At 42.4% G+C, this 72,089-nt stretch overlaps 1 pseudogene; it reads right to left on the bottom strand.

Moving 5' to 3' along the window:
* Nucleotides 1-37,918: 37,918 nt before the first annotated feature.
* On the bottom strand, nucleotides 37,919-38,036 carry LOC126093791 (5S ribosomal RNA; annotated as a pseudogene).
* Between the last annotated feature and the right edge of the window lie 34,053 nt (nucleotides 38,037-72,089).

Below are 72,089 nucleotides of genomic sequence, written 5' to 3'. Positions count from 1 at the left end.
TCGGTAAACAGGTAGAGCTGTAACGCATTCTCTGTTAATGCCCATTGACAGAATTGCACTCGATGATTAAAGTCATCACCATGTAATCGCTGATGTAGCGACACACGAAACGGGTGAAAGCGGTGACGATGCAGTATGCGCATGACACTACTTTGACTCAGTCCACCGGCTCTCACAATGTCCCGCGTACTCATGTGTGGGTTCATGGCAACAGCAGCTAACACACCAGCAGCACCCGCTTCTCCTGTGACGGGCCTGTTACGGACCCGTTTACGTGCTACGACCATACCTGTTGCATACAGTTGGCGGTAGATGTTTTGCAATGTGCAGCACGTTGGATGCTCTCTGTCCGGGTACCGTTCTGCATACACCCTGCAGGCTTTAGCTGCATTTCGTCGACAGTCGCCATAGATGAGTATCATCTCCGCCTTTTCAGAGTTCGAATACACCATGGTCACAGTTCCTACAACACTACACTATCACAGACGTCTGGTAACACGGTGTACTACAGTTGGTCTGCGTGCGGAGACGAATGCAGAATAACAATAGCAGCAAGCGCTACATGCGGATACTGCGACAGCTAGACCAAACCACAACAGTGCACTACAGCCACACTCGTAAACACGGTCGTCATCGTAAACGTGTCCCTGCAGATGCTGCTCGCCGACCGTGGCCCGTGTTTGTTACAACACGCAACTGAACGTCGGAGGTTTCAAGCGTCAACTTAAGGTTACAATATCTCCGGATGTAATTAACATTTTACAATGCAACAAACGGCACTGATTACGTATTTGTTTATATGTTCAGATGTGCTAACAAAACTAACATGGTTCCATTTAAAAAAAACGTAGGTTTGTGTTAAAAAACATACTTCCGTGCATTTTTTTATGGTTTGTATTAACCAATTACACTAGCCACTCTCCTCACGTTCAGTCTGTGGAATCGATTCGTCAGTATTTGATGTGGTTTATGAAATATATCCAGCGGTAATGTTAGGTGACTCACCCTGTATATTTTCCGCATTTCCACTTAATATGTGACGTTCTGTCTTCACGTATTCTAAGTCAGGTACACGCGCTGCTCCATGAGTGCTGAATCGCTGGACCAAAGTCCAAGAGTACGGCGTTTGAAGACGCAGCTCAATCCAGCACTCTTTCCATTAACCCATCCAGCTTCTGCCTAGTTTTGCTCTCTTGTGTTTTAGCTATATTGCAGGTCAGATAACTCAACTCATCTGCCTCTGCCTGGTTAAAAACTGGAAGTATATCATCACACCTTCTGAGACGTGAAATACAACTTTTATTTTACTCTGTGACCATCGAGCTCGCCCTGCTGACAGGTTCTCATCCGCTCTCTACCCAGACAATCCAATTTCCAATGCATGTTTTCCCCCCACTATAAAGAGTCATCATTGTTATCTATTTCACAGTCCTGATATTCTCTTCAGTACTGCACTGTACACATTTAGTATTCGTATGTTTGCTTTTATAGTACTGTGTCACACGTTTACATTCCTGGCAAGCACTACATTTTTTAAGTAATGACTAATACAATATTTTGCTTAAAACATTTTAACTCTCATCCGTAAAGATAGTCCAAGACCGAAAGCGGTAGATATTTGGGTTTACAATAAAAACAGCTGATGGTTCAAATGTGCATATTACACGTTATGTATTTCACTCTCTTTCACCACCCATCACCCCTCCTTCAAAGAGTTTAGCCTTTTCCAGTACTACAACTGCAGTGACTGACGTCATTGCGAAATAGATCTGACTCTATCGTCAAAGAACACAATACAAAGTTACACATGGCGGAGAGAGACGTATTACACAAGATTACACACTGTAAATATACTGCCGGTTTTAGAGCTGTATATTTAAGTATTGATTTATAATTTGATATTCTGTACATCAACAAACTAGCAGCTTGCTTATCCCCCTTAGAGCAAGAATGGAAAGGAAAACCATGTACGCTCACTCTCGGCGATAACCACTTTCGTAAGAATGGTAACTGCATCTAAGTGGCACAATAAACGATGTCCGATAGGTCAGTCGTTCGGATTCGTCGTATATCGGATTTGTCCAGAACACTTCATGTCGACTTCCCCGTTTTTTTCATTTCTGCAAACGCCTGCGACCTAGCAGTTGTAGTGTCAAAATTGCGTGCTGAAGTTAAACGTTGCAGTTTGCGTTAGTAGCGCCGAGCGCCGATTACGTCAGTATTTCCCTCACACGCCTCCGCCCGCCGCAAAGACTAATCTTGTCATTTAGATTTTTGTTCATAGTTTTCAGCAGCTGTTTTTGAAAAATGCCAGTATGGTTTGTATTAAACAATTACACTAGCCCCTCTCCTCACGTTCGGCCTGTGGAATCGGTTCGTCAGTAGTTTACGAAATATATCCAGCGGTAACGTTAGGTGACTCACCCTGTATATTGTACAGAAGTAAGGCTGCGTACCAAGCGGTCGGTACTGAGCATTCTGTCCTGCTATTGGCTGACGATGTGACGACATTGAGGAACAGCGCTAGCCACAGGAATAATGCCACGTTTTAGCCGCGCATTCGATCACTGTATTAGTATTAGCATCATGCTTTATCTTCTGCAGAAGTAACGAAATGTAAATTGCTAATGTGCTACTGCTGCAATACTACTTCTAAATTCTGCAGCTCGTAACTTGCCCAGGATTCAAACAGAAACTGGAGGCATGAGAAAAATTCAAGACCCTTCTTACATGGCCGGCCGCGGTGGCCGAGCGGTTCTAGGCGCTTCAGTCCGGAACCGCGCGACTGCTACGGACGCAGGTTAAAATCCTGCCTCGGGCATGGATGTGTGTGATGTCCTTAGGTTAGGTAGGTTTAAGTATTTCTAAGTTCTAGGGGACTGATGATCTCAGATGTTAAGTCCTATAGTGCTCAGAGCCATTTCAACCATTTTTTCTTACTTAAGTAAAATCCAAGCCACCGCCGTCGCATGGAAAAAGAGGTCATAAGACACAGAATAAGACTGAGTTTGCAGTTTTCTGTCAAAGTGGTTATTGTAAGTGAGCATAAATTTACTAAGGTGGTCATTTTTTGGTTTTTATGTCGTTCCTTAGTTGCTTCAAAGTTTATGAAGGTATCTTTCATGTCAGCAGCTAGATGAAAGGCAGTTTGCTTTTTGCCGTATGCGTTTATGAAGCATTTTCAGTAACCTGTAATACATGTTTGTTTTTATATGTATGATAATGTAGTTACAAGTATATTACTATGTTACGTTTTTCTCGTGTCAGAGACTAACATGAGAAAACGTAAATTGCTTTCTTTTAGTTGCAGAGACGGGAGATAACTCCATGAATTACTAACGTGGCCCGGGCAAATATTTTAACGAGAAAACGAGTTCTACACAACCCATTTTCTACCTTTTGTAGGTATCAAAAGTTTAAAAACTGACAGGTGGACACAGTCGTTTTAACTCAAGTAATTATCCAAGTGTCTTGATTCTAGAAAGCGTTGGAATGGGCTAGTCTAACTGCTACACACACGTTTATACCTTTAGGGACACCACTACCGTTTGAATTTTTCGTCACAGAAATGTTGATCCAAGTTGTTGAAATTTATCTACATAAAACGATGTTAGCTATGGAACATGGCAGCGTTGCAAAATGCGATCTACAGGTAGCATACGCATGTTTACTTACCGCACTTTCCGCTCGGAAAAGCTGGTAGGTGATTTGGGTAATAAACCAAACTTTGGCACCATCAGTCTTGCTGAGTAGGCGGAGCTCCAATTTTGTCAAACATTGGCACAGGAGCTTTACTTCTGTCACTAATCTTAGTTTCTACCACCTTGGTTTACACAAATATTTTTACTTTCTATCTACAGCGAAGACAAACGACCTTATTAAAAACGTAACACAAATTTGACTTTGCCTGTCCTGTACTAACCATTCTGAAGGTACTCTGGGCTAACCTAACTCGTCTACCTGCACGAGCTAACAGGAAACAAATGGAAACACAAAGAAAATGCACATCGGTCATTCGTTCCCATTTATTCCGAACAGCCTAAATGAGTAGAATTTATACGTTCTCTTCTTTGGCGTCCACTGTACTCATACAAACCTATATCTGAAGACGATTGACTGAATGACCTATGTTCATTTTCCTCTTGTTACGTTTTCTTTACCATCAACTCCACCAAGTGGGCAACTTTTGTCTCAGCAAGAAATAAGAGGTGATTCCAATACACTCGCTGTGAACAAAGTTTTTGTGTGGCTATCTTTGGTTGTAGTACAAATCCAAGAAACGTCAGATATTTTGAATTGGGAACCACCTGTCCCAATCCATGTTCAGTTAGGTCTTTACGAACAGATTTAAGTTCTGCCTTGTCCATTACGCGTGAACCAGAGACGGTAATAATAAGAAAGACGAGAAGAACTTTCGTACTTGTTCCTACATACGTTGCTCAAGTACCCAACACACCCTCCATTCTTCAACCACCATCCATTGTTCCACTCTCAAGCCACCCGCCTGCTCAGAATTACGCTAATCTGACAACAGCTTTGTGCTGTACATTGTTACTTTCTAAATGAGCGTACTAATACACGTATTCTGTGCAACGTTGCTGCGTCTGTATGAATTCTCTCTGTTTGTAATCGTGTTACATTTGACAATATAATCCGCCTGCACAGCACCCACAGGGGGTTGAGACATTACGAGCCGCAGGCAGGCAGCACCTAGGAACAACAAACAACAAACAACGCTGCAGAAGCCGGAGCCGCAGCGGCATGCTGCATTGTGTTCAGCCCGGCTTCGCAGAACACACCGCGCTTGAGGGTTTAGCAGCGCGCGAGCCACGACTCGTGCGACGTAATGCTGCGTATCTGGTACGTCAGAAGGCTACCTTTCAGAGGAAACAGGTAGTCATGAATTCTTTATTTCTGCCATGCATTGATAAATTCAAGTAATTGTAGTCACAGGACAGGTTACGAAAACTGTTAAATATGAAGCGTTGCTGCCTCTTAAATGGTATACGTTTGTATCATAACTACCTGATAATTCAAGGATCAAGAGTGGACATGTTAATAGGGGTGGACTTCTTCAATAAATACAAAGGGAAACTAGATTTAAATGAGGATTGGAAATAAAGGGAAAAAATGTAGTTATACCATTTTCTAGGAAAAAGAATCTAACTACCGAGGAGAGTGACAGTTTTCTCATTAGGTACTGCAGAACAGGGAAATATATGGAAGCGTATAATGAATACGCCACTGAGATAAGGGGTCAGCTGACTTTGGTAGGCACACCAGTTGGCGAGAGGTGCCTTCCCTGTCCGGGTGTGTCCGTTCTCATTTTCTGGTGCACTCTATCCTAACTCTTTCCTATCCGTGTTCTGTTCCCACTGTGCTCTTCAATTTTTGTTTCACTCTTTTCTATGCTATTTGATGTGACAAAAACTTCTGTGGATTAGGTGATTTGGAAAAGAAATATTTATTACAGTTATATATTTGTAGCGCCTGCCATCTCTTGCATAAAAATTTCTACAAAGTACGGCAAGAAATATTTTTTATTGTAGCACAATTTTATATGCTGAGGGTTCAATGTTCTTTATGGATGCAAGTAATAACATTTTTGCACCCATTCGGGATGATAAATTAGTCACCTGTGAAATTTGCTAAGAAGTTTAAAGACTGGCATCAGTACTTAAGGAGGTAAAGTGGAGTCTGCTTCAGTGAAAATCAGTGGTTATTGAATACAGGCAGTAGGGGCTGAAGCTGGTGTTCTTTTAGGTATTATAGTAATGCAGGAAAAGGGGTGTTTACTCCGATGAAAAGGTGGAAGTTTAGAATGAACAGTCAGTGGTTCCTGTGTCATATGATGCGGTTGAAATGGTAACGCACGAAAGGGTGCTTACTTTAAGGAAGTAATGGATGTTTATGTGGAGGAAAAAGGTGTTGACGTTGTTGTGATATGTGAAGCTGTAAATGATGAAATGTAGCTTAACGAGGTAAGTTCTATTGCATGTCTTATGAATGTAAGTGTTGAGCAGGAACATTTATTTTGCTAAGCGATGTGAAAGGAAGGTGGAGAGAGAACTCGATTCTACTAACTGAATAGCCAGGGAAAATAGATTCAGGAAAAGGGCCTTGAAAAGTGTCTTTTAAATAATGCTGAAGGTATTGCGCAAAGAAAAGGAGCTGGGGTAAATAACTCAGAGGGCATTGCACTCTTTGCAATTGCTGGTAATTGACTATTACCAGGTACTCGAATTATTGACAATACTACTTCAATTTCTTTTTGTGTTGCCTATTTTCCTCTTCTATCATTCTGAACTTTGGTCTATCGTTTTTAAATTTTTCCATTTCTGTAGTAAAGTAAAAGCAGCAAGAGGTATTCTCATGTTGAAGGTTATAAATACACAGAAATGATTAACTGTGGAAGGAAGGGTCAACGTAATATGAAGTGATTACAGGATGTGGTTGCCTAAATGAAGCGATTAATGATGATATGAAGTAACTTGGGGTACTGAGAGGTGTTTGTGCTAATGAAAACCGGGTAGTGGATTTTGAATTGATTATATAAAGTCTGTTAAAGGCGACATGTGAAGGAACATATTAGTAAATGGATACTAATGAGGAATAAGGTGTTTTGTTGCAACCAGAGGTATGTTGCAATAACGGAAAACAGATAATGAAGGATTAACATAACTTGTTGCACGGAGATGGCGTGTTGTTCTGATGGAAAATGGTTAACAGAATTTTGTAACATGGCAAAATATTGGAAATGTGGTATCGTGCTGAAGCTGCATGGGCAGCTCTACCTGTACACGCCATCCAAGCTCAGCTGGACTCATTGCCCAGGCGTATCAAGGCCGTTATTACGGTCAGAGGTGGTTGTTCTGGGTAATGATTTCTCAGGATCTATGCACCCCAACTGCATGAAAATGTAATCACATGTCAGTTCTAGTATAACATATTTGTCCAGTGAATACCCGTTTATCATCTGCATTTCTTCTTGGTGTAGCAATTTTAATGACCAGTAGTGTATTTCAGCTAGCTAAGCAAATAAACAAAGCTCTTGCATTAGCTACCATGGTTTGCTGAAGTTTTGAAATTATTTCTATTTAATTACTTAGCATTTCAAGTAAATTTAATTTGGTGCCACTTTAAACCACTAGTTCAAGTCTCTGTTAATTTAATCAACTGAAAAATGGAATGTGAGAAACAAGAGTAACAATGATTCATTTCAGGAAGATGTAACTGTTATATGTAGGCTTACACGAAACTCTTTTTTCAGGAACTATTGCCTTCTAACTGAAACCTGGACTGTAGTTGAATGTCAGATGTTATGGACGCCACATACTTGGTGCCCTACATATGTGAGAAATGGGTGTAAAAAAATTGTGTGCTGATGAAGTGCCAACATTAAAGTTAAAGGGAATTTAATTGGTGTAAAATATAGAGACCATGCCCATAGCGAAAAATGAAAATTTTTTAAATGTCGCAAAAGGCACAGGATGTAGAAGTTTCATTGTTGTGTGGGAAAACTAACATTGCATGAAAAGCTGTTTTGACCTATTCTGAAGCAATATAATTTTGGCAAATCATAGGGTAGGTTAGTTTTAGAACTACCAAGTCAGAGGTAAGGGAAACGTAATTTTACTATATTTTGGTTTTGAGAATTGCCAAAAGTTTAAATTAAATTATTCGGAATTTTTATTTTCAAAATAAACTTATCTGTAATTAAAGGGAGCGTGAGGCGTAGCGCCTTACATTGTGCCTATTGAGATTGCAACAGCGGTGAACAGGCGCGCAGTGTAATAGTCACGCGGAAGACAGGTGGCATCAGATGTCCGAGGATATGCTGTTTCTATGCGATCTGGTGGAGGTCACTAGTTGACGAACACTGTTTGAGCTACAGTCAAAATACTGACATTTTTATTTGCACTTCTGTTTGTTTAATTTTCAGATTTTTTAATTACTATTATAATTGTGCTGAGTGAAGGTGTGAATGCCAAATAATATTTTATGCGAAGTTTTATACTATGCATTGAAGTAGCTGGTCTCCTGTGGAATGTTCGAGAATGTATTAGTCATTTGTACTGGGGAATTTGTAATAAACCATTTCGTCAGTTTACGGCACGTGAGAACTAAGATTACAGTTTCGATAAAGTACACTGGTGTCCAGAATTAAACCAACAAACCGAAATTTTGCAAGCTTACATAAATTTTGTCATAAAACAGAATAAACAGGTGATAGTAAATATAAAGAACACGAAACGTAAACAACTGCAACATGCCTAACGGTAGACAAACGTGTCCTTCGTTTTTTCCAACTTCACGTATTTGCGCACACATTTCGACAACTGGTTAATGTGCTCATTATGGGGTGTGATCGCATATGGCAGCATTACAGGCCTGACAACGATGAGGCATGCTGTCAGTGATATCATCAGTCTCATGTTGAGGCAATAACGCCCATTCTTCTGCACAGCTGCTCAGAAGTCTTGGAGAGTGGTTGGTGGATGGTGACGTGATGCAGGCCGTCTCCATAGTGCATCCCAGACCTTCTTTGGGATTAAAATCGAGAGATCGATAATGCCACACTATGCGCGCAATATCTTCCGTTTCCAACAAAACATCAGCCACCCATTCGTCAATACGAAGTCTGGTCCCACAGCACCTCGGAACAACCGTACATCAGATCCCAAGATCTCGTCACTGCAGTTAAACCTTGCCGATTCATCGTACAATTTCATGAAGAGGGGTTCGAGTGCTAAACACAATCCCTGCCCACACCATTAGGGATACCCCTCGATATCGGTTTCTTCCCAGAATGTGTGGGTCCCAAAATCGTGTTCCACGTTCCCTCCAGATGCGAATCCGTCAAGAGTAACAAAGTCCAGACAAAATCGGGACTCATCCGTGAAAACAACATTGGCCCACTGCTCGACCGCCCAGATGGCGTGTTGATGAGTCCCCTCTAAACGTTCCCTTCTGTGCAGACTCCTCGGAGGTAGACACACATTTCCGATAACTAAGGCCACTCTGCCGAAGCCTTTTGCACACCATTTGCTTCGATACAACACGTCCAGTGCATGTTACGAGCAACATGGCAGTTGCCGTGCAGTGCTAAGGCAGTACTGTCTTGCACTTACAGCCAAACAACGGGCCTCTCTGTCTGGCGTCACACGTGGTCGGCCCTGTCATGGTCTTCGGGATGCAGTTTCCTTCTCTATAAACTGTCGCCACACCCGAGAAACAACAGAAAGATTCACATTAATCCATCGACTGTCCTGATTCCATTCTTGCCATGGCCCTCCACCGCAGATAGTCTTGTAGGCATCTTCTCTGTGCCGTATTGCACAGCCTGTGACTGTGTACACAGCGGCTGTGGATGTGGGAAAACCGTGCAAACACTACCCCGCTTTATTGGTGCCCTGACGTCATGGTTGTCCGTTGATAAGAACGCCATTTTCTGTGCAGAAAACGATCGTAACGACATCGGTTGGCAGTTTGTGGGATTATACCGTGAATTAGACACAGGACGGGGAAATAGGGGTCTGTTCTATTAATTTTGGACGCTAGTGTAGTTTTGTTAATAGGCAGTTAATTTTATATTTGTAGATTTCCAAAATTTATCTATGACTAATTTACTGTTCTGAACCAGTGAGAAATTTTGACACGTTCTGTATATATGCGCGGGATTGGCCGGGTTTGATGCTGCTTTCCGAATAGTTGTGATGTTTCTCTGCCAATCACAAATTAGCGTTTTCGCGCGTATTTTGAGAACTACAAACTTCTTTCGTGTAGAGTGATGAAGAGAGTCGGGGCTTAGATCTCACAGTGGTCGACCAGACCTGATGAAGACGCTTTGATGAAAATTGTTGATATTTAATATTTCGGTACAAAAATGTTTAAGAAGTGCTGTAAAGCTTGTAGGAGAGTCCGGTTTAATGCACGTTGTGAAATTCAGAACTTTTGGTGACGTTTAAATATTTAAATTCCGTGTACGTGCTACTCACACGAGAAAGTGAACATTTTGTTACGTGAGACTGATTATACCAACATTTGAACGAGGCGTTCTGTAAGATACAATCCGTTTGTAAACTTTCTGTGAATGGTTACTAATAATTACCATAAACTGGCTACGGTTATGAACTGTGTGTGCGTGTGGACTTTTCAGGCCTTGTACAGCTCGGAGTAAGGGTTGGTAGTAACTGATGTTTGCAAGCATACCGTAAGAGAGTAAAATTATATTAAGCTTCCACCCCCAAAGCAATTTTTAGTGCGACTTGTGGTTACGGGGTGTACAGCTGTTTTCTCTGTAGCTTTTTCCGGTTGAGAACAGCATTTCAGTAACTTCAGGGAGGCGTGCGTGTGAGAAGAGATTCAGTACAAAGTCAGTGGAACTTTATTCGCAGCAGGGCCGCACCGAAACACCACATGTTCATACGTTAAAATTTATTTCTCATGTGATTTCACCCAGTTAAAAGAGCGCACGGGTCCCAATGCAGTGCTGTAGAATACGTCAGGGCAGTGAAGTGGTGTGTGTGTGTGTGTGTGTGTGTGTGTGTGTGTGTGTGTGAGTGAGTGTGTGTGTGTGTGTGTGTGTATGTGGCAGTCACAATACAGTAACACATGGGCCGATGTGGGGTAGTGACAGAATAGGAGAAAGAAACTATGGTGTCAGGACATGCCGATAGCCACACAGTGAATGAAAAGCAGAATTTCTTTACGCATCAGCTCGGCCTGCCAAACGTGTCTACAGGTATGACACTCGCAGTCATGTGGCACGGAGTAGGAACGCCTTACCAGAGACAATCGGTTTCAAACTCGACAGAAATTGCCGCTACCAGTGAATGCTGGCCCATTTCAACAGGTTTCAGAGTGAACACTGCGAAGTGAACTGCGTTCAGTCAACATTTGGTATCAAGTTTCGAGATGCCGGGGCTAGCAGTGTATTTAACACTAAATTCTTCTTGAATCTTCATATATAAATGATGCTCTAAGCCCCCCTCCCTATTCTAACTCCGACTTTTGCTGTTGCATATGGATTAAAAAGAAACGCGAACTGACTGTAATCGACCCTGCAAGTGGAGTAGAAAAGAGTTTGCCACCTGCAATAATTTAATTTGATAAATACGTTAAATAAAGGAAACTTTCATTAACGTAGTGAGAAATGAAAGGGTTGCTCTACCAATTAACAGAATGACAGTTCTGTCCAAAATAACAATATGATTTATTATGACTGAACTCAAAATAATAAACAAAACACATGAAACATTTACAATACATCAAACTGGCTCAAATTGGATACTCAAATAAATGCTGTGAAGGTGAAGTTGTCCCTAAACTAGATTGTGACATTTATGATGAAGTGGTATGTGGAGCCAATTCCTTGCAACTCACATCTTAATAGAAACACACAGCCAACCCAACATTAATTGCTGCTGTAGTAGTGAGAACTCAGACAATGAACACCCAAGACAGAACAAAGTTAGAAAAAGACGAACAGGCGCACTCTGCTGAGCTCTGATTATCACCTAGGAAAATCCCTAATCTGCCGGTGCTGTGGACAAACATTACCAAGCTGTCTTCTTAACTGCAAGAACACAATCTGGCGTACCAGAGGCGATAGCTGGTTGCTTCGACGTCCTGTCGTGGTGATGTTAATGTCGCGAGTATAGCCCAAAACAAATTATCCTGGTCTGGTTGTTCCAGACTAAAGACTTCCTAGCAATACAAATGCGCCTCTGAGGGAGACGAAGGCTCGCCACACAATCACTGACGGTACAGTGATTGATTTTAACAAGCGAAGTCACACAGTAACTCCTATACAGTCAACGTTAGCCAAAACTGCTCAAGACAGACAACATAGGCCGCTTGTACGCAGAACGCCCAATTGCCAACTGTACTCGGAAAGTTACGTTGATGTCGGAACTTCAGCAACTTCGTCAAACAGTTACAATTAAATAAAAGTATGTTAGACAGCCAATGGAAGGCAGGCTGTCCAGAGCAGCGAGAGCTCAGTGTTGTAACCTACTCTGACTGAAAGGGGAGAGCCAACTCTCACAAGAGCACCTGTAGCAACCGAACACAGAACATTCCCGTCCCCACGACAGTGGCCGTGGTTAAGCGTTCCAATCAGCAACTCGAAAACCGGCGGAAAATTCCACTCTATTGCCGAAGCACTACCTTTCCACCAATGGAGATTCTTGGCGCCAATTTCTGCGCCGATTTTGCTACGTCGCGGAGCTATTCCCTGAGCAAGCCAATCACAGTTATGATTTTGCAGAAAAAGCGGGAATTTGCCCGCCAAGACTGCCTGGGAACTCAAGTCTTCCCCACGCCTTGCTGGTAGCCCGCCAGAAACGGTTTTCACTAAGTTTCTGCAAAGTAACGGAATCTCTAGCCCAACCGCTCCGTCAGGCACCTGTGGGCGTGTCGCCGCCGCTCTTATGACAAATTCTGCGTCTGGAAAGCATCCACTCGACTCCCTCACACCCGTTGGCTTAACCCTTTCAAGATCAGCAGAGCCCGCCAGTCACTTTACCATCCGGGTGACGAGAGACGCTGCATGGGAAGTCCGTGTGTGAAGGAATAGCGACTTTTCACCGCATGCAATTAGAGAGGAAGATCGAATTACTCAGAGTAAGATAGAAATATAAGAGGGGGCCCATGCCACCTCGCAAAGTATCCAGCTGAATTTGGCAAATAATGTTGCACAGCTTCAGTGGATCAAGCAACAGAGAAACTGTACAGAAGCTGCCTGGAAGAGTGCAGTGTGGAGCAGCGGTTAGCGATTTTGCCTTGTTTCAAACAGTCCAAGGCATCTAGTGCACCGATGTCAAATGAGATGCTTAAACTACAATAATCCCTGATTATAGCAGATATCTTTATTAACTATCTTGAATTGAAATTACTAAAAGATTTTCCAACAGCAGCTAAAAAGATCGTATACTACTATAGATATGTAGACGACACGCTATTGCTTATTAATGGTAGTCAATCTGATATTGACGAAGTCGTCAGTACATTTAATAGCTTACACAACAAAATTGCTTTCACAGTTGAAAAAGAACGGAATGGAGTCATTAATTTTTTAGACCTAACCATTGGAAGGGAAAATGGAAAACATACATTTGACATTTACAGAAAATCAACATTCACAGATATCATCTTAGATTATCGTTCACAACACCCAGACCAACACAAAAAAGCGTTCTTCCACTTTGCATTTCATCGTATGTTCCGATTACCATTATCTAAGGAAAACCATGAGAAAGAGTTAAACATAGTTAAACAAATTGCAAGAAATAATAATTACCCGATGAAATATGTCATGAACATTTATGAGATGACATCCAAAAAATATAGTAAAGACAATTTAAGGCGGAATGAGACAAGCGAAACTAAAAATGAAAAATTTATCACATTGCCTTTCTATGGTCCCATTAGCAATAAAATTGCCAGTGTATTCAAGAAGAGAAATATTAATGTAGGTTTCTCGACGGCGAACAGACTGGGCGTGCTTTTAAGGAATAACATTCATGAACGCAAAGTCTTACATGAATCAGGTCTTTACGAACTTGTGTGTGCCACGTGTAATGCAAGTTACATAGGGCAAACAGGACGAAAATTAGAAACAAGGTTCCGTGAGCACGTTGCACTTGAGAGGAAAGATATTGCTGAAAAATCGAATTTCGCAGCCCATCTGGTAGCAACTGGTCATACAACTCCAGATTTGACATCGCAATTGAAATTGTTGCACAAGGGTAAAAAAGGTCGCCTTCTCGACCTTATGGAAGAGATGGAGATCTTTTTTCATAATAAAGCTCCAGATATCACGCTGCTCAACGAGCAAACGATATCGAGAAGCACACATTTTTGGGAATGCTTCTCCGATTTACTATGAAATAAATTCAACTTGTGGTCATTCATCACAATTTGCAATTCATAGTCAGCTGCCTGTTACCCCTTATATACAACGCCTCAGTCATAGTCGCTACGAGAACACGTATAATGGCCGCTATTTCATCTATCTTAACACATTGACACACATGTTTTCAGTTTGTTTTAATAACATTACTAATTTCGGTTTTTAAATGATGCTTCTTTCTTTTTTGTTCTGTAATTTACAGAACTTATGGACGCCTACTGAACATAATTTTACGACAGTCGACATCTCGTAGGCGTTGACACAAAGTAATACAAACCGGTTATCACTTTACGTAATTATTTTTAATGTATGTTAACAATTCTTTTGCTATTTGAATAAGTGCTGGATATCGTGCATAGTCTATGTTTAATTTCTCTAAAGTACAATGTACATTTTGGTATAAGTGACACTATTACTTGTCCTTCCTCATGATGGTTTCTCGATGATTGATGTATACTACTTGTTCGCACCTTACATTTGCACGGCATTTTAATTATTAAGTAACGGCAGTTTCGTACTGTGATTATTTTTTTATATATTTGACTCCTTGGTATTAACGTTATTATTTTTTATATTTTGACTCCTTGGTATTAACGTTTGTAACATAAATTACGAACGTTGTACTTTTGACTTCCCACGCCAGATGGTGGGTGTTACGTTTTTTAAGAAAGACCTGTGTTACGCCTCTTTTTATGTTGTTCATTTATTATTCTGTGGCATTATCTTTTGCTTTGTACATGTTCTGCACTCTAACAACTTATCATCGATCTATTTTATGTTTTATAGTTTATAAAAAACAATATGCCAATGTATTTTAGATGTTCTCCTGCGTCTGCTATGTGTTGTATGCACATTTTAAATTTGAATTACTACACCATTCACAAAAGTACAAGATTTATTTAGTGTTAATAATTCGTAAAACCAATAACACTGTCTTCACGTGACACATGTCACATAGAGGGCGTGTCAAGCCCCGTCACACCGAGGTCTGCTGAACAAGTGCAGGTAAACAGCGACCTCAGTCTATGTGATTGCCGTAAGCTTAGTAACAACAGTGCATCCGAATTTGTTATACAATATAGGTTTGTTTTAACAAGTGTTATGTTCATATGCAGATGTAATTGTGATTTGCTATGTTGTACTCTCTGATCGTAATGTGAAAAAATTTTAACTTCTAGCACTGAAGATGGTCACTCAGTGACAGAAAATCGATTTTGCAATAGAAAAATATACGACCAATGCTGTCTCTTTTTTCAAGTATACCTGTTACCTGGTCGTAGTGCACAAGACAACATGGAGTCGCCAATCAATGAATTGTATCCTTTGCGAGCTAACACCCCAAAGGTGTTCGGTCTCACATGCGGCTCCTCTTCATCGAAATTTCTTGGCTCACACTCGTCTAGAGGTTGAATCACACGCGTCGCATTACACGCCATAAATTAGACACTTGTGACCCTTTGGTTAAATATTCTGGGTGATGGCAAGTTTTACGAAATTGTATGAAACATACAACGTTAATATAACGTATAACAACAGTAATAATAATATCGGGAGCTAAAATAACGACCCATAAATGATGTAGGCTACAAAGTTGCAATTTGGTTGAAATAATGTTTACTCAGAAAGCAAACTAATGACGAAAGTGGTCGTATTTAGAATTATTATTAAATTCGTGCGCATATCCATTTGACACAGTTCGATCATTCACAAACTCATCGCGAATTACAAGTCCAATACTCCACCTCGTTAACTACACAAAACGTTAGATTTCACACCAGTCGCGCGGCTGCTCACCGCTCGGAGACTATTTCCCGCTATACCACACAACGCGACATTTTCTAAGTCGTTTCACTTTCTAGCTACCTAAAGACCGACCGTTTGCTTTCGCGTTTCCACCAGCACTGTCCCTCTGCCTGTCCCCGGTAATGTTTCCCCTAGTGCGGAACAACCTCGCTCAACTGGCTAGGGCAGTTCCCTTTCCTGAAGCCGTTCATCTGATTGACTACAGCTTATTTTACATTACTTTACTTTTTAACATATTTAAAAAATCAAAGCTTGACCACTTTCATGTTGTAAATAAAGTAACAATAATATCCATTACATAATAAACGTTAAACACTTTTACCTAAAACCAAGACAATTTCCTTCTTAACTTTGAATGTCACGGCCAGTAGTCTTGCACCATTGTGCTTTCTGATAAATAAATAAAGAACGAAAGTAAATATTATGCACTAAACTTTACAACAAATGTTCTGTTATCTAATGATTCAATAAGATGTCATGCTGTCATCGTTCAATGAGTTTTGTGTGGAGGAAATGATGATCTGATGCTTAACTGAAAATACTGATAATTTAAATTTACTATATCTTTTAAACAAATGAAGTTATTTCAACATTTGTCATTTTAATGATGCTCTTCTATATGAAATGTCGATCGTTAAGATCAACCAAAGCGTTCAGATTTTATCATTCAGGACTTTGTTAAAAAACTCGTTAATTTCACTTTAACAGTAAGTCCTGAACTAATATAGATATGATCATTGTTCGAGTTTTATTGGAAACACCATGAAAATTTATGAAGGATGGTAGATTAAAATTACTGTGACTTCGTTCCCTGAATTACTACAGAATTAAAATGTTTCTCGTTTTGGCCGACCTTAGGTACAAGTACATCTGTAAAAATTCCGTAAATTTCAAAATTACAAAGGATGGGAATATACGTAAAATATGATTTTAAATCTGTTCCCGGAGACCCGTAGTAAAACTTTATTTTAAACAAAGAAAAAGAAAGAAAGGACATTGCACCTGCTCGTAAGTGTCTGTTTATAAAAATCAGAACTATCCATCCCAACGTTAAAAAGTGTTACTACAACATATGTTTAATTAGACTAAGTTATTTATGTGAACAGCATAACATTGACCGGGAGAACAGATAACGTTGCGCGCACTAGGAAACAATCGATACCTCGAAGCACGACAGTCACGCGATCGAAATGTACCTTTGCGAAGCGTGCTACGAAATTACCAAGGCGCTATATTATACTACATAATTCACTGGTTATTAAACTTATTTCGTAATTTTCCGGTTTGGAGAAATAAACATGGCGCCTACAGATACGTGTCATTTTCATGCTACGATTAGCTCCCTCGTCTGCGCTTGTTTTACACTAAGGAGTGTTATTGTTTCATAGTGATTAAGCATATACAGCAATAACACATATTCATACGAAATAGGCACAGACGGAAGCACTAATCGCAATAAAAAAAATGTCGCACATGTTCCATATTTATTTTCCCCAACTGGAAAATTACCTAAAATTACTTTCGACCTATCCAACCATCGTAGCTTATCTGCCAGAAACACGTACATCCAAATCCAACATACATAACATACAGTTTCTTTTAAGCTTAACTATAATGAACTTAGCGTGTCGAAAAAAGTTGGCTGTCGGAAGTGTCAGCTTTTTAATTCTTTCTTTCTTCGTCCAGTTTTCTTTTTTTCATTTCGGGTACCCGACAGTTTCTTTCTACCACCAGCTAATTCGGACATCTACCAATAACAACCAAACAAAGCACGATAAAATATCACACACAGATTATAAATAAAATGCACAATTATTATCATGCGTTGGCATACTGCCAGCGCCACTGACTACACAATACAATAAAATAATCGCCGCGCGGGGTAGCCGTGAGGTCTCTGGCGTGTTGTCACGGTTCGCGCGGCTACCCCCATCGGCGGTTCGAGTCCTCCCTCAGGCATGTGTGTTGTCCTTAGTGTAAGTTAGTTTAAGTTAGATTAAGTATTGTGTAAACCTAGGGGCCGATGACCTCAGGAGTTTGGTCCCACAGTCCTTACCTCAAATTTCCAATAAATTAATCTGTTTTATTTCTGCACCTCACTGTTACCTTTAAAATAATAACAGATTTATCTTGACAACGTAAAGGTGATTTCTACGAAACAATAATTTTACACACGGTCCTTGCACAAAATTAGCATTTCACTACACGAACTCAATAACTTTCTTTCAATATTAAGTAAGTATATGTAATGAAACGATACAGTCTATGAGTTTCAGTAGGTGATACACAATGTAACTGCAGACTCTCTGACAATGCCGTCTGCGTTTGTTGACCCTTCCAGACGGAACTGAAACGGCGTGCGCAGATCGCGAAACTGACCGTTACTCTGCGCATGACGTCACCGCAGGAGCACTGAGGCCTCGTGGATTTCGAGGAGCGCGCTGCACCACCGTGGATTGAGGCGCATAAAAGGGTAGCGTTGTTGTCATTTTTTGGTTTACTTTCTGGTGTTTTTGCGGTGTAAAGTACCCTTTTAAAATATCGGGCTGTTCTAACGGGAAATCTGTCGCACAATAGATAGGCACAAAGTAAGGATGTAATCTCTCATTCCTTCCTGAATGACATTCAGCTGCAGAGAGTCTGGATCACGAAGTTCCAAAGAAAAGTCCGTTTCAGTGTTACATCAACCGTATGTTCCGTACATTTCATACCCAATGAGTACGTCTGTTACCAGCAGGCACAACTACTTGTTTTTTCGAATGTTCCCAACGGCAACGTGCTAGAAGATATAGTATCATTATTGCGTAGTTAATCTAAGCGTTGCTGTTTGTGTTTGCAACGCCGAGTGTGTATTACGTTATCATTTCCTGTCGCACGTCTCCTTTATCCTCAACGACAGTCAAGTTATTTCATTCGCTCCGGCACCCACCTACGCGAACCATATTCTTCTTTCGTGACACTTGCACTTGCCCGTCGCAACTGTGTCGAAAGCTCCAAGAGGCGTATATGTAAACAATATTGGCGCCCCCTGTATACCTGCGTCCAGGGGCCACGCACCCCTTGCACCCACTAGTAACGACGGCCACATCTTCTCGAAAACTTTGTAACACACAAAGCTTCAAATATCAGATGCTCAGCTAGTACCAAACATTGTACGTCGATAGAGTATCAACTAGAACTGTGATTTAATTCGTACTGTGTGCTGTCATCCAGGAGAAAGGGCGTAAACGTTAATTAAAAGTATCACCAGAAGAACGGAGAACACGAAAAGCAACTAATACGTATAGCTTCCGTGAGGAAGTTGATAGAGCGTTAGATCGTCGTAACTACGGTCGTAGGTTTGAAACGTCCCCTTAGAACAATTATACATGACTGTGCTTAAACTGACACACAATATTTTTAGCGCAACGCAATCTGACTTTCAGAAATCCGTACAAAAGAATGGCCCTGACTAACATTAACCTATGCGTTTCACAAATCGCTTACCTCACAAAAATCTTGGTTACTCGAATTACAGCAATACAGCGAGCCCCACTACTGCCAGCTAAATAAAATATTCAAACTACGGAAGGCACTAACTACTGATAGGCATAGTTAGCAAATGAAAGATTTTGATAGAGAACAAACAATGTATTTACCTTAATAGTGTTGAAAAATCATAATATACATAGCAGTTCATAATATCCAGTATTACAAATTTCAAAACTCCGCCATCTCTCTCCCCACATCCACCACTGCTGGCGGCTCACCTCCAACTGCGCAACGCTACGCGCTGTTCACATCCAGCTGCCCAACACTACAATGGCAGACAACAATGCAAACTAGCCACAGACTGCACACAGCACAGGCAGTGATTTTCATACAGAGAGCGCTACGTGGCGGTGGCGTTACCAATATAAGAACCTAAACAGCCTACTTACATAGCCCCCATGCTCCCCACAAAAAATTTTACAAATTGTTTTAGCGACTGGGCAATACATATTTGTTAAAAACTTTCGTAATCGTAATAACAATAACAAAGAAATCAAATGCACACACTTATTGATATAATGTTGGTCAAAAGCTAAAATATTCTCACAGTCCATAAAGATAGTCCTGATCATTCATCATAATAGTAATTACAGTTTTTGTTTCACAAAGTCTCATTAGTAAAAGAAATTGCACACAGAAGTAGTGGATTTCCATGCAGTCTTGAAGAAGTAGTGTTGTCCTTCCAACGGAAAGACAGTGCTGACTCTTGACATGCAGACAGGTAATGGGCCACTACAGAGCAAACCCACAGAAGAGTCAGTCGAAGTTTTGAAGAGTATTGGTAGGTAGGTCATCAGAGAGTAGACCCACTGTAGTCCTGGTAGAGATTACGGTATTGGTGGGCCACCAGAGGTGCAGACCCACTGCAGTCCTTGTAGAAATAATGGTACTGGTGAGTCAGCAAAGGTGTAGACCCACTGTAGTCCTTGTAGAAATAATGGTATTGGTGGGTCATTAAAGGTGTAGACCCACTGTAGTCCTTGTAGAGATGGCCATCAGCCATCTGCTGCGACTGTGCAAATGCCCAATCACCATCGAAGAGTCTTGCAGAGAAGATAGCAAGTCCATAAACCACCACTTGTGCATGCACAAAGTTTTTGGAATTGTCCTTAGAACCAGCAATGCTGTTATCCAGTCCCTTACTGAATTAGTAACACACGTGCAAACACTAACAGTCCCAACTTCTCACATATTGTGCATTACTATGACCAACAGAAATGTGTGCAGTGAAATGAATGCTTACAAGTTACTTAATTTGATGAACTTTGTGTCAATTACAATATTATAACATGAGAATACAATTACAAAGGTACAAAATACATCATTAAAAACATAACAATACAGATAACATTTGTAGTAATACAGGCTTTACAAAAGAATAAAACTAACATATACGTCAGTGTTACAGGAATTATGACATGAGTACATACATAAAAGATCAAAATAACTTTCGAAACATCAACTTCACACATGAGCATTAAAACAAAACAGAATAAATAATGTCTAAACATCTTTACAAAGAAAATAACATATTATCAGAAAAATTCTACAACGTAGCTCTCATCAGCTAAACACATAAAGACTAAACACATAAAGACAGGAAAAAGACAAATAAACAAGGGTACATAAACACGTAGTGGGATAACACAAGGAAAGGACAGGTTTTGTTTTATTGCAGTATTTTGCAAACAAAACTATCTTTGCTTCTTGGAGATCTCCCTTCATTCATCATTATTCTCAAAAAGTCCTATCTATACTTCCTTCCTGTATTCTATTCATATTTCTTTCAAAATAATTATTTCTGATTGTACAATACTCATTTTGGCCTTAAATCTTTTTCATATAACTTCGCAATGCATTCTTTACCTATTCTCCATAGTCAGTTTCTTATATAGTCTACCCCTCTTAAGCTAACTTAAATCTACTGAACTCAGATGCTAAACTAAGGGACGAGGCAATGCAGCAGCACAATACAATTAACGCAAACAGCAATGAAAAAAATGCAGATTTGCGAAGCAAGCAGCATTATAGAAATTGGCAAAGCAATTGCAATATTACAACTAATATAAGGCAATGTGCAGCAAACAAGAAAAATAAATCAGTAGTTAACTGGCTTAGAAGAGTAACACAAAGTCAAATTCAGTAACACTATGCCTGGCAAACAGCAGCAGCAAATGAAATAACTTATATCTAAACATGACATAGCTCAAGCAGAAAAAAACATTACACTAAAGACAATAATGCAGACAAGGGAAATGTATTCACATCTTAATGTCTATGTAATTAAAGTGGTGCACCACAAAAACTAATTCTACAAAAAATTACCAAGTACTTGAAAAGAAAATTATATATGCAGTTATTGTTATCAGTCCCTTCTTATTGTTCTTTCCATTCCAAGAGCTCCTTTTTCGAAGAATGTGGATCATAAAGTAATTATTTAATAGATCTGTTGACAGAATGTGTTCACATTAGCAAATGCATCTAAGTTTATTTTATAAAACTAATGCTGCAACACAGCTGGAAACCAGATATTAAACAAAATGAGCAATCTCTCAACTACAAAGACAATAGATGTAAAATGTTTCTCATCGTTTCATTAGGCATTTTAGTAAATATCATAAATTACGAGCTCCACAGTATGCTTCCAACAAGGAAATGTCAATAGCGAGGATAATGACCTCCCCCTTTTTTTATAGCTGTGCCTCTGAAAAGGCACACACTAATGGCTTGTTCTCCAGGTGTCTGACACAGCTGGGTGCCCACGACGCATTACGTGCAGATGGTCACTTAACTTTCTTACGGAAATATTTACGACAGCAGTTTCTGCTACAGTGACAGTCTCATATAAAAATATTTCACAGGTCAAGAATTTGCGTTACAAATCTGTAGAAACAAAATCCTATGAATATAACATTGTCCAAAAAATTTTCGTCAGTATTGTAATACATTCACGCGTTTACATACATTTCATAACTCTTAAAGTATGATTCTTGCTTTCCAACATCCTTTTCATAAATCAGAGTCCCTAACCACTACTCCTTATTCCTTACCTTACTACACATATACATATTTGTCGACACTTCTTCAATATTTCATCTTAATAAATATGTAGCATAATCAAATTCCTCATATAACATTGGCTTATTGATCATAAACATAGCTCAACAGCATAATACACATCGTCATCATAAAAATAACATCATAACACCTCAGTCAAATCTCAAAAACGTCGTAGCTTTCTGCAATAATTTCAAAACCTAAAGAAAATTCTCTGCTCATTTCAGTAGTGTCATCTACCTCAAACGTACTTTAAAAATCATGATCTCATACCAATTACATCATTCAAAGCTCTCATAGTATCACAATGGTTCCAAAAAAATATGAACAATTCACACAGTACAGACAAAATACAGTTTCATAAGTGTGAAGTTATCCAAATGTGTAATTGTGTAAACATGTGTCACTGATGTAAAAAAATTCATCTCTCAGTTAAATGATCAGATAGCTGTGTAATTTATGTGTCAGAGAAATATGGTACCGATGTGTAAAGTTTTATAAGCAAATACCATATTAGCTAGGGCTCCTTGTGTGTGCCAAACACATGGTACACAAAGTAGGCGTGTACCCCCCTGAGGATTAATGTAATTATACCCTCAGGTGTTACAGATTACAACAATGGAATGAAATGTATTACAGAAAACCTTTGTATCATTGTACTTCAAATATCTTTAAAAATAAATGATTTAAGTACAAAATTAATCACTCAAATACGTGTCCTGTAGCGCTAAATGTGCGTCTTGTTGTAAGATAATCTCTGTGGAAGTGTCATAGTTATTGTCCTCTGAAAGCTAAGTTCTGCAGAAGTCAATGTACTTACCTCATGATAAACAAAAGTGAAATGCTTTGTGTATAGGTATCTTAGTTATTACGCTTATTGCCGTACTGTGCTGTAACGTATTGTTGTCCTACGGAAAAGGCTGTCTCCTTGTAGCCATAGCACAAAAGTCACCACTAAAACATGTCTCACTTCACAGAAGAATTCAGAAAAAACTGTGCCGATATAAAACAGATACACTGCAAAAGCAACATTGTAAATTGTCACTCATTAGTAGTGTCATGATAAAATCGTGTAGCTGTCACATAAGCTAACCACTGTGTCATCTGGTATTTGGCAGAAAGTACTTTAAATCCAGAATGTATTTTCAAGTAAACCAAAATGTTGCATTGAAATCTCATTATCAGTATTGGTAAATGTTCTAAGTATGTGAGCCTTATAGTCGTTACGTAATCGTGCAACTAACAAGCAAGAATGCACAAATAACAACACTGTGTCGTCTGTTCGCAATAACAATGCATTCGCAATTACTTGTCTAAGTTACCTATGTTCTTAACTGGATAGTTAGTTAGCTTTAAAACATAGTCGCATGTTAACAGTTTGTAAGTGTGACAAAGAGTACTAGTAACGTGAAGTGAAAAATTTTATGGCAAAGACTAAATTAAAAAACCGTTTATCTCTCAATAAACGGTTTTACATGTGAGATGTGGTGTAACCCTTTGCTCTTCTCATTACACAGAGTTTCAACTTCAATGCAATTATCATGCGGTATTCGTCGGTAAAGAATACTGGAATTTTGCTCAAGGTTAGCGTCAATGTTATTTATCTCTGAGCCAGACGGCGCACGTGGCTACCTATGGTGCGAGTCATTGTCTGTTTCTTTGTTGGCGCGCATCGTTACTAGGATTAGGAGACCTAACTTCTACAAATTCGCCTTGCCGAGAAGGCCCTGCCCTGTATGAAGCTCGCCAGTTCTGATGGAATTCAGGTCTGTCGTTTTGTCGGGAGTTCCTGTAGATTCTTTCTTGTCAGTTAAGTGGTGGAGAATTTCTCCCTGAATTATCACAGCACGGTGGACCGTTGCGTCTGAAGTTATTCTGTCTCCCGTGATAATAATAGTTCTGGTTGCCAAATTGTCTGTTTCTATGATTGTCTCTGTCATATTCATTACTATGGAAATGTGATCTTTCTCTGCATCTATTACTCTGCCAGTGGTTGTCATACGGGTGGTGTCTGATTTGGTCACGATTTACGTTGTAAGAATAGACTTGACGTGTCCAGTTATTGTTTCTGTCGTCACGGAATTGTGACGGATGTGACCTGTAGTGATTGTTTTTCTGTTTTCACATTCCGCGATTGTCAGTGTCAATTTCCAGTTCTTGTAAGAGCCCCTGAATAGCTTCAATGTCGTCTTTGCAACGTCCTGCCAAAATAATATTTCTTAAATGTTCAGGCAATTTCATTAAGCAAATGCGGATGAGTTCTGAAGGGCTGTATGGGTTTGAAAGATATTGATTCTTATGCAACATGTCTTCAAAATATTTGACAAGACTGGAAAATTCAGATTGTTCAAAGTGTTTCATCATCATGATGCTATGTTTTACTCGGTCTTGTGTGGCTTGACACCAATATGCTGAGAGGAACGCATGGTAAAATTCTCCTTCACTGTAGCAATCGTGAATGACCGATCGCATTCTTACAGCTGGTTCATTCTCTAAGTAGCCACACATAAATTCTAATCTGTGTTCTAATGACCAGTTGGGAGGAAAACAATGAGAGAATTGATGGAGCCACGCTTGTGGACGAATGTCGTTGGCAGAATTCTTAAACGTTTTGAATTTACGTGTAGTAATGAACAGCTTATAGTCAAAATAATCATGTCAGCGAGTCGCATGACGGTCATTGTTACATCGTTTCGGCGGTTCCATCTCAAAATTCGGTACACCTTGCCAATTTCTTTCATAATTTCCGAAATGCGCTGTGTTATTATTTTGTGGCTGTTCCGTATTACTATGTCCCTCTTCCTGTATTGGGGCGCGAGTGTCCTCTGAAATACGTAATTCTTGTATTACCTGTGTCAGCTGATTCTGTACTTCCCTGATTTCTCTTTGGTGTTGCGTATTAATTTGATTCAGATTTTGTTTCAGTTTCCTACTTTGTTCGCACTCTTCTGTGTCACTAAAGACTACTGGTTTTGTGTCATTCAGATTATCATCTACCTTTGTAGATAAATTATTTAGCTGATCCGAAAGTTCAACTACTTTCTCTGATAATGAACTAATTTCCTCCATGTGTCTTTCTGAACCAATTTTCAGAGTATCTACTGTGTCCTTTAAGTTTTCTTGAGTTTTTGCAAGTTGCGTAACCGAATCGGTAGATGCAACTGAGTCAATTTTAGCTTGCAGGGTCTCATGATTTTGATGAACAATAGTTTGCAGTTCTTTTACGGCTGCTTCGTGATTCTGTAATGCGTTTTCATGCCGCGGAAAAATAGGTTGAAAATGCTCACAAATTTGTGTTTGTACGTCATTGCAGATTTTTTGACATTTCGATTCAATGTTATGTAACTCAGTATTTAAATCTTCACGTGTTTGTTCAAGTGTGGTGTCTAACTTTTGAAGCTTTTGCTGTGTTTGTCTCTGATTTTGTTCCATCGTGTCTAACTTTTGAAGATTTTGTTCCATTGTGTCTAACTTTTGCTGTATTTGTCTCTTATTTTGTTCCATTGTGTCTAACTTTTGAAGCTTTTGCTGTGTTTGTCTCTGATTTTGTTCCATTGTGTCTAACTTTTGAAGCTTTTGTCCCATTTGTTGCATTAATTGTAATAACAATGCACTGGTGTCTGAAACATGTTCCTCAGTGCTATTCGGCAATGCAGTTGAACCGGCAATATTCGCAGTTTGAAAAGCAGAAAATGTATCTTGACTTATTTGAGAAAAGTGTGAGGGCGCAAAACCTGAATCTACAGTATTTGCAAGATTGTGTCCTGTCATTTCGGATTCCTGAGGCAAGCTGTTGCCGACCGATCGATCGATAATACTTCCCTGTTCACTAATTGTTTCACTGTCTACACAATTGTTTGCAGCCCACTCCATTTCCCTATGTACAGTTACCAAATTACTACTTTGAACATTAGTTAATTCATTACTCGGTGGCGCTTACACACTGCTTTCGTCTTCACTGTCATTTCTCAGTTTACTTTGGAGCCTAGTATTACGTTTTTCACACGCCATTATTGTCACAATATTTCACAAGATAACACAGAAAAACACAATTTGAAGAGCAACAATAAGAGAATACATTAACATAGCACTGAAAATAATATCTCGTTAATTGCAAGCGCAGCTGCGAAGTACTTGGTGCAAATCTACATGCATGCCACAACTGTTTTACTGTACAACAATGAAAGGCTGCAACTACAAAGGAGATTCTCTCTACAATTACGCGCTAGCAATAAACAAAATCTACACTAATTACAAAAACTACATGAAAAAATCAGAAGATTCCAGTGAGGTATCCTCGGCTAAGGGTCGACATATGAAACGTCCCCTTAGAACAATTATACATGACTGTGCTTAAACTGACACATAATATTTTTAGCGCAACGCAATCTGACTTTCAGAAATCCCTACAAAAGAATGGCCCTGACTGACATTAACCTATGCGTTTCACAAATCGCTTACCTCACAAAAATCTTGGTTACTCAAACTACTGCAATACAGCGAGCGCCACTGCTGCCAGCTAAATAAAAGATTCAAACTACGGAAGGCACTAACTACTGATAGGCATAGTTAGCAAACGAAAGATTTTGATAGAGAACAAACAATGTATTTACCTTCATAGTGTTGAAAAATCATAATATACATAGCAGTTCATAATATCCAGTATTACAATTTTCAAAACTCCACCATCTCTCTCCCCACATCCACCACTACTGGCGGCTCACCTCCAACTGCGCAACGCTTCGCGCTGTTCACATCCAGCTGCCCAACGCTACAATGGCAGACAACAATGCAAACTAGCCACAGACTGCACACAGCACAGGCAGTGATTTTCATACAGAGAGCGCTACGTGGCGGTGGCGTTACCAATATAAGAACCTAAACAGCCTACTTACAGGTTCATAGCCCTGTCATGACAATTTTTTTTTGCTTAATTCTGCGTGAAAGTGTTATATGGAACTATTAGTACTTCCGCATGTGTGATGGAGTTGTTTCTTTGTTCTACTGTTCCAGTTGTTTATGTTTATTCTATGAAACTACATACGCACTAGCTGCTTCATCACGAGTAGCAGCTGTTCTGTCGCACATATCCGACAGTACACCACACCTATAGTTTTGTATAGTTTTTTTACATTCAACTAACGAAGCGGAAGAAGACTGACAAAAGAACATAGCTGCAAACTACGGAAAGTCTTTTTTTATGTCAGGAAAACGTCCCCTGTATAATGATACCACGCGTAAACAGTAAAAATGAATTGTTATCGGTGTTTTTTTAACAAAAGTGAAGAAAAGGAAAAAGGATTTTGGAAGGTTTCTTTTTCTGTTTTTTTTTTTGTTTTACTTTTGTTTTATTTTTATACAGATGGATAAAGGAAAGCCGTTCTTCTTCGGCTACATAAACAGAATAATAGAAAGTCGTCCCGTTACGACATAAGGATGCTCCATACTATAGCCTGTTGCGAATTTTTCGATGACTGTCGTCTGGATGCTGTGTTGTTTCCGTTGTTTGTTCAATCTCATAAAAAAAGGGAACTGGAAAGAGGTGCTATGGTTATCTTCTCATGTCATGGGTAATCCAGCTGCGAGGCGGATTATGGAATGCGCTCCAAAGAAAATTAGAAAAATATTGCCTGTATTTAGGGTTCTTGGCGATCGCACAATATCGTTCGTTGAGGTAATACCAAAAATCGGGTTCTGTCTTTTCGCCATTATGGAATAAGTAGTGAACAGCGTGGCCGCTAATCCACGTCACAGAGTTCGTTTTTGCTCTTGGGAAATACATCTCATCGGGGGAAAGAAGTGATCGGGTAGTTATCCTGTCGGAAGTCGTGCGCGTGAGAAAGCCAATATCTGGTGCACCAAATACCAAACGTCCCTTGCCGACCCGCATTCGAAACGATGTTCATCCGTGTCAATCACTTGCCATGTGGCACACAAGGATGAATCGGCGAGGTGGATGTGATGTAGGCGGGACTGGCACAACTGTTTCCCATTAACAGTTACGTACCATGCAGATTGCACGTCACTATCAAGGGTGGTGGCATTGACTGCCTGCCACACAGCGCGCCACTTTTTAGTGGGGCGTTTGCTTTCAGTCACATTCGGCGTCCTGTACATTTACATGGCAGCGTATATCGCCCTGGGTAGTAGTGCGGTACGGATGTAGCTTAACTCAAGGAAGAACTGGCTAATAGAGAAGAAAGGTGCTGGGATGTCCGATATCATCACAGGGGGTGCGAGTGAGGTCGGCCGTAAGACCTCCAGTAAGAGACTTGTGAGGCACGTTGGGCTTCGTCGCCACAGTTGCAGGTGACAGCTGACGAACAGGGCCTTCGCTCTTTTCTGAACATGACAAAGGCCTAAGGCTCCTCTGCTCCTCGGGAGGGTTAGGGACTCGTAACGAAGCATAAATAACATTCCCGTATTAACAAAGGATCCCAAAACCGCCTACATGCGGTGAGCCAGAGTAGGTGGTGTCGGGAGTATCTGTGCAAAATGGGGGATGAAAAAAAATGGAAATGAAGTCCCATGCTTCTTTACAGAGCGTAGGGGAACGATGCGGGAGACCCGCACCGCTTTACATCTACATCTACATCTACATCCGTACTCCGCAAGCCACCTGATGGTGTGTGGCGGAGGGTAACCTGAGTACCTCTATCGGTTCTCCCTTCTATTCCAGTCTCGTATTGTTCGTGGATAGAAGGACTGTCTGTATGCTTCTGTGTGGGCTCTAATCTCTCTGATTTTATCCTCATGATCTCTTCACGAGATATACGTAGGAGGGAGCAATATACTGCTGGACTCTTCGGTGAAGGTATGTTCTCGAAACTTTAACAAAAGCCTGTACCGAGCTACTGAGCGTCTCTCCTGTAGAGTCTTCCACTGGAGTTTATCTACCATCTCCGTAACGCTTTCGCGATTACTAAATGATCCTGTAACGAAGCGCGCTGCTCTCCGTTGGATCTTCTCTATCTCTTCTATCAACCCTATCTGGTACGGATCCCACACTGCTGAGCAGTATTCAAGCAGTGGGCGAACGAGTGTACTGCAACCTACTTCCTTTGTTTTCGGATTGCATTTCCTTAGGATTCTTCCAATGAATCTCAGTCTGGCATCTGCTTTACCGACGATCAACTTTATATGATCATTCCATTTTAAATCACTCCTAAAGCGTACTCCCAGATAATTTATGGAATTAACTGCTTCCAGTTGCTCACCTGCTATTTTGTAGCTAAATGATAAGGGATCTATCTTTCTATGTATTCGCAGCACATTACACTTGTCTACATTGAGATTCAATTGCCATTCCCTGCACCATGCGTCAATTCGCTGCAGATCCTCCTGCATTTCAGTACAATTTTCCATTGTTACAACCTCTCGATACACCACAGCATCATCTGCAAAAAGCCTCAGTGAACTTCCGATGTCATCCACCAGGTCATTTATGTATATTGTGAACAGCAACTGTCCCATGACACTCCCCTGTGGCACACCTGAAATCACACTTACTTCGGAAGACTTCTCTCCATTGAGAATGACATGCTGCGTTCTGTTATCTAGGAACTCCTCAATCCAATCACACAATTTGTCTGATAGTCCATATGCTCTTACTTTGTTCATTAAACGACTGTGGGGAACTGTATAGAACGCCTTGCGGAAGTCAAGAAACACGGCATCTACCTGTGAACCCGTGTCTATGGCCCTCTGAGTCTCGTGGACGAATAGCGCGAGCTGGGTTTCACACGACCGTTTTTTTCGAAACCCACGCTGATTCCTACAGAGTAGATTTCTAGTCTCCAGAAAAGTCATTATACTCGAACGTAATACGTGTTCCAAAATTCTACAACTGATCGACGTTAGAGATATAGGTCTATAGTTCTGCACATCTGTTCGACGTCCCTTCTTGAAAACGGGGATGACCTCCGCCCTTTTGCAATCCTTTGGAACGCTACGCTCTTCTAGAGACCCACGGTACACCGCTGCAAGAAGGGGGTCAAGTTCCTTCGCGTACTCTGTGTAAAATAGAACTGGTATCCCATCAGGTCCAGCGGCCTTCCCTCTTTTCAGCGATTTTAATTGTTTCTCTATCCCTCTGTCGTCTATTTCGATATCTACCATTTTGTCATCTGTGCGACAATCTAGAGAGGGAACTACAGTGCAGTCTTCCTCTGTGAAACAGCTTTGGAAAAAGACATTTAGTATTTCGGCCTTTAGTCTGTCATTCTCTGTTTCTGTACCATTTTGGTCTCAGGGTGTCTGGACATTTTGTTTTGATCCACCTACCGCTTTGAAATAAGACCAGAATTTCTTGGGATTTTCTGCCAAGTCAGTACATAGAACTAGGCAAGTTCCTAGTGGAGGTGGTTTGCCATTGCCTTCCTCCGACCGTGATGGGGATGAATGATGATGATGAAGACGACACAACAACACCCAGTCATCTCGAAGCAAGAAAAATTCCTGACCTCGCCGGGAATCGAACCCGGGACCCTGTGCTCGGGAAGCGAGAACGCTACCTCGAGACCACGAGCAGGGGACAAAATGGTGGATACGTGACGCCAAATAGACGTTAGCATATCGCGTCCGTTGCTGGAGGTCTAGATGTCTAAAACGGTGGTCACTTATTCCTGCTCTCATCTGATTCAATAAACGCCTGTAGTTAAGGGCTGTTGAACGCTTCATGTCTGATGTGAATTCAATGCCAAGACGGTGGATTGTGTCACTGATTCGTAGTGGTGCGACGCTCTCGACGGGTAGACCTCTGCCCCAGGGATCTGCTACGTGGGAGACATAAGATCGCGGCAAATATCAGCCCATGCTGGTGCCAGCAATTGCTGATATATCCGGTAAAATTCCAGAGGAAGGCCATCAGGTCCGGGTGACTTATGAGCAGCCCCCGCCTGTATTGCTTTGATGATTTCCTCTTCCATTACATCTGCAGTCAAATCCGCCGCCGCTGTCGGAGAGATCGTGCCATAAGTGAGTTGAGAGACTTCGGCGATCACCTCTGGGGGATGTCGGTGTTCCGAGTGCAGCCTAGTGTAGAGAGCATGAAGGGTGTTTCCTATGTCGCGCTGGGAATCAAGGCGCCGTCCGTCTTCCGTCATGATAGCTTGGATCAGTGTCCTGCGTCGGCGCCGTCGTTCCGCATTGACGTGGTACACGGACTGTTCCTCCTGGACCACTTTGTCTTGAGTGCGCGCTCTGACGATCGCACCCTCAAGGTGGCAACGTGTTAATCTGATGATCTGTGCCTTGGCACGGTTCACCGCCAACTGCCTTGCAGGTGAGTACGGCAGTGTAGTACATTCCCTTAAGGGGAGACGGTGGCAGAAATAATGAAAAATTTACAAATTATTTTTATTTTCTTATTTGATAGTAAATGTAATTGAGATTATCATCCCAAATTTTTTCCTTGAAATTCGAACTACAAATGGCAAAAAAAAAAATTAAAACCCTAAGCAGTGTAATGCAGTGTAGTACATTCCCTTAAGGGGAGACGGTGGCAGAAATAATGAAAAATTTACAAATTATTTTCATTTTCTTATTTGATAGTAAATGTAATTGAGATTATCATCCCAAATTTATTCCTTGAAATTCGAACTACAAATGGCAAAAAAAAAAATTAAAACCCTAAGCAGTGTAATGCGCTAAGCCCACTTTTCAATGTACCAAATGGAGGAAAAATTTTAATTCAGAATTTGGCCTGTGAACCTAGAAAATATAGCTTTAGAAGGCTGTGATTTTTTGTATACATAACAGCAGTGTTGTAAAGAAGGCTGGGGAACCTTTTTCTGGTTCAATCAGTGTGGTATAGAAGGCTGTGGAGTGATGCAAACAAGTTTTCTGCTCTTCAGTGGAATTCGAGTGACACTTGATTTATTGTGCCATTCTTTGTTCAAATGGCTCTGAGCACTATGGGACTCAACTACTGTGGTCATAAGTCCCCTAGAACTTAGAACTACTTAAACCTAACTAACCTAAGGACATCACACACATCCATGCCCGAGACAGGATTCGAACCTGCGACCGTAGCGGTCGTGCAGGTCCAGACTGTAGCGCCTTTAACCGCTCGGCCACTCCGGCCGGCGCCATTCTTTGTGCAAGGTTGAATCTTTTGATCCCTTTTTACAATGCCTAGGCCTGGTAAAGTATTTAAAAAATATATTAAGACTCATGTATCCAATATAAAGCGAAAAACTGACATTGAGGTTAGGGTCAGGCCTGCAGATGCAAACATTAGCTTCTCTCCAAGTGCATAAAACTTGGGAGAGGGATTCTGTCAGAAGAAAGAAATCATGACAGAAATACAGGTTTCAGAATTGTGGATATGGAAATGGTAGCAGAAGCACTTAGAAAAGCCTGCAAGTGCTCTGTTTGTGTAGGAAATGTGGATTTGGTTGATGATGGAAAGAGAGAAGGTTTGGTTTGCACATTGCACCTTTTGTGGCAAAACTGTGATGCTGACAGACCATTCAAGACATCAAAGGTCAGTAATAGAATCTATGAAGCCAATATAAGATTTGCTTATGGACTAAGATGTATAGGGATTGGAAGAGATGGTGGAAACCTTTTATGTGGTATTATGAAGATGCCTGGTCCTCCCCTAAAATTTTCTGCAATGAGTACTGATCTCCTCAATATAGTTGCAGAAGTAAGTGAAGAGAGCATGAAAATGGCAGTCCTGGGGGCAATTCAAGAAAATTGTGAAGCAACTAATAGCAACGATATAGCAGTTTCCTGTGACAGTTCCTGGATGAACTTCATTGCATGGAGTTTCAACAATCATTAGTGTCGACACTGGAAAAGTATTAGACTTAGAGGTGATGTCTAAATATTGTTCTGCATGTTCCTTGCACAAGAAATATATTGATGCAGGCAAAGAAACAGAATGGCAAGAAGCCCATAAAGCTGTTCGTAGCAGAAATTATGCAGGCTCAAGTGGTGGGATGGAAGCTGCAGGTATGAAATTCATTTTCCATAGATCTTTGCAAAAGTACGGAGTAAGATACGTACAGTATTTAGGAGATGGAGACTCTAGTGCTTTCAAGAATGTAGTTGAAAGTCAGCCCTATGGAAAAGATTGCACTATTGATAAGCTGGAGTGCTTAGGCCATATTCAGAAGAGGATGGGCGGACGACTCTGAAGACTTGTTGCAGACAATAAAGGCAACCTACTAGAGGATGGGAAGCCGCTGGGAGGTAAAAACAGACTAACAAAGAAGAGAACGGACAACCTACAATTCTATTATGGTGCTGCAATTAGAAGTAACCTCACAAGCTTGGACAGTATGAGGAAAGCAGTATGGGTCATTTGGTTTCATTACTTGTCGACAGACACTACACTTCAACATGGCCTCTGTTCTAATGAATGGTTTACATTTTTGAAAAGTAAGGAAAGTGGGGAAGCTTATACCAATAAAAATAACATTCCTTATGAGGTTTCAATGGATATTAAACCAACTTTTAGAGCAATGGCTTCACCAGAACTGCTAGAAAAATGTCTGCATGGGAAAACACAGAACCCAAATGAAAGTTTCAATGTTCTTATTTGGAAATTATGTCCAAAGACTGTGTTTGTTTCCAATTTGGTGGTGAAGATTTCTGCTTTGGAAGCTGCAGCAGTGTTTAATGATGGAAATGTGGCAAGACTTCACATCCTCAGCAAGATGGGCTTTACACCTGGAGTCTTCACTGATCAGATATTGCAGATCATCGATAAGCAAAGAATCGCGAAGGCGGAGACTTTAGTCCAGAACATACAAAAAATTGCTAGTCAAAGGAGCAGAGAAGCTAAAAGAGCTATAGAGAATGATGAAGAAGAAATGGAATATGGATATGTGCAGTTTTCGCTCAGGTATGATAGATTTTTTTTTACGTTTCATCCAAACTTTAAAATGATTTTTCTGCAACTTAAGGTTTTCTGATTTCAGGAACACATATCAGAAACTACTGGAAGGATTGCAGTGAAATTTGGCACACCTATTCCTTTACTTTGAAGCAATATTTAAGTGGAACAAAATTTGAATCGAGATATTATACACAGTTTTGTTGTTGATAATATATTTAAAAGTTTGCCTATAAAAAATGTTCGAATCCCAAATATCACAGAAAATAATAGCATTAATTTACCAAAAAGTTACTGCACTTAATTGTGCACCTATCAGTGTAGATTATTTTACCATAAAAAACTTGCCAAATTTGCCTCGAAATTATGAAAAAGTGTACCTTTAAATAATAATGCAATAAAAAGTTCAAAATTATCTCACTGCATTAAATTGTTACTAAAAATTCTGAATTTTTTTTAAAAATCAAATTAGATCTCTATACATAAGTGTGCAAAATTTCAATGAGATTGAACTAAAAGTGGCAAAGATATTGATTTACAAAAATATCAGTGCAAGACTGCCACCGTCTCCCCTTAAGATGCTGTAGTAAAAGTCCATGGTATGTCTCCTCCATGCTGTAACATCTCGTCCGTAGCCTGTCAAGGTCTTCCAGAGGGGTGGTTTGGCGCAGATTAACCATCACGACAGTGTAGACCGGTAGGTGCCACGCCGGCGGCTACAAGAATCCCACGTGTTCTCTATAAGGCGGCGGCATTCCAGAGAGGCTAGGTGGGCGACGTTCAACTTCCAAGGACCGCGGCTGTGCCATACCTTCTGGCGGCCGAGGGTAATGGCGCAGATGTAGGCCTCGTGGTCAGAAAACACTGTGGGCCAAACTTCGGCAGCTCTCGTCCCCACAGCTACGGAGCGCGAGTTGTAAATCCGGTCGATGCGGCTGGAGGAATGGCTGGTGTAGTGAGTAACTCCGGTCCGATCGCCACAAACATGTTCCCACGAGTCCACCAATTGAAGATTATTTATAATTGTCGCAAGTTCTGCCCATGGACAATGATGTGGTAACTGATCCTGTGGTGCTTGGCTACAGTTGAAGTCCCCTCCGAATATCGAGGCGTCCTGACGCCCATAAAGAGGGGCGTGATTGTATGAGTGAAAAAGGTGGATCGTTCGCGACACCGACCAAATCCTGACGGCGCGTAGATGTTAATAAGTTTGACTCCTTGGATAGTAGGAGCCATGCCTCTGGCGTCAGGGAGATTCTCGACGTCTTCTGCGGGTATACCTTCGCGGAGGAGGATCGCCACACCACTGCCGTTGGCCGACGCATGTGAGACCCAAGTCTTGTAGCCATGGGGTTCCTTGAAGTCTGCGACATACACCTCTTGAAGGAGAGCTATGTCGATTTCTGCTGCTTTGAGCAGATCCTGTAGCATCGCTAGGTCATGTCGGGCACGTATGTTGTTGATGTTAATTGTTGCTAGACGGTATGTTTCGTCAGCCAGGTCGGCAACTGGGTTGTTTAGAAGGCCAGGTGTGGGCGGCAGGGGCGGCCCCACATAGGCTGTCGATACAGCCGCAGTCACTGTGGTTGATCGGTGCTGGGTACAGCCACAGAGTAACATATCTTTGTGTCTGTGGTACAGCCGAGGGAGCATCTCTGCCCTCGGCATCCTCCGGGTGCTGTGGCTCATCCTCGACATCATCCGCCCAAGAATCAGATGCAGAAATTGGTAATTGTTCATTCGTGCTGTCAATAGAGCGCTCTCGCGCATGTTCAGTAGCAGAAGTGGTGTTGACAGTCCGAGGCTGAGAAACTGTATTCGCCGTAGCATCGTGACGGGAAGAATGAGTTGTGGTGGTACAGTCCTGAGTGTCGTCCGACGCCGGATGTTCGTCCGGGTCACACATCCGAAGCAGGCAATCGTCGGATGGCGTATGGCGCCGTTTCTTGCGTTTTCGAGGGGACCGTTGTTTCCGGACATGTTGTTCTGTGTCAGAGTGCGGGCGGCAATCATCTGATGCGGTCTCCATTGGTAGGAAGGCAGAAGTCGGGACAATTTCTGTTTCTACTTCCATCTTCTCTTTAGGTTCGTCTCGGTGGCACAATTGATCACCGTCTTGAGGCAAGTCTGCCGATGAAGTCGTGGAGGGTGTTGTCCGCCACACCGTCATCGATCATTGACTGCAATATGGTGTTTCGATCCTGGACAGTAACAGCTGTTGCGGTTTCAGCCGCTGCATACTTAATGGGGAGTGAAGTAGGCGTCGCCGTGGGTGGAATTTCACCAATCGGTGTCTGAGTCAGTCGGCGTCGAATACAGGCCGATCGTACATGCCCTTCCTGGTGGCCGCAGCCGGCGCAAGTACGCGGTTGCCCGTCGTACATGACAATGGCTCTGCAGCCGCCAATTACTAAATAGGATGGCACATACTTCGTCAGTGCAATCTTAATTTGTGGCACTCCATTTAAGACGGGGTATGTCTCAAACGTTTGCCATTTTTCAGCCAGGTGGCTTAGCACGTTGCCGTACGGTTTGAAAGCTGTCATCACAACATGTGGCAGGACTTCGAACGGCAGCTCCAAGACCCTCAGAGTGCGAAGGCCTAATCCAGCGTGGTCAATCGTTACAGTTCCTATGTGGCCATCAGGATGCTTAAATTTAAGTCCATGAGTGCGTCGGCACACAACATCAAAAATGGTTCAAATGGCTCTGAGCACTATGGGACTTAACAGCTGTGGTCATCAGTCCCCTAGAACTTAGAACTACTTAAACCTAACGAACCTAAGGACATCACACACATCCATGCCCGAGGCAGGATTCGAACCTGCGACCGCAGCAGTCGCGCGGTTCCGGACTGAGCGCCTAGAACCTCTAGACCACCGCGGCCGCCACACAACATCAGTGCACGCCTCTTCATTGATCAGTTTTATGTATACGACACTTTTTGTTATCCAAAAGTGGATGCCAATGATGTCTTGAGGTGCAATATGAAGTTCTTCCCGGATGCAACGTTCACTGTCAAGTGCTCGAGGTGTTGCGTAGTCCGCTTGAAATGTGATCTTAATTGTGGACTTGCGGTACGAGTGCACCATGGCACTACCGAGACACGGACGCGTGACATTCGCCGCAGCGGAAAGTAAACAGCAAACACTCGCGCGGGGTACGCAAACAGGCGGGGCACAGGCACGGCGACCTTGTTCCACCGCTGCTAACAGCGGACTGTGAGGTTTGAACACGGGATCTTTGGTACGACGTCATCAGTCTCTAACAACTCACCCCAGCGAGATCTACAAAACTATCACTCACAGATACGACTTTCCTGTGCTCCTTGGTTCCGGTGTTACTTTTAATTACTATTTATACATATTCAACTGGACGACAGCATATGGCACGAAATAAATCGGTGTCTTGGTTGAAACTCTATCTACATACAACGTCTGGTACAGATCTGAGTGTCGTACATCTGTACGTTTGGGTGTAAGCTCCACGAAATCAGAATTTTTTTATAAGCCAGTGTGGACAGCAAGTCTGTCATCCCCTAACACCAGACACTAAATAGATAAACTCCGTCCGAACAGGCCTTGGAAGGCCCAACGGTACCGACCGACCGCCGCGTCATCCTCAGCCCACAGGCGTCACTGGATGCGGAGGCGCATGTAGTCGGCACACCGCTCTCCCGGCCGTATGTCAGTTTACGAGACCTGAGCCGCTGCTCCCCAATCAAGTAGCTCCTCAGTTTGCCTCACAAGGGCTGAGTGCATCCCACTTGCCAATAGAGCTCGGCAGACCGGATGGTCACCCATTCAAGTGCTAGCCCAGCCCGGCAGCGCTTAACTTCGGTGATCCGATGGGAACCGGTGTTACCACTGCGGCAAGGCCGTTGGCACACTAAACAGATGATGTGGTTCAAATACCGAATCAATCCTCTCGTAAGTCGTAACACTGAACAGACACTTCGAGACTTGGGACTCTGTACCTGTCCTCAGAGCAGTCCACCCTCGCTTCAACCCCTCCCCCCCCCCCCTCTTACACTTGACCAATTGCCGGGCAGATGCGAGAAGAATCTTCCAGTGAAAATAATTTTGAATAAAGTGCAAGATCCCACCTGCGTATCGAACAGGAAGGAGTCAGTCGGACTCACCCTCATGTAAGGCAGAAAGCGCGCCCAAAACCCACCCCTCCATCTCGACATGCCGGCGCCATGTTCCCTCTCCCCAAGAATTGAGCCAGATATCAGATTCGTAATCTGATCTGTATGGTATCGATAGCTACGTTGTCACGGCGTAGGTGCACGTTCGTAGTTTGGCACTACGACACCGACACCGATGACAGCGCCCTCTAGCCGGCGCTGTTTAGCTCTATGAGCGCCGCTGCAGATTATACCCTTTTGATTCCGAGGAGACGACCTAGCAACATTGTTTCTATTTCACAGTGGGTTAACCACTACTTGTAACTTAGGAACTTGATGTGCGGCTTCGCACCTACGTGCTTATCTGTACGCAAAGTTAAGTAAAGGAGATTTTAGTTCACACTGCAATGCCGAGAGTTCTACCTCACCTGCTCCTCCTAGCTTCCTACATTCGACCTACCCTTTAGTTTTCAGGGGCACACCCACGCGGGATACAAAAATCTGACGAGTCCAACTAAGACGTTATCTTGAGTTAAAGCTCTGCTGACTGCATTCCTCTGTCTCGGGCTTGACTCGAGAACAGCATTATTTGGTGCCCACTCGTTTATCCCCCACAACTGAAAGCTAGTGCAGCCCTTTGCGTAGTCCGTGTGTTCCGTCTAAGGGGAATGCGGCACGGCCGCTCCACCAGGGCACAAACTACCCAACACCTGCTACTGTCTACCGCCTCCACTCAGCAACCCACGCAGTTTCTGAAACCGCCTTCACGTTGCCCAGGTAATACTGCCCTGCCAGCCAGCTGGCAGATAGGGACTCACTTACCAGTTCGTTCGAATTTTCTCATTATGAAGCATTGAAGGGCGATTTGTTTTAATTGTTAAAAACCATTCAAAAGCTAAGATCGCAATAAATATTTTTTGTAGTAAAACGTATTCATTTTATTTTTGTATGTCCATCCTTTTGACTGGAGGTCTTGGGTACCACGGCCGTTCACTATTGAAAGAAAATGAAACGCTTACAGCTGTCCTTATGGTCTTATTTATTGTGTATCTACTAGTTTCGGCGCTTCAATGCGCCATTTTCAGCCTTAGCTGATGCTGAAGGGGCTACCACGCACCGTATATACGCTGCCTCGGTGGCCAAAGTAACAGGTTTACGCACACTACCTGTAACTGTGATGGTTGTCGGCAGTTGATGTCTGGAGTACTGGCATCACAGTTACAGGCAGTCTGCGTAAACCTGTTATGTTGGCCACTGGTTCAGCGTATATACGGAGCGTGGTGACCCCTTCAGCATCAGCTAAGGCATGAAGATGGCGCATTGAAGAGCTGAAACTGGTAGATACACGATAAATAAGATCATAACGACAGCTATAAGCGTTCATATTAGTGAACGGCCGTGGTATCCAAGATCTTCAGTCAAAAGGATTGTCTTGAACAACACAGGCGAGTGAACCAAACATTGTCCAGAAAGCTGCTCGCCAGAACTTAATAGGCCATACCGGAATCTTAACTGTTAACACAGAATCATGGAATGAGATTAACTTAGGAACCATTGCACCTGAAACTCGTGCCCACTCATGCAGCTAAAACTAGAAAGAAACTTAAGTCGCGTAAAATCGAATTCATTTTATATCAGTCTGGAATTAAAATGGGAACTAAGGGTCTCGACATGTCACAAGTCATATAGGGAGAACATGGATTAAATGCATTAAGCGGATTCCAACGGACTTAGATGCAGTGTATTTGAAGAGGCGGAGTAGGATAGACTAGCGTGGGAAGCTTCTTCATAGCAGTCTTCAGACTGAAGACCAGAAAACAACAAATTAGACATGTAAGAATCGGAAATATTAAGTGTTTATAAAGACTGATTGTTTGCCTGGAGGTGTTCCATATCATACACTACGGGCCATTAAAATTGCTACACCATGAAGAAATGCAGATGATAAACGGATATTCATTGGACAAATATACTATACTCCAAGTGACATGTGATTACATTTTCGCGCAATTTGGGGGCATAGATCCTGAGAAATCAGTACGCAGAACAACCACCTCTGGCCATAATAACAGCTTTGATACGCCTGGGCATTGAGTCAAACAGAGCTTTGATGGTGTGTACAGGTACAGCTGTCCATGCAACTTCAACACAATACCACATATCATCAAGAGTAGTAACTGGCGTATTGTGACGAACCAGTTGCACGGCCACCGTTGACCAGACGTTTTCAATTGGTGAGAGATCTGGAGAATGTGCTGGTCAGGGCAACAGTCGAACATTTTCTGTATCCATAAAGGCCCGTACAGGAACTGCAACATGTGGTCGTGCATTATCCTGCTGAAATGTAGGGTTTCGCATGAATCGAATGAAGGGTAGAGCCATGGGACGTAACACATCTGAAATGTAACGTCCACTGTTCAAAGTGCCGTCAATGCGAACAAGAGGTGACCGAGACGTGTAACCAATGGCACCCCATACCATCACGCCGGGTGATACGCCAGTATGGCGATGTCAACTACACGCTTCCAATGTGCGTTCACCGCGATGTCGGCAAACAAGGGTGTGACCGTCATGATGCTGTAAACAGAACCTGGACTCATTGCCATTCGTGCACCCAGGTTCGACGTTGAGTACACCATCGCAGGCGCTCCTGTCTGTGACACAGCGTCAAGGATAACCGCAGCCATGGTCTCCGAGCTGATAGTCCATACTGCTGCAAACCTCATCGAACTGTTGTTGCAGATGGTTGTTGTGTTGCAAACGTCCCCATCTGTTGACTCAGGGATCGAGACGTGGCTGCACGATCCGTTACAGCCATGCGGATAAGATGCCTGTCATCTCGACTGCTAGTGATAATAGGCCTTTGGGATACAGCACTGCGTTCCGTATTACCCTCCTGAACCCAACTATTCCATATTCTGCTAACAGTCGTTGGATCTCGACCAACGTGAGCAGCAATGTCGCGATACGATAAACCGCAATCGCGATAGGCTACAATCCGGCCTTTATCAAAGTCGGAAACGTGATGGTATGCATTACTCCTCCTTACGCGAGGCATCACAACAACGTTTCACCAGGCAAACGTCGGTCAACTCCTGCTTGTGTATGAGAAATCGGTTGTAAACATCCCTCATGTCAGTACGTTGTAGGTGTCGCCACCGGCGCCAACCTTGTGTGAATGCTCTGAATAGCTCATAATTTGCCTATCACAGCATCCGCCTCCTGTCGGTTAAATTTCGCGTCTGTAGCACGTCATCTTCGTGGTGTAGCAATTTTAATGGTCAGTAGTGTACTTTAAGCAATGAAAAAAAGCATCTCATGTTTAAAAGAAGAGAAAGTCTTCAAATTTGACGGTATTTTACAGGAAGTCGAAAGTTAGAATGGACTGCAAAGTGAGATACTTCTAACAGCTTACACAACGTAACTCTGTCTTAAAACCTGGCAAAAAATTCGAAAAGAGACTCTTGTCATATGCAAAACACAGGGTGATTATAATTAAAGTTAACCTTTCAAAACGATGTAGAAATAACTCTACTGGTAAGAATGACGTCAAATTTAAACGAAATGTTAAAAGAGTAAGTGGAAAACTCTAACATTCTGCGTGGTATCTGTTTGTTCTATATCGTGTCTCCCTACCACTTTCGCGCAACGACGCACTGAGCGTGTTTTTTAGGGAATTGACAAGTTTGAACCTGGGACCTATTGCTGGTAAGGAGACGCCAGACCATACATGACATGTAGAGTTCAGAAGAGTTCAGTGAGACTAGCGATGATATAATCAAATACTTAATGTTTTCAGCGTCAGCTCCACTGCACTCCCTGTAAAAGAATCTTAATACTAACTAAATTTAGTGGAAGGGGTTCAAGGCTTTCCTATTTTCAGTTAGCTGGTAAAATAACGTCGAAAAAGCAGTTAAGTTTACCATTGAAAATTTTATTCTACTCACAAAACATTTTTTATAAATTGCACTATTGATAAAAGGAAATGTTTTAATACAGGATGACAAAAACCAACTGCGTTCAACAAAAATGTGAACGAATATTCCCTGAGTGGGTTTCCAAGTTCTACAATGAATTGAAGGATGACCTATGCCTATTTAAATTAAGTTTCACAAGAGAGAAAACTATCAAAATGGTCTACAGTGACCCTCAATTATCTTTAATTACGCGTGCGTTCATTACCTTGTCAGTGTTCGTCAGGGGGAGGCGGCCGGCGCAGCTCCATGCATCTCGCAATCTCGGAAGAAACTCTCTCCTTACTTCTTCTTACTACAATTTACCGAAGTTGGTTTAAAAAAACTATCTGACTGTGTTTTCATCTGACCAGTCAGGGTCTCAATGTTAACCTTAAGCTCCGCCTACAAAAATTCTGTCTATCCAATGAGAAACGTTGTACCTTTCGTGGTGGGGCAATGTTTTTAAAGTTTGCAACGTAACAGAGACGCGATAAAGTCTCACGCTAAAACTTGCAGCTGGTGTGGTCCTTTTAGTGTTATCGTAAGATCTATACCGTTCTTCTGGAGGGCTCTAGTTTTAACATGGGCTGGGGGATGGTCCTACCGGTTAGCTGGCGATCTGGCTGTCCTTCCCTTATCGTAGGGCCTTGTAGCTTAACACGGTTCTGCTCTCGGCTTCTGTTCTCGTTTCTCCCCTCGGAACTGTGTCTGTCTCATGGTGGGAAGGTATGACATGCATTTAGGCATTCTTGTGTTAGTCTGTGGTATTCCATTTGCTCACTCGTTACTCGTATTTCTTTGGTTAATTTAATGTCACGATTTATTCGGAGCTATGTGACATACTACTGGATTTGCTTATCATGTCAGGGTTTTCATGGAAGGTGTTGGATTTGCCTGACACCTTAAATATCACCACCCTTCGAACATAATTTTTGTACTGAAGTTAGGCAATGATTGAATCGTTGTCTAAGCCAGTCAAAAATTATTTCGTTATCTAAATTTTGTTGCCTACTGTTCAGCCACGTTATTCTGTTCTACGCTCGTTTGTATTACTAATTTATATTTTTATATTCTTCCACATTATTATCAAACATGTTTATATTGACAAGGGAAGAATATTTTTATTCTATTTTAATTATTATTTTTTAATTATTTTCTTTCTTTATTTAATTGTGAAGTTTGTTTTTTAAGAAGTTTGTTATCGAAAGTGAGGAGTCTTTTACATGGATTTTCTTAGAAACATTGTTTTTATAAATGTAGTAATTAAGTAAAATGTATTCCTAACACATTTTCTAAATATCATGTACAAGTACAATGTTTTTGTTTCTAGACACTCATTTCAACATTGTTACTCTAACAAATAAGAATTATTTCCAAGAATTGCATTGACAAAGAAATATACATACACAAGTATTGAGATATTATCCTAACAAATGGTACAAATGTTAAAAAACAGGGAAAACATCCAACAAGATAATTTTTATTCTCTGTTTTTATAAGGAGAAAAAAAGAAAAAATATAGTTATTCTTTTATTTTTATGAGGAGAAAATAAGTGGCATACAGTTTTAGTGTTTATTATGCCCTACTTTTGTTCTTTATATACTGTCCATTTCAGAACTAATGACTTATTTTGGTCGATAGTCTATTTTTTACTTAACTCCATAGTCAATGACTGTTATTTTGTAGTTTATTAGCTGTCTGGTGTGCTTAACTCATTTAGTTTTTCACACATTTCTTTTGCACAATTCCTACATCACATAATTTGATTTCACTCATTCACACAATCCTATGAATGTTTAAGCATGAGGTTGGCGCATGCTTTTGCACAAAGATGATGGACTTGAGCGAGATGGATGTGGGCAAGTATTTGATGTACAGCTTAGTTCGTCATTCCTTGTTGGCTTTGCAAGTGTGTGTTGCTGTTGTGGAGGTCCCATAACGGAATGGAGCTGTGAGTCCAGAATCTCGTGGTTTACTGGCTTTGTATGCGTGAAAGTCATCGTTATGTGTTACTGAAAGCGGTCGTTTTTCGTTGTATTACTTCTTAGACGACTAGTTTACAATAGGATAGGGATTTGGGAAGGTATGTGATCTATTCTTCACCCATCTTCTTTCTTGGTCTCAATCTTGCAAATCTTCAACTTCTGTTCTTCCTGCTTTTTCTCTGCTTCTTACTTGCTTCTTGGTTTTTCTCTGGGCATTATATGGAAATATTTATTGATAACTAGTCTCTTTGAAGTTCTCCTCTCAGTAACAGTTTGATAAATTGCTTGGGCATGTCATTTTTACTTTGTGGAAGTTTTCTTCAGTTTTGTGCATCAGCGTGCTGTTTAATAGCAGCAGTGTGACTTTTACATATATTTTTTTGCCAATGGTGGCTTGACCAAGCAGTCTTCTCGTCGGGCCGTTTTTTGCTCGCTCCGCTGAGTCGGGGCCTTCGGAGACCCTTCTGGCCTTCGGCGTCCTGTCGTGTCTCTGCAGGGTTCTGCCACTGTGTGGCTCCATGTTCTGCCCCAGCAGGGTTGTGCTTAGTGTGCAGATTTATTGCCCACTTCCACTACAAGGGCCTTCTGTTGGTCTTGCTGTCCTTTCCCTTCTCTCCATGCTTCTGCCTTGTAGTAATCGTGTCTTGCTAATTACGTCCTTTACTTTCTTGATACTTCTCGCGTTGCAACTTGTGGGTCGTTTAATCTCGTCCTTGCTGGAGTTTTTACAATGGTTCTTACAAAAAGTTTTACTTATAATCATCTAACATATGTCTAGTATCTACACTGTTTTACGCCTTCTTAAAAGCTTTACAAATTTCGGCGCCCTTTCCATGTTACAATTCTAAGATATTTTGAGTCTTAACATCTACAAGAATCCTCAAATTCGTTTTTTATTTTTATGTAATGTTGTGGTCTATAGCATTTTCGTATTTTATGCTGTTAGACTATCTACGCTTTATCCCTTCACCTTAATCTATGGTACTATTGGTGTTATTTCTGTTTTTTTTATTGAAACTACTTTCTTTTTCTCACCTTCCTCTCTCTTCATTCTTCTTCCTCCTGACGATCTTATCTGCAACATAATCTTGAAATATTGTGCTGATTATTTACCAGTAATAAAATTAATCTTCAAACTTTTGGATATGGCTCACATGGTGAAGTCCTAAGGTTTTGCCTGTTTTTGGGGTCATTAGTTCCACAGCATTATCATGAGCAATTCAGCTAATTATGACAGGTCCTTTGTATGCAGCGTAAAACTTATGTATTTTGTGTTTCTGTTTGCTGGAGAGATGGTGTGTTTTTACAAATACTTTCTGGCCTACTGAGAATGTTCTTTTAATTGCTGTTCTATCTCCTCTTTCTTTTATTTTAATGGCTGCCTTTCTGATGTTGGAGAGTGCTGTTGCTATGACTTGTTTGTGCTGTATACGTGGTACAATAGGAAATCTAACATTTTCTCAGGTTATATTTGGAGGTTCAATATTTTTAAGTACAGTTACTGGAGGTAGTAGTGTAGTGCTATGTGGCATTTCATTTATTACTTCTTGAAAATCTTTAAGGTATATATCCCAAGTGTTGTGTCTTTTGCCTGCATACAATCGGCATAAAGTGCCTATGTCCTTCATAGATCGTTCTGCTGGATTTATGCTAGGTTTGTACTTAGATATGTAGATGGGTTTTATTTTGTGTTGTTTTAACGTGTTCTGCCATTGCACTGATTTGTATTGTGGGCCATTATCCGAAATTATTCGTTCCACTCGACCAACCTGTCTGAGAAAATCTTGTCTAAATGCTTTACTTATAGTAAGACCTGTTGCTCGTTTTAATGGTGTCAAGGTAACATATTTAGAAGTAAGTTCCAAAACGACAAATATGAAAATATATATCAATTTTTTGTGCACGGGAGGGGCCCCATCAAATCTATTGCAGCTATTTGTTTTAATCTTTTAGGGATTATTGGAAAGATAGGTGGTTTGGTTTGGAAAGTGACGTGTTTAGCCCTCATACATTTTTTGCATTTGACTAATACTGTTCTAATTCGTCTTTCCATATTAGGAAAATAGCTTGTTTGTTTTATTTTTAAAAAGCATTTCTTTGGTCCAAAGTGTCCATTACTTAAATGTGTATACCATATGCACTTATTAATTAGTTCATCTGGGATATAAATTAACCATTCATTCGTTGCAACATTTTGTCTAAAAAATAAAACATTGTTTTTTACGAGATAGTGCTGTCGAATGTCTGGAAAATCCTTGCTTCTCCACTTGTGTTTGATTCCTAGTATTTCGGGATCCTTGTCCTGTTCTTTGCCTATGTTTCTCAATGCTGTCGTAATGTAGTTTTCGAAGGGTACTTGTTTCATATAGTACATTGTAAACTGGTCTTCTGCTGCTTCCAAACCTATGTTATTGTATGCACCCTGTGGACATCGTGATAAAGCATCTGCTAATACATTCGCTGGTCCTGGTATGTGTGTAATAGTGAAGTCAAATTCTTGTAGTATTAACATCCATCTGGCCAACCTCCCATGAGTTAGTTTGGCGGTTAACAGAAATTCTAATGCTTTGTGGTCAGTGTATACGTTTGGTTTTCTTCCGAATAGGAAGTATCGAAAACGTTGGAAGCCCCATACAATAGCCAATGCTTCCAGCTCCGTGACTGAATAGTTTTTCTCGCGTTTTGTGAGTACCCGACTGGCAAATGCAATTGTTCTTTATAATCTTAGCCCTGCCTGTTCGTATTCTTGGAATAAAACAACTCCTAAACCTGTTTTCGCGCTATCAGTGGCCATACAAAAATTTTGTGTTAGATCAGGATGTGCTAAAATCGGTGCTGTTGTTAGTGCGTTTTTCACTTTTAAAAATTCTTCATTGGCTTGTTGATCCCATACCCATGGCGTGTTTTTTCCAGTCAATGCACATAGGCGTGGTGGTGCGAGAGGGTCGATCCAAATAAATTTTTTATAGAATCCGGTGAGACCTAGAAATCCTCTGAGAGTTTCCTTCTTATATGGAGTACAGAATTCTTTGATTGCTGTTAGTTTTTCTGGGTCGGGCATTACCCCTTTCTCGGATATTATGTGTCCTAGAAATTTGACCTCTCGCCTTCCAAATTTTGATTTTGTTATATTTACTGTGACCCCATGCTCTTCCATGATCTGTATAAACTGATTTAATGTGTCGTTGTGATGTTTCCAAGAGGGTTCTGCTATAATCACATCATCAACATAACAAGTAATTTTTTTCTAAAATTTCAGGACTGAGTATAGTATTAAATCCCCTAATAAAAGCTGCTGATGATATGTTTAAACCAAATGGCAATCGTTTAAACTGGTAAGATCTACCGAATACGATAAATGCTGTAAATTTTCTACATTCTGGGGCCAATTCTATTTGCCAGAAACTACTCCGTAAATCAATTGATGAAAATATCTTAGCACTGTGGAAGTTTTGTATCAATTCCTCTAATTTTTCTGGGCGATCTGTCTCAGTAATTATGATTGTGTTGATCTGTCTGGAATCAAGCACTAACCTGATGATCCCATCTCGTTTTTGTACAATGTGTAGCGGGCTGTTATATGTGGAGATAGCTGGTTCAATAATATCGTCATCTAACATTTTAGATATCTGCTGGAATATCTTATTCCTGTAGCTTAATGGGATTGTATAGGGTGGCACTCTAAATGGTTTGTGCCGTTTTACTTCAAACTTGTACTGAAAGTGTTTAATAATGCCAGTCTTAGGTAAAAATGTCTCTGCTTTATCTCGTAAATTACCCTCTAATTCTCTTTTACTGTGTTCCGAAATACCCTGAACTTCTTCCAATTTTTCGTCGATTTCTTTATGGACTTCTAACATGAGTTGAGGCGATTCCCCCTTTTGTGCATACCATTCTAATTCTTCATCCTCTTTATCTCGCGTCATTCTTAATTGTTTGTTTATAACTGGTATTTCTTCTAATTTTAGCTTTTGCTCAAAGAGAAGTGTGACATTCCCGAATGTTACGCTACCTTTCCCCATATCTATTATCGCTCGTCTCTCATTTAAAAAATCTGCACCTATAATCAAATCTACAGTTAGTTTAGGTATAATCACGAAGTTGGCTTCGATCTTTTGACCTTGACACGAAAGAGTTAACCTTGTTTGTCTCGTAACTTCCGCAGCATTGTTTTTAATAGGACCTCTTACTTTAATCCTACGTGTTTTCAGAACTGGCAATTCCTCATTGGCATTACACTACATGAATAAATTTCCAGAGATCGCAGTCAGTTCACTTCCGCTATCAATTACAGTATTGACTGGGATATGCTTTACCATGGCCTTCACAACTGGTTGAATTTGAAAGGGTTGGTTCTGTTCTTCTTCTTCTTGCATTAAAGAATCCTCCACTGAATCATACATGAGACTTTTTGGGAATTTCCCTTGTGAATTCGAACTTTCTGTAGGATAAGCTTCGACTAATACTTCTCTCCCTTTTATTTCCTCTTCTCTATTTCTTCCTTCATTTACGCTTTCTTCAACATCCTCTACTTTTTTCTCATCCTCGTCTATCTTCTCCTTCTTCGCCGCTACTTTCACATAATCGCATCTAAATGCTCTAATTATCGCTTCATAACTTCCTTCATTATATACGTTGGGTTGTGTGCCCACTCGTAACATATTTTCAACTTCTGTCGACTGCGCATTATCCTCATTGAATTCGCTTTCCCTGGTTTCCATCTCAAATAGCTCTGCAATACTCATTACTTCGTCCTTTCCTCCTACATTCGTTGTGCATGCCTCTTGTAATTCATCTTCCTCGTCAGTATTCTCCCAATTAATTTCGTTCCAACACGATATTGTTATTTTCTTGTCTTCGTTTTCATCTGGTCCCTGCGGATTTGTTTCTTCCTTCTTCTCTTCTCGTGATAAGATTTTTACTTCTCTGTTGAAGGTGCTACAGTTGTCCTGGGTCGGTGCGTCATTCTCTTTGGCATGGGCGCTTAGCTGTCAATTCGAACTTTTTTCGGGGTTTGGTGGTCTTACCTCCACCTCTTCTATCTGTATTCTTTTTTCTTGCTCCGCTTGTTGATATTAGTTTCTTTGTTGATAATTTGTCGGTTTATTGGCGCTCCAATACCCGTTCCGGTTGTCGTTATTCCCTCTGTAATAGTTGTTGCCGTTCCTGGGAGAATTATAGTTATTGCCATATTCTCTTCTAAATCCATAACCGGTTCTTTGTTGAAATCTATTGTCGTTTCTTGGTGCGATGTTATCACTTGGTTCGTAAATATTGTTTCTTCGTACTGTGTCTTGTGGATTCCACTGCTTTTTGCTTTCGCTTTCACGTGCGCTTCGTCTTTTTCTTGCGTCATCTTCCGAAAATATGAACTCTAGTTCCCTTAGAATACCTTTAAATGCTTCGACGTCATTGCCTCCGCGACCTACTAATGACTGCTGGTATTTCAATGGTAGCTTCATCGCGCATAATTTAATCAGCTCTCTGTCACTGTATGGTACTTCTAAGCATTGATTCTTCTTTGCCATTAATTCGAAAAATTTCACGGGACTCTTCTCTCCTGCATTTTCAAAATATGGGTTCTGTAATAATTCGTACTTCACTCTGTTCTGTGCTTCGCTGGACCAATATCGTGAGAGAAACTTCTCTCTGAAATCTTCGTACGATCGGCATGTCGCTGCAACATTCTGCATAGTTTCTGCGACTGTTCCTGACATGTGTGCACATATAAAGTCTAATTTGTGTGCTAGTGTCCAGTGTTCTGGTAATCCTACTCGGAATTGATCAATAAAAGTTCGTGGATGTAATGAGTTTCCTCCTCGAAGGTGTTGAAATTTTCTGACTGTGAGGAAATGATCGTTGTCGTACTTCGTCATAGTTCCATATGAAATTCGCGATTCTTCGCCACTTTTGTTTCTGATCATTTCTCCCGTAATTCTTTCCGGCTGTGGTAGATCCTTTGGATATTGTCCACTGTAACTTTCGCCTACCCTTGCGTAGTATCGTTGGAGTGGTACGCAATAATTTTCTTCCATCAGTTGTGAACGTGTAGCTGAATGCATTGCACTGTACTCTTCGCGACATGGCTTTCCATTGTCAGGTATTGGTTCGGTATCTTGTCTGGCTAACCTTGCTGCTTCAATGCACGATCCAAACTGTCTTGAAACATACATTTCTGGTTCCGCATGTGTTTGTGATGACGTTTGTTCATCAAGAATTTCGAAACTTGCTTGTTGCTGTGCAGGCTGTCTGATTTCACGTATGTTACTTTCCACCTGTGATTGGAATCGCATATGCGTAATATCTTCGTTAATTGATTGTTTTTCCGGTGCTGTTACAGATACGGATGTGGTTGCAGACTCTGTGCTTGTTCGATCTTGTTCACTACGCTCTTCAATGGTTTGCAACAACTCTGTTCGCAATTTCTGAAATTGTCGCTTCGTTTGCGCTTCTATTTTGACTATGCGGTTATCGCATCTTTTCAGCGCTGCTTTTGTGACCCGTTTGTGTAACACACAGTTTTCAACAACTTCACGCGCTGTACCTGCAGCTTGTCCAGTAATTTCATTTATCTGTTTCTCTAGTTTCTTGACTTCTCCCTGGGTGTAGTTACGTAATGTTTTGATCTCGTCCTGAATGTCATTACGCAATGTTTGTACGTCCGCTTGTACCTTGTCAATGTCTGTTCTCAATTGATTGTGACCTGTTATTAAGTTTCCTATCACTTCTCGAGATTCTTTTGCCTCGTCTTCAATATGACTTAGGTGTAACTGAATTTTTTTGTTTTGTTCTTTAATCGCACGCATTTGTCTCGTGGTTTCTGTATTCTGAATTTGAATTTGGTTCGCCATGTCTTTATTTTGCCTTGTCATGGTTTGCGTAATTTGTTGTAATAATTCGGCCAGATTGGTGGGTCCTATTGCGTTTTCATCCGACGTCTTACGCTCTGTGTTTTCGCCCTAGTGTTGGTTCGCAACCGATTGCATTGAACTGTGCTGTGACACGTTTCTGCTCGCATTCGTTGTACTCTGTGGTGAGGGAGCTCTGATTACTTGTACTATGGGTTCTACGTATTCAAGACGCAAGTTATAATCCTCATAGACTGTCTCTCTACTTTCCTGCTCCTTTGTTATATGCTGACTTACGTTTTCTATGCCTTGACGTACATTATCCTCGTTATGGTGCGTTATATGTCCTCGCGATACTGCATCGTCTGTTGCACTGTCCTCTATTCTCTGTCCATTTTCATGCTGGGTCTCTACCTCAATTCGGTCAAGGTCTCGATCTGCCATTGCTAATCTTTCCGAATCCCTTATTTTCTGTTTTAAAAGCAATTCACGCGCCCTACTTCGAGTCAACATGCGCTCATACGATCTCACGCGTTTCATAAACTTTTTGTTCACACGACTTGACACTTGTTATACCCAAGACTGACAATCCATTCACTTACATGTTGGGTCAGAACCAACTTGTCAACGATGTATCCGCCACCTATGCGTTTGCATTGAGGAGAAAACTTAATTCTAACAATTTTTAAAATTCATAACTTAATTATGCTATTGTCTCTGCTAGAATCTCTCACTATCTATCGCTGCAGCTACTGTTTTCAACTATTTATGCCTTTCAAAAAAAATTTTTATTACGAAAGTCTTTTAACAGGATATTTTTCTGACCTAGTTACGCATGTGGTTAGTTTGAACCTGGGACCGGTTGCTGGTAAGGAGACGCCAGACCACACATGACATGTAGAGTTCAGAAGAGTTCAGTGAGACTAGCGACGATATAACCAAATACTTAATGATTTCAGCGTCAGCTCCACTGCACTCCGCGCGACTGCTACGGTCGCAGGTTCGAATCCTGCCTCGGGCATGGATGTGTGTGATGTCCTTAGGTTAGTTAGGTTTAAGTAGTTCTCAGTTCTAGGGGACTGATGACCACAGATGTTAAGTCCCATAGTGTTCAGAGCCATTTGAACCATTCCACTGCATTCCCTGTAAAAGAATCTTAATACAAACTAAATTTAGTGGAAGGGGTTCAAGGCTTTCCTATTTTAAGTTAGCTGGTAAAATAACGTCGAAAAAGCAGTTAAGTTTACCATTGGTAATTTTATTCTACTCACAAAACATTGTTTATAAATTGCACTATTGATAACAGGGAATGTTTTAATACAGGATGATAAAAACCAACTGCGTTCAACAAAAATGTGAACGAATATTCCCAGAGTGGGTTTCCAAGTTCTACAATGGATCGAAGGATGACCTATGCCATATCACATCTATAATCTCGGTTTAAATTAAGTTTCACAAGAGAGAAAACTATCAAAATGGTCTACAGTCACCCTCAATTATCTTTAATTACTTATCTAACTTGTCGTAAATTACAGTGGCTGATGTGGCTTCTCAATAACTATATAACAGAAAAATCATACTTCAAGTGACAAATGTGAACACCATGAGCTTTAATTGACGATCGACACTAGTATTACGCAAAAAGGGAGTGTAACAGATGAGACTTCTGCAGTTCTTAGTGAAGCTTTATGCGCTGTTATGCGGCATCGCGTGTGTTCATTACCTTGTCGGTGTTCGTCAGGGGGAGGCGGAAACACAGCTCCACTCACCTCGCCGTCTCAGAAGCAACTCTCTCCTAACTTCTCCTTATTACAACTTACCGAAGTTGGTTTAAAAAAACTATCTGGCTGTGTTTTCATCTGACCAGTCAGGGTCTCAATGTTAACCTTAAGCTCCGCCTACAAAAATTCTGTCTATCCAATGAGAAACGTTGTACCTTTCGTGGTGGGGCAATGTTTTTAAAGTTTGCAACGTAACAGAGACGCGATAAAGTCTCACGCTAAAACTTGCAGCTGGTGTGGTCCTTTTAGTGTTATCGTAAGATCTATACCGTTCTTCTGGAGGGCTCTATCCTTTAACATGGGCTGGGGGGTGGTCCTGACGAAACAGAGACGCGAAAACGTCTCACGCTAAAACTTGCGGCTGGGGTGGCCCTTTTAGTGTTATCGTAAGATCTATACTGTTCTTCTGGAGGGCTCTAGCTTTAACATGGGATGGGGGTGGTCCTAGCGGTTAGCTGGCGACCTGGATGTCCTTCCCTTATCGTAGGGCCTTGTAGCTTAACACGGTTCTGCTCTCGGGTTCTGTTCTCGTTTCTCCCCACGGAACTGTGTCTGTCTCACGGTGGGAAGGTATGACATGCATTTAGGCATTCTTGTGTTAGTCTGTGGTATTCTATTTGCTCACTCGTTGTTCGTATTACTTTGGTTAATTTAATGTCACGATTTATTCGGAGCTATGTGACATACTACTGGATTTGCTTATGTCAGGGTTTTCATGGAAGGTGTTTGATTTGCCTGACACCTTACAAAACGATTGGCAGAAGACAAAAATAGTGTGAAAACTGTTCAATAGCTGGCGCTGTATCCGTCATAAAACATAAATGAAAACATCTGTCATGCGCATGACCCATTGAAGTTGGAATAAACACTCCGGGCACATGGCTATTCCTCCTTTCGCGTCTGCGACGTTCGCCATGACTGTCTCAATGCGTGATCGCGATCTGCTTGTAAATCCGTTTTACAAGAATTTGCCGAAGGTCCGGACGCCGAAGGGTTTGAAAAAAGGCGTTGGTCCGATGACTGCCACGGATCTGGAGAAAACGATTCGGAAATTCGAAAAATACGGGTTCTTTTGGCGTGCAACCTGGTAGAGGGAGGAGACGAATTGATTCGACGTCAGTAGAAGCAGTGGAAACAGAAATGCAGGAGGAGACGAGTTGTGGTGTGTAAACGAGTAGGGCACGGAGAATTTCCCGAACCGTGAGCACGGTGCGTAAAATCCTACGAAACATCCTTCTTCGCTATCCATTCAAAATTACCCATGTGCACGAGTTTCTCCCTGTTGATCTGCCAGAAGAGAGACCTTTGCTTTAGAATTTCTTGCTCGTGTCGAAGTGGACAATGATTGGTTGTGGAAGATTTTGTGGACAGACGAAGCCCACTTCCATCTAACGGAATATGTCATTACACAAAATTGTCGAATATCGGCAACGGAAAATGCATACGCAAATCAATCAGTACCTCTTCATCCTGAAAATGCCACTGTGTGGTGTGGGTTTACGGCACCATTTACCAACGGGCCATATTTTTTTGAAGAGACAGTTGCTTCCGGTCCTATTACCTGTACCGTCACTGGTAAGCGCTAAGAGTGTCTTTTGCACAACGATGTCATTCCAGCTCTTCAACAGCGTGGATGTGTGAATGGGATCATTTTTATGAAAGATGGCGCACCTCCGCACATTGCAAACCCAATTAAGCAGCTGCTGAAACACCATTTCGGAATTGCTATTAATTATCAGCCGCCATTTCCCTACAACCTGGCCGTTCCGGTCACCTGACCATAATCCGTGTGACTTCTGGCTGTGTGGCTATCTAAAAGGTGATGTGTTGAAACTTTCTGGCAGATTAAAACTGTGTGACGGACCGAGACTCGAAATCGGGACCTTTTCCTTTCGTGGGCAAGTGCTCTACTGACTGAGTTACGCAGGCACGACTCACGCCCTCTCCTCACAGCTTTGTTTCCGCCAGTACCTCGTCTCCTACCTTCCAAACTTCACAGAAGTTCTCCTGCGAAGCAGGCTGTGGCTAAGCCATGTCTCCGCAGTGTCCTTTCTTACAGGAGTGCTAGTTCTGGAAGGTTCGGAGGGGAGCTTCTGTGAAGTCTGGAAGGTAGGAGACGAGGTACTATCGGAAAGCAAGCTGTGAGGACAGGCCGGGAGTCGTGCTTGGGTAGCTCAGTCGGTAGAGCACTTGCGCGCGAAAGGCAAAGGTCCTGAGTTCGAGTGTCGGTCCGGCACACAGTTTTAATCTGCCAGGAAGTTTCATATCAGCGCACACTCCGCTGTAGAGTGAAAATTTCATTCTAGATGTTGTGTTGTTTCGACTGCAAGCTTAGCTGCATTGGAGGCACGTATTGCGCAACACATTCTGAACGTAACCCCGGAAACACTTCGATCAGCTAAGTAAGAGGCTGTTTCTCGATTTCATCTTGCAGAAAACGGTGGATAGCATATTGAATATATTTTGCGCCAGTCACACGGAAATTAATAATCCGATTTGATTTTGATTGATACTTTTTATGCGGCTTTTGGCCTGAGGACAATTAAAAACCGAAGTGAAGATGATTTTTATGTAGTTTTTGTTCTCGGGACAATTAAAAACCGATTTTTCCCTTCTGATGTGATATGACCTTGCCGTGTTGGATGGGCTTACGTAACTAACAGTTTCACGCCTGTACACACATGAACACAGAGTAGTACAGTTTGTTTAATGTCAAACTTACACCTTAGGCAGTGTTGTATGATTCATTTGTCATTTGTAGTCAACCACTATTAAATTATGATGCTTACAGCGCCATCTATTGCTACATTCTGTAACTATTTATTTTTCTTGTGCCATACGTTTTCGCCCTTCTCCGCTCATATTCCGTTGCAATTTGACGCCATTCTGATCGATTTGAAGGTTTAACTTTAATTACAATTACCCTGTACATAACGGACAGCACACAATCAATACTTTCACGGCGTGATAGCGATGGTAATGTTGTCGATGACTCCACTAAAATGGAACTGCTAACTACGTTTTTCCGAAATTCATTCACCACAGAAGATGAAGCAAATATTACCCAATTCGAATGGGAAACAGCTGTCAACATGAGTAATTTAAAAACGGATATTCTGTGTTTAGCGAAGGAACTTAAGTGACTTAACAAAGGCAAGTCTTCTGGTCCAGATTGTATAACAGTCAGGTTGCCCTCCGACTACAGTGATGTAATAGCTACATATTTGCCAATTATATACAACCGCTGACTATACGAAAGATCTCTACCTAAGGACTAGAAAGTTGCAGAGAACACACGAATACTCAATAAAGAAAATAGATGCGATCCGCTGAATTACAGATCCATTTCAGTGACGTCTATCTGCAATGGGATTTTGGAACATATCACTTGTTCGAAAATCGTGAATTATATCGAAGAAAACGACCTATTGAGACATAGCACCGATTCAGGAAAAATCGTTATTGTGACGCGTAACTACAGTTCTTTCACACAAAGTAAAAAGTACTATCGTCAAGAGATCTCAAATTGATTTCGTATTTCAATACTTCTAAGAAGTATTACACACCGTTTCTGAGAACCGGCTTCTAATCAAACTGAGTGTCTGTGGAGTACCGTCTCAGTTTGGATTCATCTGCTTCTGTAGATGATGCTGTCATTTACAGACCAGTAAAGTTATCAGAACGTCAAAACTGACTGCCACTTGGGTTAGTCAAAATATCTGTGTGCTGTGAAAGGTGGCAGGGTACCGTTAGTTTTCGGTTATACGGTAAATCAGGCAGATCTAAAGGCTGTCAGTCCAAGTAAATGCCTAGGGATCACCAATAAGAGCAATATAATTGAAACGATTACATAGAAAATGTTGTCGGGAAGTGGAGCCAAAGACTGCGGTTTGCGGAAGAGCACTGTGACGCAACGGATGAACTATACAGACTGCCAATACTACGCAAGGACAGCTCGTTGTGTATCACCGCAAAATAGGTGAGACAGTGCCACGGATACGATACGCGAGGTGTGGAGGCAATCATTAAAACAAAGGAGTATTTCTTTGTGGCGAGACTTTTCATGAAACGTCAACCATCATACGAGTATTTCTCTCTGGTACCGCGCGCCTCGGGTTTTGAATCCCAGACAGACGGCATGGACGTCGAAGACCACCATAGGTCTCCGCACCGTCGCGCCATGAGCCGTGGCGGCGCACGCCTCCTGGCCCACGTATAATGTGAGGGAGCCACGGTGGAACACGTGGTCCCAGCGGCCAAGAGCGACGTACCCGATCGTGTATTTAAGCGCCTGCCTCTCGCTCAGAAAAATGGTTCAAATGGCTCTGAGCACTATGGGGCTTAACATCTATGGTCATCAGTCCCCTAGAACTGAGAACTACTTAAACCTAACTAACCTAAGGACAGCACACAATACCCAGCCATCACGAGGCAGAGAAAATCCCTGACCCCGCCGGGAATCGAACCCGGGAACCCGGGCGTGGGAAGCGAGAACGCTACCGCACGACCACGAGATGCGGGCCTCTCGCTCACCCAGTGAGTCTGATCTCTGTGTGCGTCTATCGACATCCCGCTTACAGGCAGCGTGTTTACGTTACTTTGTTCCGTGTAACAGTTGACGTGGTTGATTCGTGAGGTTTTCTTGAGACTCCGTTATTTCTTGCGTGTTGTCCTTCGTACGGTCTCACTCGGTTGTCCTTCGTTGTTCGTGTCAGTTCTTTCCCGATTGTGTTGTTGTCGCGGGCTGCTCCCTGGGTCCTGCCGCGTTTTCCTTCACGGCAACCCCGCGAAAGGTCTCTGTTGGATTCCTTTCATGTTAATTTCTTAAATCTGTTGTCATTTACGGCATAAATTCCTCTTCTAAATTTACTGTGGTGTTTCTGACTATCTGGGAGGAGAGTGAGCAGTGGAACGTGTTACTTTTACACGTAATCAAGAACGATATGTCACACTACTACACTTTAAAACACAGTTTATATGCAAGTCATGTCACACAGTCTCATACGGAACCTACATTCGCTTTCTTTTATATACTGTATATGATAAGATACTGTCATCCTCCTTCCCTTCTGTGTGAGAGGATGAATGAGCAAATGTATTTCTAGTTGCATGCTTGATGGTAGCAGACAAGCCTGTCTGCTAGAGAACAGTAGGACCAACGTCGGAACAGGTAGCTACGCTTTATAGAAGCAAAGAGGTTTCTATTCTGTCCGTCCCTTGTCATGCTGGTATAGGAAGCTGCCTCTCTGGTCACTTCCGTTTTGTATCTGGAAGCACCCTTGGTAGTGGTCCACGGCAGTCTGTCCGCGGCGAGCGTCTGAAGTGGTAAGATCTCCGACTAAGCGCGTCTCTGCTAAGTCCAGAGGACAATGGATTTCTTAAGTTCAGCCTAACTGAAAATTGAATCACCTTTATTTCAGGTTTAAATCTAAAATATCTAATGTTATCTTAAATTGCAACGCAGTGTAATTCGATTGTGAACTTCAGAATATCTTCCAGTAGTTGCTTTGTCACTACTTTGTGAGTAAAGTGGAACCACGTGTTGACGATCCGTAACTCTAACTAAGATCATCAATCTTAAATGCGAATGTGCGTGAAATTATAACGTCTCTTCTTGACAATATTTTTAAATATAGAAACTTTTCTTTATGTTCAACCCACGTGGAGTGTACTTTGTGAGACCAGTAACACTTGCTTATACAATTGTTTGACCCATCAGGTTAATAGTAAGATGATAGTAACCAGTTTGAGGTTTTTCTTTCGTAAATTGCGTTTCGATGTAATTTATTTTAATTGTCAAAATTATTGTGGAGTTACACTCTTTGTGTAAACCAAGTTGACCACGTGAAGCATGTGGTGTAATCATCAAAGTAGCCCTCAGCTTTTCTTTTCGGGAAGATTTCACAGAGAGTTAGTATGAATTTAATATACCAGTGTGTGGCAATTTCATGACGGACAGGATTGCGCTACGAACGTAACTCCTTTTGGTGAAAATTGGATCGGTTGGTTGTGGTTAATTTCCTCTTACATATGTTTCAACGTTCTTAGTGTGTTATTTTATGAATGCAGTGTTGTATGCAGTCTCCCAATCTTGGCTCCATATTTGATGTGTTCCGTAAGAGTACAAACTCACATTTTCACAATCCTAAATTAGACACCAGTTTAGTTACTAATCAAGTTTACTATGCTGAAATTTTAACGGAACAATGATCAATGTTAAAATAAATGTCCAAATATAAACTGATTTGTTTCTTTTTATTAAATTCTCTGTATATATATATATATATATATATATATATATATATATATATATATATATATATATATATATATATATACACTCCTGGAAATGGAAAAAAGAACACATTGACACCGGTGTGTCAGACCCACCATACTTGCTCCGGACACTGCGAGAGGGCTGTACAAGCAATGATCACACGCACGGCACAGCGGACACACCAGGAACCGCGGTGTTGGCCGTCGAATGGCGCTAGCTGCGCAGCATTTGTGCACCGCCGCCGTCAGTGTCAGCCAGTTTGCCGTGGCATACGGAGCTCCATCGCTGTCTTTAACACTGGTAGCATGCCGCGACAGCGTGGACGTGAACCGTATGTGCAGTTGACGGACTTTGAGCGAGGGCGTATAGTGGGCATGCGGGAGGCCGGGTGGACGTACCGCCGAATTGCTCAACACGTGGGGCGTGAGGTCTCCACAGTACATCGATGTTGTCGCCAGTGGTCGGCGGAAGGTGCACGTGCCCGTCGACCTGGGACCGGACCGCAGCGACGCACGGATGCACGCCAAGACCGTAGGATCCTACGCAGTGCCGTAGGGGACCGCACCGCCACTTCCCAGCAAATTAGGGACACTGTTGCTCCTGGGGTATCGGCGAGGACCATTCGCAACCGTCTCCATGAAGCTGGGCTACGGTCCCGCACACCGTTAGGCCGTCTTCCGCTCACGCCCCAACATCGTGCAGCCCGCCTCCAGTGGTGTCGCGACAGGCGTGAATGGAGGGACGAATGGAGACGTGTCGTCTTCAGCGATGAGAGTCGCTTCTGCCTTGGTGCCAATGATGGTCGTATGCGTGTTTGGCGCCGTGCAGGTGAGCGCCACAATCAGGACTGCATACGACCGAGGCACACAGGGCCAACACCCGGCATCATGGTGTGGGGAGCGATCTCCTACACTGGCCGTACACCACTGGTGATCGTCGAGGGGACACTGAATAGTGCACGGTACATCCAAACCGTCATCGAACCCATCGTTCTACCATTCCTAGATCGGCAAGGGAACTTGATGTTCCAACAGGACAATGCACGTCCGCATGTATCCCGTGCCACCCAACGTGCTCTAGAAGGTGTAAGTCAACTACCCTGGCCAGCAAGATCACCGGATCTGTCCCCCATTGAGCATGTTTGGGACTGGATGAAGCGTCGTCTCACGCGGTCTGCACGTCCAGCACGAACGCTGGTCCAACTGAGGCGCCAGGTGGAAATGGCATGGCAAGCCGTTCCACAGGACTACATCCAGCATCTCTACGATCGTCTCCATGGGAGAATAGCAGCCTGCATTGCTGCGAAAGGTGGATATACACTGTACTAGTGCCGACATTGTGCATGCTCTGTTGCCTGTGTCTATGTGCCTGTGGTTCTGTCAGTGTGATCATGTGATGTATCTGACCCCAGGAACGTGTCAATAAAGTTTCCCCTTCCTGGGACAATGAATTCACGGTGTTCTTATTTCAATTTCCAGGAGTGTATATATATCACCGGTTGTCGTAAGGTGACTATTAAAAGATTATAATGAATGTTAGTCTGGTTGGGAATTTGGTAAGTTAGACTGGATACCTGGTGAAACAGTTGCTTAGTACTGCAAGGTTAACTTCCCCAGATAGCTCACAGCTCTTAACCCGATTTTATTGTCTTGAATATCAGCATCGCTTTCAGGACAACTTCATGCATCAACATTACACCCGGTTACAACATTTCTCCTCCGAATATGTAAATATTTCGTTGATTCCCTCCTACATTTTTGAGTCTCCAATCATCTGACTAGTTTAATGCGGCCCGCCATGTATTCCTTTCCTGTGGCATCCACGAATTCTTCTCCTGTGGCAACCTCTTCATCTCAAAGTAGCACTTGCAACCTACGTCCTCAATTATTTGTTGGGTGTATTCCAATCTCTGTCTTCCACTACAGTTTCTGCCCTATACAGCTGTATCTAGTAGCATGGAAGTCTTTCCCTGATCTTTTAACTGATGTCCTGCCGTCCTGCCCCTTCTCCTTGTCAGTGTTTACCACATACTCCTTTCCTCTCCGATTCTGCGCAGGACCTCCTCATTCCTTACCTTATCAGTCCACCTAATTTTCAATATTCATCTGTAGCACCACATCTCAGATCCTTCGATACTATTCTGTCCCGGTTTTCTCACAGTCTATGTTCCACTACCACACAATGCTGTGATCCAAAAGTAAATTATCAGAAATTTCTTCCTCAAATTAAGGCCTATGTTTGATACTAGTGGACTTCTCTTGGCCAGGAATGCCCTCTTTGTCGTGTGTTAGTCCTCTTTTTATGTCCTGCTTGCTCCGTCCGCCACTGGTTATTTTGGTGCCTATGTAGTAGAATTAATTAACTTCGTTTACTTCATCCCGATAGTAAGTTTCTCAGTGTTCTCATTTCTGCTACTTCTCATTATTTTCGTCTTTCTTCGAATTACTCTCACTGTTCATTCCATTCAGCACATCATGTAATTCTTCCTCACTTTCATTCACAAAGGATGAGAAATTAAGAGCTCGCGCGGAAAGATTTAGGTGTTCGAATGGTTCTGAACACTATGGGGCTGAGGTCATCAGTCTCATAGAACTTAGAACTACTTAAGCCTAACTGGCCTAAGGACATCACACACATCCATGCCCGAGGCAGGATTCGAACCTGCGACCGTAGCGGTCGCGTGGTTCTAGAATGAAGCGCCTACAACGGCTCGGCCACAGCGGCAGGCATTTAGGTGTTCGTTTTTCCCTCGTGGAACGGTGGAGAAATAGTTTGAAGAAAGTTCGCTGAACCCTCTGCCAGTCACCTCAGTGTGGACTGCTGAATAGGGATGTTGATGTAGATGTAATCACAAACCAAAGAGATGCTGCACAGATGCTTTTATGTTTCACTCTGCAGACATAATGTCTGCTTGCGGTTAAGCACTAAATTTCATGAAAGAAATAAATAATAAAGGAGGAACTAGAAGAGGGAGAAGTCTTAGTTGGGAGTTTGGAAATGGTGTTCCTTGCCGGGAGAGGATGTCCGGCGTAATAGCTTCTGTTGTCGCCGTTTGTTTTTACGGGCTGCGAGCGGCAGCGACGTAATTCCGGCGCTCGGCCGGAACAGCCACTCCGCGCTGCTACCCTGTGTTCCGGGCAGAGTTGGCGAGCTATTTTGTATGACAGAGCGGCAGCGGGCCGCAGAGGGCACGTATGTCGCGCCGTCTGCGATGCGGGCTTTGTAATCCAACTTTGTGGGGGCGGCGCGCGTGCGGCCGACAGGTTGCTGGGGGCGTGGCAGCGCCGCGGACAATGCACCCAAACACTGCTTATTAGCCGCGACGGCTCTGCTGGAATTCCGTGGGCCCGGGAGCTCAAAACACGCGTAATGAAAGCCATCTCATCCTGTAAACAGTGCCCTCCTGGGCCGCGCTCAATTCCGATTCCATTTCCGAGAAAGAGCAAACTTTTGACCAGACCCTTTATTTCCACATCGACGTCTACAGCTGTACTTGGCGTTCCACCTTATGGTGTACTACTGTCGTTTTCGGCCCTTCACTGTTCCAGTCGCGAATGGCGCGATGGAAATCTAATCTCTCTCTCTACTTGTATCTTCATGGGTTTTTACCGAGGTATATGTAGGAGGAATTCCTTGTGTGTTATTTTTATCAAAATTGACAATAGCTAAGATAACCCAGTTCTGACCACCATGAGAATCAGTTTCTGTAATGTAATTTAACAAGATGCTTACGAAACAATTCAGTAGTTTATTATCATTATTACACTGCTGGCCATTAAAATTGCTACATCAAGAAGAAATGCAGATGATAAACGGGTGTTTATTGGACAAATATGTTATACTAGAAGTGACATCTGTAACGTTTTCACGCAATTTGGCTGCATAGATACTGAGAAATCAGTACCTGGAACAACCACCTCTGGCCGTAATAACGGCCTTGATACACCTGGGCATTGAGTCAAACAGAGCTTGGATGGCGTGTACATGTACAGCTGCCCATGCAGTTTCAACACGATACCACAGTTAATTAAGAGTAGTGACTCGCGTACTGTGACAAGCCAGTTGCTCGGCCACCATTGACCAGACGTTTTCAATTGGTGAGAGATCTAGAGAACGTGCTGACCAGGGCAGCAGTTGAACATTTTCTGTATCCAGAAAGGCCCGTACAGGACCTTTAACATGCAGTCATGCATTATCCTGCTGAAATGTAGGTTTTCGCAGGGATCGAATGAAGGGTACAGCCACGGGTCGTAACACATCCGAAACGTAACGTCCACTGTTCAAAGTGCCGTCAATGAGAACAAGAGGTGACCGAGACGTGTAACCAATGGCACCCCATACCATCACGCCGGGTGATACGCCAGTATGGCGATGACGAATACACGTTTCCAATGTGCGCTCACCGCGATGTCGCCAAACACGGATGCGACCATCATGATGCTGTAAACAGAACCTGGATTCATCCGAAAGAAATGACGTTTTGCCATTCGTGCACCCAGGTTCGTCGTTGAGTACACCATCGCAGGCGCTCCTGACTGTGATGCTGCGCCAAGCAAGTGTAACTGCAGCCATGGTCTCCGAGTTGATAGTCCATGCTGCCGCAAACGTCGTCGAACTGTTCGTGCAGATGGTTGTTGTCTTGCAGAACGTCCGCATCTGTTGACTCAGGGATCGAGACGCGGCTGCATGATCCGTTACAGCCATGCGGATAAGATGCCTGTCATCTCGACTGCTAGTGATACGAGGCCGTTGGGATCCAGCACGGCGTTCCGTATTACCCTCCTGAACCCACCGATTCCATATTCTGCTAACAGTCATTGGATCTCGACCAACGCGAGCAGCAATGTCGCGATACGATAAACCGCAGTCGCGATAGGCTACAATCCGACCTTTATCAAAGTCGGAAACGTGATGGTACGCATTTCTCCTCCTTACATGAGGCATCACAACAACTTTTCACCAGGTAACGCCGGTCAACTGTTGCTTGTGTATGAGAAATCGGTTGGAAACTTTCCTCGTGTCATCACGTTGTAGGTGTCGCCACCGGCGCCAACCTTGTGTGAATGCTCTGAAAAGCTAATCATTTGCATATCACAGCATCTTCTTCCTGTTGATTAAATTTCGCGTCTATAGCACTTCATCTTCGTAGTGTAGCAATTTTAATGGCCAGTAGTGTATTATTAATCGTGTCAGAAGCATCGTACATAAAATCAGAATGATTAACACATACATATCAAGTACATAACAAATACAAAAAGAGTATAAAAGTATACAGATATATAAGCAGTGTCAAGTAATTTTTTTATTTTATGAAGTCTTGGACCAGAACCCGGCCACGTCCAGCGCTTCCGGGGTGGCATTCATCAAATCCTTCATGTTGCAGGTGCTTGGGTACAGCACACACTGCGTGAAGTGGATGGTGGTTTGAGTGTTTCCACAGTCACACAGCGCCGGTTCATTTGAGAGGCCCCATTTGCGCATATTCTCTTTGGATCGTGCGACACCAGAGCACAGCCTATTAAGAGATTTCCATGTCGTCCATCCTTCCATATGGCCGCAAGGGAGTTCTTCGTTTAGGACCAACCATTCCCCAAGGTGAGCGTTTTCTTCTCGCCACATTGCCAGCCTCACTTGCTGCGGTATCCCGACGAAGGTGGCTATAATTTCGCACCCTACAAGAACTCATCAACATACTTTGCATTAATCTACAAACACAACTAGGCATCATGTGATAGGTTGTACATCGTATATATGAACATATAACGGAGACTGACATTGTCACATACGTCTTGTAAATAATTATTAACGCTTATTGCATGAAAGGTGACGGAGTGTCTTATTATAAAAACGGAATAATGAATGAGTGCCTATACTAGTGGAGGTTGGAACGCCGGTGCAGATGAAACGGCAGGCAGAACTCAAGCTCTAGGTTGAAGGCCAGCACCGGTGTTGGTCCAGCTTAAACACAGGAAGTAGCTAGACAGACGTTGTAGCACCTGAACTCTGGAGCACAATAGGGTGTCAGCCGGCCGCTATTGTAGTAGGGGCCGGAAGGATAACCGGATAATACTTCCGAACGCTCAAGATATTGGACGCAGGTGAGAGGATCGAAGAAGCGGCACCTCGGAAACCACGCGGGCTGGGTTATTTCCAAGGATTTTTACTCAGAAGCGTACCATTGTACGAGTATAGGTTTTTCCTCGCAAACTTTCCACGCTGGATGACAAAAGACTAAAATATGATTAGTCGGCGTTTGGAAGACTCTGTAGAGAGGGAGAATATTCCGTGGTTTCGGGAATATGATTCGAATTCGGAATTACGATGGTGGGGAGCCGAGTCTTGCTGGGAAGCCATCAGTGGAGAAGAGAGGCTTTCTTCCGTTGTGAGCGCCCGTGTGTGACGGTCTCTCCATATCAGCTTTGTTGGTACAGATGGACTTGCTGTCATTGCTCTCAGGAGAGTTTATAATTAGAACAGTTAGGCACTGTACTGTTGCGAACCTATACCATTCTGGACTTCACCTCTGGGTTGGAAGTCGTCGTTGAGTTCCCAGCGTTCAGTAATTGAATTTCTCGTCTGCTGGACACAGAGGGGAGAAGACAGTATTAGAGTATATTAGAGGACCGCCATCTGCCGTCCTAGTGTTCGAAAGAGTTTATTTGTGGCTGGAGTTCTTCCATCGTCGCAGACGAGCACGAGGACTATCACTTCGAAGCACCGGACGCAGTACGTACGGTGATATCGCAAATTGCTTCGGCTTATTAGGGCTATAAAATCTAAACAGCTGTGATCACGTTAGTTTATTTCTACCGAGGTTCCATACCACCGTAGCTCATCTTTGAAAGTAGTGTCTTCCAGTGTTTGCTACGTAGATGATGTCCGTCATTCCGCGTTATTGATATTGGACCGCGCAGTCATAATAAGGGGCAGAGTTGAGCAATTGATCAGTAATTTTACTTAGAAAATGTAAACCATGTAATATAAAGGTTTTTTTTTAATCTACAATAAATATATAAGCAGGAACAATGTTTATCATTTAGTAGGATTAGTTGCCTTCATCATTCCTTTATGTTTAGATTGTAATTTATATGTTAAAGTCCATTAAGAGATCCTAAGATCTGCTTCAGGGGGTAGTCAGACAGGGCCAAATCTTCACTTTAGCGTTTTATTATTTTCCGTTGTACACATTCATTTTACACCCGCCTGGAGTAGCATCATGGAAAGTAACTAAATGCATAGTTTGGAAATCAAATTAAAGTTCAGTGAGAAGACATAAATGCTTCCAGGTTTGCCGATGAGACAATTTCTGTCACAGACGTTAAAAAACTTGGAAGATTAGTTGAACGGAATGGATAGTATATTGAAATGAGGTTATAAGATGAAAGCAACAACAGAACAAGAGTAATAGAATGTTGCCGAATTAAGTCAGGCAATGCTGAAAAATTAGATTACGAAATGAAACAGTAGAAGTCGTACGTGAGGTTTTTATCTGTTCGGGCAGCAAAATAAGTAACGATGTCCGAAGCAGACTAGGAACATCAAGGAACGAATTTCAAAGAAAATGAAATTCCTTAACATCGAATATATATTTAAGTGTTAGGAACTCTATTCTGAAAGTATCCGTTTGAGTGTAGCCTTGTCATCATCATCTTGCACAGTTTCCAGCCTCTGACAGGGTCTGTATGGAACATAGGCCCCTCCATCGACTTCTGTCTAGCCACCATCTCTCGGTCTTCACCTTGGTCCAGTCTTCTCCTTTCTTCTGGACGCATTCCTCTACTTCCAGCCATCTGTCTCTCTGTCTTCCTCTTGGCATCTTTCCTTCCAGTTTCATCTCGCGTATCCTCCTGGGTATCTTCTTCTCCTCCATTCTCTTAACGTGTCCATACCATCGCAGCCTTGATTTTTCTATCTCCTCCTGTAATGGTTCCACCTTCATTAACTCTCTGATCCTCTCATTTCTCAACCTGTCTATCTTTGTCACTCCAATACTGTTTCTCAAGAATTTTGTCTCACTAGTTTTACTTTGCTTTTCTCTCTTCCTTTCATAAACCAGGCTTCTCATGCATATGTCAGGATCGGGACATAGTATGACTGGTATATAAACTTTTTACTGATTTGGGGTACATCCTTGCTCCATATCAGGCTTCCGACACTCTTCCAAAACGCTTCTGCTTTTCTCTCCCGCTCGTTTACTTCTCTGCCGTTTTTTCCATCTTCCTGTATCAGGATTCCTAGGTACTTGAAACTCTCCACTCTCCTCAGTCGTTCCCCACCAACTGTTATTCGCGTTGTTCCTCTCTCCTTATTTCTTGTTGTGATAATCATCTCACACTTACTTATACTAAATTTCATCCCATTCTCTTATACTGTTCGTTCCCATACGTCCAACTGCTCTTGTGCTTCCTCCTCCTTATTCCCCCAAATCATCAGATCATCTGCAAACACCACAGCTTTCATCTTCCTTTCACTAATTACTTGTGCTACTGTCTCATTATATCATCCATCACTACAATAAAGAGTAATGGTGAAAGTGCACTTCCCTGCCTCAAGACATTCTTCTGTTCAATCCAAGCTGATCTCTCTCCTCCCACTTTCAGAAATGGTTCAAATGGCTCTGATCACTATGGGACTTAACATCTGGGGTTATCAGTCCCCTAGAACTTAGAACTACTTAGACCTAACTAACCTAAAGACATCACACACATCCACGCCCGAGGCAGGATTCGAACCTGCGACAGTAGCGGTCGCGCGGTTCCAGACTGAAGCACCTAGAACCACTCGGCCACAACGGCCAGCCTCCCACTTTCACACAGCTCACACTTCTATGGTACGTTTCCCTGCTATTCCTCTGTTCACCAGGGCTTTCCACGCTTTGCTTCTACGTACACTATCATACGCTTTTTCAATGTCCAGGAAGGTCATTAGTAGATCCATCCCATATTCATAGTAGCCTTGTACGGAAGTGAAACATGGACGATAGACGGTTCAAATGAGAAGAGAGGACAACTTCCTGAAATTTCGTGCTGGAAAAGAATGCTGAAGGTTAGATGTGTAGATCGGATAACTGAAAGAAAAGTTACTGAGTCGAATCGAGAAAAAAATAAGAGTGAGGCAGAACTTGACTGATAGTACACGCAGTAAGGCATTAAGGAAAAGTTAATTTGGTTGGTTGGTTGGTTCATATGGAGGAGGGAATCAAACAGCGAGGTCATCGGACCGATCGTATTAGGGAAGGATGGAAAAGGAAGTCGGCCGTGACCTTTCGAAGGAACCATCCCGGCATTTGCCTGAAGCGATTTAGGGAAATAACGGAAAACCTAAATAAGGAGGGCCGGAATCGAGTTTCAACTGTCGTCCTCCAGAATGCGAGTCCAGTATGTTAACCAATGCGCCACCTCGTTCGGGGAAATGTTAACTGGGTGACGGAGGCCTGTAAAAAATTTAGGGGGAGTCCAAAGGTTGACTACAGTAAGAAGGTTGAAATGGCTTCACGTCGCAGTAATGTTGCAGGAAGCCGGAAAAAACAACAGGACCCTGCGGCCCCAACAGGATGATTACAGAAATGAAGAGTCTTGCACATGACAGACTTTCGTCGAGAGCTGTGTCGAACCAAACTACGGGCTGAAGACCACACAAACACGCCTTCACACTACTGAAGTCGTATTACTACGTCGACAGAGTTCGAATTTGCATCAAGATTCTGTTCAATGTTCGTGAGACATCTGTTCCTGCTGTAATCCTGAAGGGCTTTTTTTTTTCTAACTTTTGTTACGTACTTGCGCACAGACACTTGCAGGTAACTTTTCATTATTGTAACTTGGTATTTAACCGCCTCAAACTAGCTGTCTCTATTTCTTTTAAGAATTTTGCTTTATCTTTTAATATAAAGAGTTCAAATTTTTTAGTAAGTTTCTGAGACATCGACCTCGACATTTCCTGTCTTGCGCTTCCTTGGTCCCAGAGCTAGGTAAAACTTCTCTATTGTCAACGTGTGAGCACTGAAGTGACTAAAGTGATATGGTACCTCCCAATATCATGTCGCACCTAGTTTCGCTCGGCATAATGCAGCAACTAGACGTGGCATTGACTCAGCAAGTCGTAGGAAGTCCCTTGCAGAAATATTGCGCCATGCTGTCTGTAGCTGTCCATAATTACAAAGATGTTGCCGGGCAGGATTTTGTGCACGAACTGACCTCTCCATTAGATCCCACAAATGTTCGATGTGATTAATGTCCGGCGATCAATCATTCGCTCGATGTTCTTCAAATCAATCGCAATCAATCAAGGCCCTGTGACATGGCGCATTGTCATCCATAAAAATTGCATCGCAGTTAGGGAACATGACGTTCGTGATTGGCTACAAATCTTTTCCTAGTAGACGGACGTAACCAGAACGCAGTCCAAAAAAAATGGTTGAAATGGCTCTGAGCACTGTGGGACTTAACATCTGTGGTCATCAGTCCCCTAGAACTTAGAACTACTTAAACCTAACTAACCTAAGGACATCACACACATCCATGCCCGAGGCAGGAATCGAACCTGCGACCGTAGCGATTGCGCGGCTCCAGACTGTAGCGCCTAGAACCGCGAGACCACCGCGGCCGGCAGAACGCAGTCCATTCCGTGTAAACAGAACTCACACCACTATGTAGCCACCAGCAGCTTGCACAGTGCCTTGTTGACAACTTGGGTTCATAGCTTCGCGGATTATTCACGACACTCAACCGTACCACCAGCTCTTACCAACTGTAATCTGACCAAGCCGCGCGTTTGCAGTCGACTAGGGTCCAAACAATATGGTCACGAGCCCAGGAGAGGCGCTACAGGCGGTGTCGTGCTGTCAGCAGCGGCACTCGCATCGGTCGTTTGCTGCCATGACACGTTAACACCAAATTTCGCCGTGTTGTCCTAACGGATACGTTGGTCGTACGTCCCATACTGATTTATGCGGTTATTTCACGCAGTGTCGATTGTCCGTTAGCACTGACAACTCTACGCAATAGCCGCTGCTCGTGGTGGTTAGTGAAGGCCGTCGGCCACTGCGTTGTCCGTGGTCAGAGGTAATGCCTGAAGTTTGCTATTCTAGGCACACTCTTGACACAGTGGATCTCAAAATATTGAATTCCCACACTCTTGACACAGTGGATCTCAAAATATTGAATTCCCTATCGGTTTTCGAAATGGAATATCCCTTGCATCTAGCTCCCACTAATATTGCGCGTTCATAGTCTGTTAACTACATTCGTGCAGCCATAATCAACTAGGCAACCTTTTCACATGAATCACCTGAGTACAACTGACAGCTCCGAAACGCACTGCCGTTTTATACCTAGCGCACGGTACGCAATATTGCCGCTACTGTGTATGAGCATGTTGCTGTTTCATGACTTTTGTCACCTCAGTGTACCGAACTTCATGATTACCATTTCTATAGGATCAAATCAAATGTACTTCTCATTCGCTCCTCTGAGGGTTTATTCTTCCAGCTACGCACCATGCCCAGTTATCGTCTTTGTAGATAACACGATAGTTTTCATCAATCCTATTTTCAGTACTGCTGGTGCATCTGTTCCACCAATAATCTTTCATTATTTTTTTGGCATTCTGTTTTTCATCTCCGCAAATGTTTTGATCTGGTATTTAACCATGTCAAAGTAGCTGTTTTTGGATCTTTCAAGGACAGTGCTATTTCCTGTAACAAAATCACCCCTGCACTGTCGTTTTAGCGTTCTCGTTTTTAATATGCTTTCGACGTATCCTTTCGGAGAGCCACTTGATGTGCCGTGGCCTGGCATACAGATTGGGAATTTCGCGCTCAGTCTGGTGCCCTTCTCCGCGACCCCGCGGACGAGACAGGGGGCGGTGCGTCGCGGCGCGTCCTCTGCTTTAGTGTCCCCAGTGCGCCTTTATTGCGAGCAGCCATTCAATCTGGCAATGCCGGTTTACGACCAGCCACCAGCATCAGCCCGAGAAAGGAGACGCGACCCCAGCCTCTGTGCGCTTCTCCCGCGCTGCGCCCCTGCGCAAATAATTGCAGGGCGATCAAATTGTTCATACGATGCGCTGGTTTCGTTGCCGTCACGGCACATTATTATTTTTTTAACGTCTATGACTGTCCCCCTTGCGTACGCTAAAAGGCCGGGAATTTCCCAAGTTCAGAAATGGTTCGAATGGCTCTGAGCAGTATGGGACTTAACTGCTGTGGTCATCAGTCCCCTAGAACTTAGAACTACTTAAACCTAGCTAACCTAAGGACATAACACACATCCATGCCCGAGGCACGATTCGAACCTGCGACCGTAGCGGTCGCGCGGTTCCAGACTTTAGCGCCTACAACCGCTCGGATTTCCCAAGTAATCGACCTGAAAGTACCGGGTGGTTGTAGTTAAAGTGCAGCTACTCACAGCCGTCCACTGTGGGCAGTAATTGTCTTTTGGCAACAAAACTTGATAGATATTTTAATGCGTTATTACGGAACTGATTTATGCAGGAAAAAAATTGGTACCAACTTTGGCCACCAGGTGCAATTCTGGCGCTGTGGATGCAAGAAAATCGCATAGAAATGTTTGCACATGTAACGGATTAGGAACTGAGATGAAAGGCATAATGTTGGTTCTACTATTAACTGCCACTTACACAATTTCATCAATATGAGCATTGCAGACGACAAACAGGTGCTGTACAGCTCCATATTTGCACCTTGTGCCCAAAACTGGAAATAATTTTTTTCGTCTAAGCTGGTTCCGTGTTACCGCATTAGCATATTTAGCAAGTTTTTCTGCCACTCGATAATTACAGCACACACTGGACGTTTTGGAGTAGCTACGCTTTAATTGTAACCACCTGGCACGATCCTATAGCGATTACGAGAAAATACGAACGCTTCTGTCTGTGAGCTAGCTTATATGAAATAGCCATAAGGAGAACAACTGGCCGGTTGGTTCGTTGATTCGGGGGG

Source organism: Schistocerca cancellata, chromosome 7 (assembly GCF_023864275.1).
Source record: "Schistocerca cancellata isolate TAMUIC-IGC-003103 chromosome 7, iqSchCanc2.1, whole genome shotgun sequence".
Classification (NCBI taxonomy): domain Eukaryota; kingdom Metazoa; phylum Arthropoda; class Insecta; order Orthoptera; family Acrididae; genus Schistocerca; species Schistocerca cancellata.
Note: the sequence above shows the minus strand (reverse complement) of the source record. Positions and strands in the feature narration are given on the sequence as shown.